General features: G+C 37.0%; 1 protein-coding gene across 1 annotated transcript; it reads left to right on the top strand.

Moving 5' to 3' along the window:
• Positions 1–36,315: 36,315 nt before the first annotated feature.
• Positions 36,316–46,639, top strand: PIP (prolactin induced protein). The gene is made up of 4 exons (XM_007504476.3): positions 36,316–36,709; positions 38,519–38,624; positions 45,783–45,900; positions 46,380–46,639. Exons 1-4 carry the CDS (start codon positions 36,618–36,620, stop codon positions 46,508–46,510), a joined length of 447 nt encoding a protein of 148 aa, XP_007504538.2. The 5' UTR covers positions 36,316–36,617; the 3' UTR covers positions 46,511–46,639.
• The last annotated feature ends 25,450 nt before the right edge of the window (positions 46,640–72,089 follow it).

Consider the following 72,089-nt stretch of genomic DNA (forward strand, 5'->3'; position numbering starts at 1 on the left):
AAGGAAGGAAGGAAGGAAGGAAGGAAGGAAGGAAGGAAGGAAGGAAGGAAGGAAGGAAGGAAGGAAGGAAGGAAGGAAGGGAGGAAGGGAGGGAGGAAGGGAGGAAAGGAGGAAGGGAGGGAGGGAGGGAGGAAGGAAGGAGAAGATTTACTCTTTAATGATTATTGTCTCCTCATATTTGCCTCCCACCCATTCCCTGCTTCCACTGCTGCTTCCAAAAAAACCCCAACTAACTGACATATTGAGCTTTGAACCATCTCAGGCAATGAATGCTCCTTATGGTTCTTTTGGTAGATAGCTGACTTTCTTTGTTGGATTTGTTAGGTGTTCCACTTTGTATTGTCCCAATTTGAGAGTTTATGTAGGGGCAGTTAGGTAGCCCAACTACGTAGAACTAGACCTGGAGTGGGGAGAGATTGACCTGGGTTCAAATCTGGACTCAGACACTTCTGAGAAATGTGACTTTAGGCAAATCATTTAACCCAGATTACACCTTCTGTCTTAGAAATGTTATTAAGACAAAAAGTAAGGGTTTAAAAGGAATTTTTTAAAGTTTATATAACCCACTTGTGGCTTGGAATCGACCTTGAACAATGCCGACCTTTCTCTGTCCTTGGGGGAATTCAGTTTCCTTGTGGGTCCTACATAGTGGCCCCACTTGTCTGCCAATTCTCTCAGGATAGGTAATTCAAATTAGTCAGCTCTATCAATAGAAGGGCCAACCAGCACAACAAATATACAATGAAAATGGTTAACCTATAGTCTAGCATGTGAAACATTTTCTATCTTGAGATCTTTCCATTTTATCTAGAAAAACTGGGGAATGAGGGTAAACATGAATTAATGATCTATGACAATAGGCTATTTTTATGACCAATAACTTGGAATTACTTAGGATTTATAAACATCATGTTGATATATCTATATGATACATATATATTGAGAGAGAGAGAGAGAGAGAGAGAGAGAGAGAGAGAGAGAGAGAGAGAGAGAGAGAGAGAGAAAGAGAGAGTTTATTTTTCATATACTGTATTATCCCTATCTGGGTCTTGGATCAGAGGCTCCATTCGGTCTGCTGACTTTTATATTTTCTTTGTTCCTAGGAACTCCAAGGAATGCTTTCCCTCAATAAAACCTGGTTAATAGATAAGGGAGACAATGATTCTCTTCTTGCTAACTATGTAACAGCCCCCCCCCATCCATTACCTATGGGATTGGGGAGGGGTTAAGAGTTTGACTGGATCACCTTCCAATTAGCCATCCCTTTAGAGATGTCTTGGAATATTCAAGGAAGGAGCTCAATAATGAGCTCCCAAAATTGTATTTAAGGACTTGGGCCAGAGGAGAAGGGTCTTCTGATTGTTGAGAAAATCATTTGACCATCTGAAACCTACTGGTTTTATTTCTCTGGTCAAATCACTTAACATCAAGTTGCTTGCTGCACCCAGCAATTCTCCAGAACCAAGAGGTGCTGGCCTGCATTGGCAGAGAGTTTCTTCTTCCAGGAATTAGGGAGCCAAAAGAGAAATCTGCTCTCTCCCCATCCTCATAATATCCTTGTGAGGATATTGTAGATATTATTTTTATCCACTTTTATTTGGTGAGAAAGCTGAGGTTTGGAGAATTTTCCATAGTCATACAGGTGCCAAGGGCAAAACTGGAACATGAATCTTCTGACCTGGCATCAATAACACACTGCTTCCCTAAGAAAATATTTCTAAAAAATGAATGGAAATGGGGCACTTGGTGCATTAGCATCATTGCGAAGATGCTGATGGGCAAGCACATAGTGACTTAGCCTCAGGAGGGTTGTAAGGCATTTGCTCAGAAGCATCTGTCTTGGCCATTAGGCTATGGTGCCAATATCATCACAGGCCATCTATGCTTTTGAATTCTACTCTCAGGGTTCCCCTTTAGACTAACTAACATGTTCATGCAGTATAAACACATGACTATAACCCATTAGTAAGTAATGAGTTATGTTACAGTAAAGAATTATGATATAGTAGAAAGCTCTAGAATCAGAGGACCTTGGTTCAAATCCCACGTTGAGAGCTTACAACATTAATAACTTAGCCTCCCTGGGTCTGCTTTCTCAAGCATACAGTGAGGCTCAGGGAAGGTAGGACTGGATGGTAGGACTACAGAATTATGATCCTTTGTCCTTCTTCTGGAAGGATCCTCTTGAAACAGGACCCTGAAAACTTAACTATGGGTAACCCTCTCCTTGGTGGTCATCACCAGCTTTCTGGTGGTGGCAGCTTTCCTTGGAAGCTTCGAGAGGAGAACAGGAATGTGAACAAACTCATTAAATCAGAATATCAATTTTTTTTGGTGGGAGGACACTTTCTCAGGGAATATTACAGTGACTCTAGTTAGGACAGGGGCCAAAATATCTAGCCTTAGGGAGGGAAGAAAAATGCATACAATAAAAAAATCTGACTGGTAACAGAAGGGAGGAAGATTATTCAGAAAAGGACCCATGTACCCATCTCCAGGTAGAAGCTGGCCATACTCAATGTAAAGCTCAGTAGAAAGGAACTGTACACAGAGGGTCTGGGTTTGAATTTGGGCCCCAACTATAGGATCTTGGGCAAGTCCCATAACTTAGCTGTATTCTACTGTCCTCATTTGTAAAACGGAGGTGATATTTTTGCTATGCACCTCAAAGAGTTGATTTAATTCAAGTTCTGGGACATTGTCAGAAAATAGTAAAGATGATGATCTGGTCTGGGCTGATACTACCACCTGGTGGTCATCCTGAAGAATGATCTAATCATACATCTCCCTTTCTTCCCCTTCTAGGGTGGTGCCCAGACTGAGTCTTCTTTATGTATGTGTGATTTTCATCACTTAATTAATGTTGCTTTCTCACACCCACCCACACATTATTTCCATCTTGCTTCTTTTTCCCTTCTCTCCCAAGTTTTGTCCAGGTAGCTCAGGGAAATGGCTTTCCCCCTTTAATTCTTCATTCTCTCTATAAACTAAACCCTCATTACTGTTGGAAAATAGAAAGCTAGTTCTAGTAATTACAAAGCAGAAGTAGAGACCAAAATGTGAAGTAAAATTAGATGTGATTCAAGAGCCCTAAATTTCTTGAAACTGCCCAGAAGTCCATGTCAACATTTTATCCACATTCATTACTTAACTGCCCTTATCTTAGCTGTTCCTTATTCATGGAAGCTAAGCTTTTCTTCATATAACCTAAGATTACATTCACCTTTGGGGGGGAGCTGTCATATTACACTGCTCACATATTAAATTCTCAGTCCACTAACACTTCAGTGTTGTTTGTTTGCTGAGGACGAGAGGACGGAGAATTGTCTTTCATCTAAACATGCCTTTTCATCCTATACTTGTGAAGTCAATTTATTCAGCAAGATTTTTAAAATATTTCCTATGTGCCCCACCAAGACTTGGAGGTAGACCAAAGATAGCCTACTTTCTGATCATGGGAGCACCAGTGAGAACCACAAGGTGGTAGCAAAAGCAATCTTTTACTGACTGGAGGCTAAGCTTCCACTGGAACTCCCAATAAAGACCCTGCCTGTGAAAATGGGATCCAAAAGCTTAATCGGGATGAAGAGTTAGACAAAGCAATTAAGGAAGTTTCTTTTTATGCAGACTACCTCTTCGGAATAGGTCTCTAGGTATCTGCAATTAAGGGAGTTCACCTGGCCAGAATAATGCCACCAGCTGGCATCTAGAGCAGTGTGGCATATACCGTGGCTTTCCTGGCTCTGACAGGAGTCAACACTAGAGTTGGAAACCAAGAGACACTCTCTGTTTACCCTGCCTTTTGGTTAATTTCCTGTCTCCTGTACCATGTTCTAAAGATGCAAAAATAGAAATAAGATCATCTTTGCTCTCAAAGAAATTGCATTCTACTGGAGTGATGTAGCATATATGCAGATGCAATAATTATCCCACTGGTTAAATGGCTTCTTTCATCTGTCCTGAGAACCTAATCTTCTTTATAATACATATGCACATACATAAACACTCTATATCCTATATATATTCTCTACATCCTATTATATATACATAGAGAAATGACTGATATTTAACATCAGAAGAGCAAACTTCATAGTCTTAATTGGGGAAATGGATATGGCAAAGTTGAGAAGAACCAGCATCCTTGAAAAGGCCAAGGAACTCAGGGAGATAGAGATATGAAGACTCGAGCAGAGAATTTCCAGTAACAACACAATTTAAATAGCTGAAACTTTTTTCCTAATGCTTTAATTTTCTGGAAAATTATTCCTTTTTCCATTAGTGTATAACTCTGTGAGAGATTGCAGCCATACATATATAGGGGGAAAGGCTAGGGATGGTTTCATTGCTTAAATTTCCCCTTGTAATTTTCTTTTCTTTTTTTTTAATCATCTCTCAATTCAGTGCTAGGCTATTTGATATACTGTTTCTTCTTAGTCTGCTGGTACAGAATGAAGTGAATGGCAGTTCAAGCCAAATGTGTCCCCCCTGCTGAAGTAGTATTAGAAGAGCTAGGTGATATAGTGGATGAAGTGCTGGACTTGGAATCAAGAGGTATTCAAACTCTGCCTCAGCTACTTATTAACTGTGGGAGTCTAAGCAACCCATGTCTATCAGTATTAGGTTTCTGTCTGTAAAATGGGGACAATAATATAACTTATGTCATTAAGTTATGAGGATCACATGAAGTAAGATACATAAATATCTTTGTAAAAATTAATGTACTATATGAATTTTAGTTATTATTATAACCAAGAGTTTAAGATTTCTATAGCATATATTTTAAATTATTCATTTCAATAATGAAAACATTTTAAAGAATAATATAGTTCCCTTATTTCTCTCTTGACAGTATCTATTTTTTTTATTTTTTACCTTATCATAAATCATAAGTGCGACTCTTCTATTTTCTGAACTTTTATGTCAAAGGTCTTATTCAACCCTGATTTTCTAAAAAAAGGAATAAATGGAAATTACCAATGCCGTTGGAAACCTATCTTTTCTCATTCAAAAGTATGATCAGCTTTGCAGTATATATCCCTTTGGGAATGTAAACTAATTTCCTTTGTTTTCAGTTTATCATATTCCATCCCTTTTTTTTCATGGCTTTTTTTGGTGTTATTGATGAATAGTCCTGAATGATTAAAAAGGTTTTTTGGTGATAAGAGAACTGACTAATCTTGACTCAGATTCTTTCTTTGTTAATTAAGTTCTGGATCTGGTGAAGACATTTCTTTTCTTTTTTTTTTTTAATATATTTTATTTGATCATTTCCAAGCATTATTCGTTAAAGACATAGATCATTTTCTTTTCCTCCCCCCCACCCCCCATAGCCGACGCGTAAGTCCACTGGGCATTAGATGTTTTCTTGATTTGAACCCATTGCTTTGTTGATAGTATTTGCATTAGAGTGTTCATTTAAAGTCTATCCTCTGTCATGTCCCCTCAACCTCTGTATTCAGGCAGTTGCTTTTTCTCGGTGTTTCCACTCCCATAGTTTATCCTTTGCTTATGAATGGTGTTTTTTTTCTCCTGGATCCCTGAAAGTTGTTCAGGGACATTACACCGCCCCTAATGGAGAAGTCCATTACGTTCGATTATACCACAGTGTATTAGTCTCTGTGTACAATGTTCTCCTGGTTCAGCTCCTCTCGCTCTGCATCACTTCCTGGAGGTTGTTCCAGTCTCCATGGAACTTCTCCACTTTATTATTCCTTTGAGCACAATAGTATTCCATCACCAACATATACCACAGTTTGTTCAGCCATTCCCCAATTGATGGGCATCCCCTCGTTTTCCAGTTTTGGGCCACCACAAAGAGCGCAGCCATGAATATTTTTGTACAAGTCTTTGTGTCCATTATCTCTTTGGGGTACAGACCCAGCAGTGCTATGGCTGGGTCAAAGGGTAGATATTCTTTTGTCGCCCTTTGGGCATAGTTCCAAATTGCCCCCCAGAATGGTTGGATCAGTTCACAACTCCACCAGCAATGAATTAATGTCCCTACTTTGCCACATCCCCTCCAGCATTCATTACTTTCCTTTGCTGTTATGTTAGCCAATCTGCTAGGTGTGAGGTGATACCTCAGAGTTGTTTTGATTTGCATCTCTCTGATTATAAGAGATGTAGAACACTTCTTCATGTGCTTGTTAATAGTTTTGATTTCTTTATCTGAGAACTGCCTATCCATTTCCCTTGCCCATTTATCAATTGGAGAATGGCTTGATTTTTTGTACAATTGATTTAGCTCATTATAAATATGAGTAATTAAACCTTTGTCAGAGGTTTCTATGAAGATTTTTTCCCAATTTGTTGTTTCCCTTCTGATTTTAGTTATATTGGTTTTGTTTGTACAAAAGCTTTTTAGTTTGATGTAGTCAAAATTATTTATTTTACATTTTGTGATTCTTTCTATATCTTGCTTGGTTTTAAAGCCTTTCCCCTCCCAAAGGTCTGACATGTATACTATTCTGTGTTTACCCAATTTACTTATGGTTTCCTTCTTTATGTTTAAGTCACTCACCCATTTTGAATTTATCTTGGTGTAGGGTGTGAGGTGTTGATCTATTCCTAGTCTCTCCCACACTGTCTTCCAATTTTCCCAGCAGTTTTTATCGAATAGTGGATTTTTGTCCCAAAAGCTGGGATCTTTGGGTTTATCGTATACTGTCTTGCTGAGGTCGTTTTCCCCCAGTCTATTCCACTGATCTTCCTTTCTGTTTCTTAGCCAGTACCAAATTGTTTTGATGACTGCTGCTTTGTAATATAGTTTGAGGTCTGGGACTGCAAGGCCCCCATCATATGTGTTTTTTTTCATTATTTCCCTGGATATCCTTGATCTTTTGTTCTTCCAAATGAACTTTGTTATGGTTTTTTCTAAATCAGTGAAGAAGTATTTTGGTAGTTCAATGGGTATGGCACTAAATAGATAAATAAGTTTGGGTAGGATGGTCATTTTTATTATATTGGCTCGTCCTATCCATGAGCAGTTAATGTTTTTCCAATTGTTCAAGTCTAGTTTTAGTTGTGTGGCGAGTGTTTTGTAGTTGTGTTCATATAGTTCCTGTGTTTGTCTTGGGAGGTAGATTCCTAGGTATTTTATTTTGTCTAAGGTGATTTTGAATGGGATTTCTCTTTCTAGTTCTTGCTGCTGAGCTGTGTTGGAGATATATAGAAAAGCTGATGATTTATGTGGGTTTATTTTGTATCCTGCAACTTTGCTAAAGTTGTTGATTATTTCAATTAGCTTTTTGGTTGAATCTCTAGGATTCTTTAAGTAGACCATCATGTCATCCGCAAAGAGTGATAACTTGGTCTCCTCCTTGCCTATTCTGATGCCTTCAATTTCTTTATCTTCTCTAATTGCTACTGCTAGTGTTTCTAGTACAATGTCAAATAGTAGAGGTGATAATGGGCATCCTTGTTTCACTCCTGATCTTATTGGGAATGCATCTAGTTTATCCCCATTGCAGATGATATTAGCTGTTGGTTTTAGATATATACTGTTTATTATTTTTAGGAATGACCCTTCTATTCCTATGCTTTCTAGTGTTTTTAATAGGAATGGGTGTTGTATTTTATCAAAGGCTTTTTCTGCATCTATTGAGATAATCATGTGGTTCTTGCTAGTTTGCTTGTTGATGTGGTCAATTATGTGGATGGTTTTCCTAATGTTGAACCAGCCCTGCATCCCTGGTATGAATCCTACTTGATCATGGTGAATGATCCTTCTGATCACTTGCTGGAGTCTTTTTGCTAGTATCCTATTTAAAATTTTTGCATCTATATTCATTAGGGAGATTGGTCTATAGTTTTCTTTCTCTGTTTTTGACCTGCCTGGTTTTGGAATCAGTACCATGTTTGTGTCGTAAAAGGAGTTTGGTAGAACTCCCTCTTTGCTTATTATGTCAAATAGTTTGTATAGTATTGGGGTTAACTGTTCTCTGAATGTTTGATAGAATTCACAGGTGAATCCATCAGGCCCTGGGGATTTTTTCTTAGGAAGTTCTTTGATGGCTTGATGGATTTCAATTTCTGATATGGGATTATTTAAGAATTCTATTTCCTCTTCTGTTAGTCTAGGCAGTTTGTATTTTTGTATATATTCATCCATTTCTCCTAAATTGGTGTATTTATTGCCATATAATTGGGCAAAGTAATTTCTAATGATTGCCTTAATTTCCTCCTCATTGGAGGTGCTGTCCCCCTTTTCATCTTTAATGCTGTGAATTTGCTTTTCTTCCTTCCTTTTTTTAATTAGATTGACCAGTACTTTGTCTATTTTGTTTGTTTTTTCAAAGTACCAGCTTCTTGTCTTATTTATTAAATCAATAGTTCTATCACTTTCGATTTTATTAATTTCTCCCTTAATTTTTAGGATTTCTAATTTGGTTTTCTGCTGGGGGTTTTTAATTTGATCGCTTTCGAGTTTTTTCAATTGCATTTCCAATTGATTGATCTCTGCTCTCCCTTGTTTGTTAATATGAGCTTTCAGGGATATGAATTTGCCTCTGATTACCGCTTTGGCTGCATCCCAAAAGGTTTGAAAGGATGTTTCACCATTGTCATTTTCCTTGATGAAATTATTAATTGTTTCTATGATTTCTTCTTTAGCTAAACGGTTTTGGAGTATCATATTGTTTAATTTCCAATTGGTTTTAGATTTGGTTTTCCATGTACCATTACTAATCATTATTTTTATTGCCTTGTGATCTGAGAAGGCTGCATTCATTATTTCTGCTTTTTTGCATTTGTGTGCTATGTTTCTGTGACCTAATGTATGGTCAATTTTTGTGAATGTGCCATGTGGTGCTGAGAAGAAGGTGTATTCCTTTTTATCCCTATTTATTTTTCTCCATATGTCTATTAATTCTAATTTTTCTAAGATTTCATTCACTTCTTTTACCTCTTTCTTATTTATTTTTTGATTTGATTTATCTAAATTTGATAATGGTTGGTTTAAGTCTCCCACTAGTATGGTTTTATTGTCTATTTCTTCCTTCAATTCTCCTAGTTTCTCCATTAGAAATTTGGGTGCTATATTATTTGGTGCATACATGTTGATTAATGATATTTCCTCATTGTCTAGAGTCCCTTTTAACAAAATATAATTACCTTCCCTATCCCTTTTGATCAGGTCTATTTTTGCATTGGCTTTATCAGATATCATGATTACCACTCCTGCCTTCTTTCTATCAGTTGAGGCCCAGAAGGTCTTACTCCATCCTTTAATTCTGACCTTGTGGGTGTCAACCCGCCTCATGTGTGTTTCTTGAAGACAACATATGGTAGGGTTTTGGATTCTAATCCATTCTGCTATTCGTCTACGTTTTATGGGTGAGTTCATCCCATTCACGTTCAAAGTTATGATTGTCATTTGTGGACTCCCTGGCATTTTGATTGCCTTCCCTAATTCTAACCTTTTCTTCTTCGGCTCTACCTTTTAGTCCAGTGATTTACTTTGAATCAGTCCCCCTTGTCCCCTCCCTTGATGTTTCCCTTTTTAGTCCCTCCCTTTTTGTTCCCTCCCCCTCCCCCCTCTCTTTCCCTCCCTTTTTGTTCTCCCTCTCCCCCTCCCCCCCTTGGTTTTCCCTTCTCCTTACCCTTGTTGGGTAAGATAGAATTCAAGATCCCAATGGATCTGGATGTTTTTCCCTCTCAGAGTTGATTTCCCTGAGATTGAGGTTTAAGTAAACCCCCCCCCCCTCTCTTCCTCTCCTTCTTATAGGAGTTTTCTTCCCCTCCCCTTCCCCTGTGAATCTTTGTGTGAGAACCATTATTCTATTTGGTCTTTCTTTACCCCCTATTTATACATTACATTTTCCCCACATATTAGTATACATAGGTTGATATAAATGTAGTCCTTATAGAAGAGAGTTTGAGTAAAAGAAGATAACATTTTTCCCCTTTCCTTAATATTTACCTTTTCAGGTATTCCTTGCTCTTTGATTTTCGGTATCAAACTTTCCACAGAGCTCTGGTCTTTTCTTTGCAAAAAGTTGGAAGTCTTCTATTTTGTTGAATGCCCATACTTTCCCTTGGAAGTATATAGTCAGTTTTGCTGGGTAGCTGATTCTTGGTTGGAGACCCAGCTCTCTTGCCTTTCTGAAGATCATGTTCCATGCCTTACGATCATTCAGCGTAGAACTTGCAAGGTCTTGTGTGACCCTGATTGGCATTCCTTTATATCTAAATTGTCTTTTTCTGGCTTCCTGTAGGATTTTTTCTTTTGTTTGATAGCTTTGGAATTTGGCAATTACATTCCTGGGAGTTGTCTTTTGGGGGTTTAGTGTAGAAGGTGTTCTGTGAGCTCTGTCAGTGGATGTATTGCCCCCTTGTTCTAGAATCTCTGGGCAATTTTCTTTGATTATATCTTGTATCACCATGTCCAGTTTGGTGTTTATTTCTGGCTTTTCTGGGAGTCCAATTATTCTTAAATTTTCTCTTCTCCCCCTGTTTTCCAGATCTATCACCTTGTCGGTGAGATATTTTATGTTCTCTTCTAATTTCTTGGTGTTTTGGCTTTGCTTTATTAGTTCTTGCTTTAAAGCCTGGTTTTCTTTTACAGTTTGGTCAAACTGGTTTTGTAGATGCGTGAATTTCTTTTGCATCATTTCCCACTTTTCCTCCCAGAGGGCTTCCATCTTTTTGGTCCTTTCTGATTCAAATTCTTCATGGGTTTGTGGAGAGTTTCTATTTCCTTTGGAAGATTTTGGAGAATTTTCTTGTATATCTTCTTCTATCTGCTCTGTATTTTGTATTTTGGCTCCATAGAATGTGTCCAGAGTCGCCCCTTTCTTCTTATTTTTCTTGGTATTTTGGGGCTTCTGTGCTTCTGTGGAGTTTGTCATCTCTGAACGTGGAGGATTGGCTTTTCTTGTCTTTGTCTGGTGATCAGAGGCTTTAGTCCTGGGCAGATGTTGGTTCTATGAGTGTTCCCTGGGTTAAACTGAATATGCCTCACTGGAACTGGAATGGAAGGGTCGGACCACGAGGCCACACTCTCCCCCTGGCTCGATTTCCGGAAGTTGCCTTCAGAATCCCTGGCCGTGAGGTGTTTCCTCGGCCTGCGGGGGGATGGGCTGCCGCTTCCCCAAGCTCCGAGAGCACAGACTTTCACTGAGACTTGGATAGCAGGATCCAGCCCGTGAGGCTGTCTTGCCCGCCCTGAGGGTTGCTGTTGTTTTGACCAGCTCTCTGCAGCGGAGGCCCCAGGCAGTAACTTTCACCCGGACCGACCAGCTCTTTGCAGCGGAGGCCCCAGGCAGTAACTTTCACCCGGACCGACAGGCTCTCTGCAGCGGAAGCCCCAGGCAGTAACTTTCACCCGGACTGGGACTTGGGTAGAAGACCCTGAGGGTTGTTGTTCCTCAGACCCTGCTCTCTGAGCCCGGCGCGGCTGCCGCTTCCGGGAGCCTTGGACTCTGCGCTCCTACCCCTGAGGTCCGAGGGATCTCGGGTTCTGGCTTTTAAGGGGAGCCGTACCTTTTGAACCGGGTCCAGGTCCAGGAGGAGGGTTCCCAGGGTCTGTGCTGTTGATCGTTTTGAATTTCCGCGCCTTAGGAGCTTCTAGTTTGAGATCGGTCGGGAAGGGTTTTCCGGAGATCTGAACTTCAGCTTTCTCTAAGCCGCCATCTTAACCGGAAGTCCGACATTTCTTGCTAAGAAAAATTATGATTTCTCTGACAAATGCCATTTTGAAGCTTTCAGAATCACAATAAATTATATTCAAGTTCCTAACTTTTGCTCTGAATGTCTTTATATATTAAGTATATTTTCTTGTATTCATCAAATTGATGAGTTCTGCTTTATAATGAAATTTTTGTCTGTTTTTTTATAGGCTTAATTCATTTGCATTCAAATTTTTAATTGTGAATTTCATTTTCCTCTTCAATCAAATATTTTTACCTTAAAAAGTATGGTTAAAACAATATGATCTGAATATACAACCTAATACATTTTTTTCCAACAAAACCCCCAGTTAAGCCCAGAATCTAATCCATTTCCTTTTTTGTTGTAGTTTTTGTTTAAAATAAGCACTAGATTTGTTTGATGTTTATTTTCATGTGTGTGTTTTAAAAGTCATTTTAAAATACTTTTTGGTGTTCCTATTCATTGTTTGGGGAGTTTAGACTACTTTCAAATCTCTTATAGCAACATCTTGAAATGAGAAGTGATTCTACTTTAATACTCTGAGTCAATAAGGATGACCCTATGAAGGAGTTGTCCAAGTGGCTCAGTCTTACTTTGTGGGCCTTGACTAAAGTGTCCTTCTTTGAAATAATTAACAATAAATCTAATTTGGGTAGAGATATTGTCAGGGGAAAAAAGGATCCATTACTTAGGTTTTTTTGGTTTTGTTTTTTGAAAATTTTATTTAATTAATTTAGGATATTTTTCTATGGTTACAAGATTCATGTTCTTTCCCTGCCCTTCCCTAACCCCCCTCCCATAGCTGATGCATGATTCCTCTGGTGTTTTAAAGTGTCATTGATCAAGACCCATTTCCATACCATTGATATTTGCACTAGCATAATCATTTAAAGTCTATATCCCCAATCATATCCCAATTGGCCCTTGTGATCGAGCAGTTGTTTTTCTTCTGTGTTTCTACTTCTACGGTTCTTCCTCTAAACATGGATAGTGTTCTTTCTCATAAGTCCCTCAGAATTGTCCTGGATCATTGCATTGCTGCTAGTAGAGAAGTCCATTATGTTCAATTGTGCCACAGTGTATCTGTCTCTGTGTATGAGGTTCTCCTGGTTCTGCTCCTTTCACTCTGCATCAATTCCTGGTGATTGTTCCAGTTCACATGCAATTCCTCTGGTTCATTATTCCTTTGAGCACAATAGTATTCCATCACCAGTAGATACCATAATTTGTTCAGCCATTCCCCAACTGAAGAGCATATCCTCCTTTTCCAATGAATGCAGGTATGAATATTTTGGTACAAGCCTTTTTCCTTATTATCTCTTTAGGCTACAAACCCAGCAGTGCTATGGCTGGATCAAAGGGCAGGCAGTCTTTTAGTGCCCTTTGGGCATAGTTCCAAATTGCCATCCAGAATGGCTAGATCAATTCACAGTTCCACAAGCAATGAATTAATGTCCCAATTTTGCCACATCCCCTCCAACATTCATTACTTTCCTTTGCTGTCATGTTAGCCAATCTGCTGGGTGTGAGATGGTACCTTAGAGTTGTTTTGATTTGCATTTCTCTGATTAGAAGAGATTTAGAACACTTTTTCATGTGCTTATTAATAGTTTTGATTTCTTTATCTGAAAATTGCCTATTCATGTCCCTTGGCCATTTATCAATTGGGGAATTGCTTGATTTCATGTACAATTGATTTGACTTTATAAATTTGAGAAATTAGACCTTTGTCAGAGGTTTTTGTTATGAAGATTTTTTTCCCAATTTGTTGCTTCCCTTCTAATTTTGGTTGCATTGGCTTTGTTTGTACAAAACCTTTTTAATTTAATGTAATCAAAATTATTTATTTCACATTTTGTAATTTTTTCTAACTCTTGCTTGGTTTTAAAAATCTTTCTTTTCCCAAAGATCTGACAAGTATACTATTTTGTGTTTACCTAATTTACTTATAGTTTCCTTCTTTATATTCAAGTCATTCACCCATTCTGAGTTTATCTTGGTGTAGGGTGTGAGATGTTGATCTAAACCTAGTCTCTCTCATACTGTTTTCCAATCTTCCCAGCAGTTTTTGTCAAATAGTGAATATTTGTCCCCAAAACTGGAATCTTTGAGTTTATCATAGATTGTCTTTCTGAGGTCACTTACCCCAAGTCTATTCCACTGATCCTCCCATCTGTGTCTTAGTCAGTACCATATTGTTTGGATGAATACTGCTTTATAGTATAATTTGAGATCTGGTACTGCTAGGCCATCTTCCATCAAGTTTTTTTTTTTTTTATTATTTCCCTGGGTTCTTGATTTTTTGTTCTTCCAAACGAACTGTTTTAGTTTTTTTCTAATTCAGTAAAAAAGTTTCTTGGTAGTTTAATGAGTATGGTTCTAAATAATTAAATTAGTTTGAGTAAGATTGTCATTTTTATTATGACAAAGTTGATTGCAGATAGATGTAAAAGTTAAAATTAAATCTCAATAATCTCAATAATAAAAATATTATATTTTAAGAGATTTATTAATGGTCATTAGAAATCAAGGAATAAAGAACATACAAAATAAAGACCACATGCCCATGGCTGATCAGTCAGTTCAATCACCCGTCTTACCACCACCAAGCTTCCACGTTCCCGCCTAATATCCCCTATATACAGGAAGTACATAAGGATAGGAAGTCAGTGGGCTCCTGGGAAATGTAGTTCTTTTTTAGGGTAACAGATTTTCAATAATACATAGAGAAAGGGCTTTGGATTAGAGAATATTACAATTAATCTTGACACCATCTTAGTGTCAAGTTACTCAACATATTTTCAGTTTTGTGGTAATGACTGGAACTATTTCTAGCAATACCAGTTTCTTTGTCTTCATCTATTTGTCTCCCTAGCCACAAGGTAGCAAAGTAGCTACATAGCATCTCACATTGACTTGGGTTTTCAAATACCACTTCATTCACTTCAGCTAGGTAGAAAAGCAGGTAAAATACTAGAAGTGGAGTCAGGAAGACCTGCAACCAAATACTGTCTCCAATACTTAATAGCTATGTGAAATTGGGCCAGTCACTTAACCTCTGTTTCTCAATTTCCTCATCTGCAAAATAGGAATAATATTAGCTCCTACCACCCCAGTTTATTGTGGCAATCAAATGAGGTAATATTTATAAAGCACTTTTACAAACCTTGAAAGTCTCTATGAATGAGAGTTATAATGATCCCTCCATTCAACCCAGTTTTCCTTCCTTTGGCTGTGGCAGAAAGGACACTGGACTTGGGTTCAGAGTTCCTGGATTAGAATCTGGTTACCAGCATTTCTTCATTGTGGGATCTTTGACATTTCAAATTCTCTTGGGTTCAGTTTTCTCAGATATAAAGTGAAGCAAATAGAATCTATGGTCTCTAAAGTTGTTTCCAGTTCTGTGGCCTTAGGTTCTAAGTAAACCACATTTCTTGCTTTCCTATCTCCTAATCCCACCAGGAATGAAAGGTTGTGAGTCCAAAATAGACTTGAATTCATGCTCTAGTCTTGGCCCCAATATAAATCTAGGAAATCCATAAACATAAGGATTAAATCTTCCCTATTGCTATAGAAACATTTCATCTTTGGGATTGGGAAACCACCTTTGTTTGATGCAGGAATGGTCTCCCTTGCAAGAAGTGAAGTCTTTTTTTATATCTGAAAGAGTGCAAATTGTATCACATACACAAACCAGGCTACAAAAATGTCAGTGAAACCACTTGGTCCTGTATCAGTACAACTGCCTCACTTCTCAATGTCATACCTTGGAAGGACTGGAGAGAAAATCTCAGACACCAAGTACTCGCTGTTAAGACACAGAATGCTAAACTCTCTTCTCTCTCTGTCTCTCTGTCTCTGTCTCTCTCTGTCACTCTGTCTCTGACTGTTTCTGTCTCTCTCTGTTTCTTTATCTCTCTGTCTCTCTCTCTTTCTTTGTCTCATCTCTCTGTCTCTCAATTCTTTTAAAAACTTTTTCTCCATCCATCTCAAGACCTATGTTTGTGATATTGAGGTTCATTTAGGTTCTGTGTCAATAATTGGTATTATCCTTACATTAAGGACTACAATTTTTATAAACCATAGTCTTCCTTTCCCCAGAACCCTGATCCTCTCAGTTCTATGGAAAGACTTTGTTCCTACTAACTATGTATTTTTTTCCAGGCTGCTCATGACCCAGTAGACACATGGTTAACTTCCTATCAGATTTTTTTAATGTCCTGATTCTTTTCCAAAACCATCAGTTGGGATGGAACTTTGATAATTTGCTACACTAACCCTTAGCCGGATGTTGTCCCTTTGCCTGGCACCATCCCTTAACTGGATATTGTCCCTGTGCTTGAGGCACACAGAAACAACATTCTCAAATGTGACGAGGCAGTAGACTAAATTCAGATGTATATCCTGAGCATACGGTTCACATGTACTTTGGAGTTTTTTGGGTTTTCCCCAATACATGCAAAAACATTCATGTTTTGAAAAAGTATTTCCAAATTCTCTCCCTTCTTCTGATCCTCCTTCCTTCACTCCTTCCCTGTCCCCCCTCCCTGAGATGATAAGCAATCTAATATAGATTTTACATGTGCAAGCATCACATGCACTCAACATACAGACATACATGTATAGGAATACTTAGATGAGGAACATTTCTTGCAATCTGGCAGAAAAACAAAGCTTTGTAATTGGACAAGATAAAGAAATTAAAGAAATAAACATAAGCAAAGAAGAAACAAAAGTATTGCCACTTTTAAATGATATGATTTATTCATTAGAAAACCTTAGAAATTCAACTAACGATTGAGCCAATTAATAACTTTGTTAAAGTAGTGAGATATAAAATAAAGCCACAAAATCATTAACCTTCCTGTATACTGCTAACAAAACACAGGGGGGAAATACAGAAAAAGGAATTCCATTCAGAGAGACATTAGCATGTGAGGATAGCCTCAACCACAAATATGTATAGCACAACTAAGCATGTCGACATGTTATATTAGGCCAATACAAATGCATATACACAAATCTACCTCTTTCCCTTTCCAAGTCCCTCAGAACCTTGTTCTCTATCCAAACATTTATAAAATGATGCATGGGTCATTTTTACTCGTGTAGACACAGCCAACTCTGTTAGGCTCTATGAGGAGGAACTCAGGAATACAAGTATATGTCCATTCCCAGGTCTCATCCTTTGCACATGAAGTCAGGCAAAGAAATTTATTTCCATTGTCCCACAACACTTTTGTCTCCATCATCTATCCCTATATGAGAAAGGTGCTGAGACTTGTCACTCAAATACCACAGTCTAATTTTACAGATGATGAAACTAAGGTTGAGAGAGGTTAAATGACTCTTCCAGATCACAATACTAGCAAATATCAGAGGGAGAATTTGAACCCAAGTTAGTAAAATTCATGTAAAAATTAGCATCCAGAAGATCAAGGAATCTGAAGGAGTGGTCCTAGTCAGTAGAAATGGCATAGTGAACTTTAATTCTGTGGCTAGCAGTTCTTGATTCTTCCCTAATTTATACCTGTTTTTTGGTTTGAGCAGTCTTGGATCCATAACATGTGTCATTAAAGCCTAAGATCTGAAAATGTGCCCTGGTCCTTGCAGAATATGGAATGAGGCTCTTGGGTTTTCCAGATGGTTCTTAACAGGGATTTTTATGAAGAATGAAAAAATGTTAAATATATCATACAAATCCTATTCTTGTCCATTGAAGCATCCCAATGAAAGACTGGGACAGGGAATCTGATCATCTGTTGTTAGCAGTGGGCACAGGGGCAAAAAATTTCCAACTGTGATCATCCATAAGAAATTGACTCAGGCAACTCCATAAATCCCTGAATTAGAAAAGAGAAAGTGTTGTTAGAACTTCAAGCAACACTCGTGTACAGACATAATACCAGACAATATTGTCTTGTTGGGTGGGAGCAAACTTCCAGGAAAGGATTTAGAAAGCAATGGCATATCTCACCTTTGATGGCTTTTATTCTTTTTCATGCTCTGTGTGAATGATCCTCTGGCAGGAGGGGTCTCATGTGGCATGCCTGTGTTCCCTGGGCACCTGGTTATAGGTCAATGGATAGATCGGCGGTTTTTTGAAGCCTGGGAACCAAATAGATCAAAGAGGGAATCAGAAAGATTAAGATGTGTCACCCATTCACCATAAAGTGGCCTATCTAATCCAAAATGATTAAGTTCAAATTCTCCTGTTAGAGAGAAGGTTCCTCATGATGGGTGGGAAAACATGACACCTATTTAACTTCAAGGTAGAAAGTCAAATTTATTCCAAATGCTTAGAAAAGAATATGATGAAAAATACTATCAAGAGGTTTATCAGTTTATATTCTTTAGGAGTCCAAGGAGAATCTTAATTATCAACAGGTCCACAATGTTAGAGGTCAAATAAAGCAAGTAGCCATAATGAAAGGAAAAGAAATTTATTAGAGTACTAAGGAAGATGGTGCTGATAGGATAAATATTTGGCTTAAATAGCTTTCTCAGACCTGCTAATCATATGCAACTTAATCATCTCTAGCATTTGAATAGATCAATGAGATATAGTCTCTTCTACAGGAAAGCTGATTTGGAAAACTCCTTGAGTCCTATTGGGTGCAACTTAAGTGTGTGTTGGGGGGGAGGGTGTCAATGCAGCTAAAAAGTAACATGTGTGGCAGTAGTGTTGTAACCAGTCTAAGAAGGAGCCAGCTTTTGTTATTCAGTCTACAACAGAAGTATTGGAGAGGTGAGGTGAAGGAAGTGTCATTCAGTCAAACAAAATAATTTTGATTGTTTTTTTAAAAAAAAAAAAAGGGTTTTTTCCTCTCCAGGTCCCCAGCTCCCTTTCCATAGATTCTCTATCCACTGAGCTACCTTGCTGCTCCCACCAATTCAATTTCAAGCAATTTTTGTTTCAGCATAAAGGCTTAAGTTTTCATTTTTACCATTGCTTTTTCCAAGTCTTTTCAAACTCCTTTCCCAAAAATCCACTCCAGGGTATATAGCTTCTTGCCAGTAGGTAGCTGGTGAAAATAAAAGATGGGAGAGAAGCCCAATAAAGCATGGTTGAAAGAGCCCTTATAAGATAGTGGGCCACACTTGAGACCCAATAATAAAAGTTTGTGGAACTGGTGAACATAGTTGAATAGTGTCAGCTTTACTCCTTACTTCATCTTCTCCCTCCATCATGAGACTTGGAGAAGACAGTCTGAAATGAGGAGGAAGGGCTCTGGTCACAATCACAGTGCAGCAGTGATCATTCAGAATTCAGTGAAATGCTTCACTCCCCAAACACAGGATCTTTTTCTGGCTGTCTGCAAGAGTCGCGTGTGGAGTAGAGGAACATCCTGAGGGCCGTGCACTTGAAAGCGTGGTAAGATGAGCTCTGATTACACTGCCTGCCTCCCTCCATGTTAGAAAGGAATATGTTTTTTTACTTGCTCTTAACACAGAAAACTTTGCTCACATTCAGGTGACAAACCAGCCAATTCTCAGTGATAAACAAGCAGTGAAATTACATAGAAAAATATAGGAACAAATTATCTGAATAGGTTCCAGGAATCGGCACCACAGTTCCGCTGAAATGGTCTGGGACTATTGTCTGATGCCCTCTCTGTTTGTTTTGTGTGTTTCAGAACAGACAGTCACCGGGTCACATAGGATGTTTGTGTTCCCTGGATGTCTGCGAATGAGTCAATAGTGGCTTCCAGGCTCAGGCATTTTCAGTTGTTTTTTTCAGTCATGTCTGCTCTTCGTGACCCCATTTGAGGTTTTCTTGGTGAAGATGATGGAGTGGTTTTCCATTTCCTTGGCCAGTTCATTTCCCAGATGAGAAACTGAGGCAAACAGGGTTAAGTGACTTGCCCAAATCACTGGTCAAGTAAGTGTTTGAGGCCAGATTTGAACTCAGGAAGAAGAGTTTTCCTGCTTTCAGATCCAACACTCTATCCAAGCCCAATATAGAATACAGCATAATAAGAAATATGAGCAAAGATAATAACCAAAAAAAAAAAAAGATTAGTTCTTGTATGGATAAAGTTCATTTAAGCAGGAAGTGGCAGCATGTTAAAGAAGCAAAACAAAAATTTTAAGTATATTTATAACAAGAATATAAATGAGAAAAGAGAAGGTCAACAACTGTGGCCCAGTGGCATGATGGATTGATCATTAGACTTGGAGTTGGTAAACCTTTGTTAAAATCATCCCTGATACACTGACTACCTATTTGACCCTGGCTAAATCATACAACCTCTCTCTGTGCCTCAGTTTCCTCGTTTGCAAAATAAAGGAGGTGATTATGGTGGTCTCTAGGATGACTTCTAATTTTGAATCTATAATTCTATGACAAGAATGCTAAAACAGATGATTAAAAGTATAACTACTGAGGTCCAATATTTATTCTTTCATCTCTATGAAGAGCAATCTCTAATTTAGAAAATGTAGAACTAGAAAGGTAATGTAATCAATAAGCATTTATTAGGTCTGGGGAAACAAATAAAACCAGCTCCAGCCCTCAAGGATCTCACATGCTAACATACTGAAATAAGTGATAAATTCGAAAGAAGTGAGACCTAGATTTGGATCTTAGTTCTCATAAGGTCTAAGTTCTAGACTATTAATCTTTTTTTCCTTTTTAATTGAGGCAACATTTGACCTCCAATACTGGGTGGTACTTCTTCTGTTCTTCAGTCTTTCTTTTTTAATTTAAATTTGTTTGTTTATTACATTAAGATATCCAGTTAACTCCCCTCTTCTCCTGCTCCCATTAGAGAAGGCATCATTTGACAAATGTACATATAAAATGATGTCTTATTTCTGTTTATCAGTTCTTTCTCTGGACATGGACATACACAAGTCATTCTTCAAATATTTCTGTTGCTGTATATAATGTTAGACTGGCTGTGCTTGTTTCACCCTTTATAATCTCATGTAGTTTTTTTTCATGTTTTCCTAAAGTTAATCTGTTCATCTTTCCTTAAGGCATAATATTCCATCACAATCATATGCCACAACTTGTTTAGCCATTTGCCTGACTGAACTAGAAAAAATAATGACAAAATTCGCTTGCAAAAAGCAAAAGATCAAGAATCGATAGTAGCACTGACAGTAGCTCAGAAATTATATTTGAGAGTTCCTTCATTAATCTAAGGAGGCAATTTAGCAGGTCCACTTGACTTGAGGTCATTAAAGGCAACTGGGTAGTCTCTTCATATCTAATTACTTATCAGTTGCCTCTTTGCAATTTTTGTAATATGCTTTTTAGTACAAAGATATTTTTCCTTGTTATAGAGAAGAAAAAAAAGTAGAACAATTTTGTTTTCTTTCCATGGTTATTCATCAGAATTCCATTCTTTTCCCTCAATATAGCTTTAACCTCCCTCTGACCAATATGTTTTGCCAAATACAACTCATTCTGAGCATGGTAAGAGCCATACTCGTTTTGGGTGGACTGTGAGTGCCACACTCACTGGGCACCTATCCATGATGAAGCCTGCTTGGACTGCCTTGCTCCTGCTCCACTGACAGGAAAGTTGTATTTGATACCCTTAAAGGCACCCTGGAACTCCTTCTCCCTCTACCCCCTCTCTCTTCACACCCCTTTTGTTCTATGGACCAACTACCTAAAATTTTATATACTAAACAGTCCCTACAGCAGCAGGTGAAATAGCTTAAGGTCCTTAAGGTGGTAGGCATTTGATTTTGATTCTTGAAACAAAAGTGGCCCAGCCTGGGGAGAAATTGAGTCAGACACCCTACAAAGCACCTACAGCCTAGGGAATGCTTATCTGAGTTCCCAACCTGGTAATTATTAAGGGGTAGGTTTTGTATCCTTTTAACTTTAAAGTTAACTTTCCTAATCCCTGGTTAATAATTATTATTTTGTTTACTCTTTATGATTCCCAAGTATCTGGTTGTAATTTCACACTCAAAATCTGAATTATAAGCCTGGACTAAGTTAGGCCCAGAATACTGAGCTTCCACATTGCCACCATTCTTATAAACCAGGAGTTTCTGTGTTAATGCCCCATTTCCTGTGGTAGAGATAGAATTCTGCACATTTCTCTTTTTTTATGTCAAAGATGATTGGTAACTTCTCAGTTCAGCAACATCATAGGATCATAGATTTGGAGATGGAAGGGACCTTAGTGAAGATCTAGTCCAAACCCTCATTTTACAGATAAGGAAACTGGGACACAAAGCGATTAAGTGACTTGAACAGGAGCAAACTAATAAAGTGTTAGAGGTAGGATTTAAATCCAGGTCTCTCTGACTTCAATTACAGCATTCTATCCATTGTGCAACACTTCCTCTTTCTTTCTTCTTTTCTTGCTTCTTATCTTCCTTCTTTAATCTTTCTTTCTTTTTTCTTTCTTTCTTTCTTTTTTCTTTCTTTCTTTCTTCCTTCCTTCCTTCCTTCCTTCCTTCCTTCCTTCCTTCCTTTTTCTTTCTTTCTTTCTTTCTTTCTTTCTTTCTTTCTTTCTTTCTTTCTTTCTTTCTTTCTTTCTTTCTTTCTTTCTTTCTTTCTTTCTTTCTTTCTCTCTCTCTCTTTCTTTCTTTGTCTTTCTTTCTTTCTTTCTCTTTCTCTCTTTCTTTCTTTCTTTCTCTCTCCTTCCTTCCTTCTCTCTTTTTTCTTCTCTTTCTTTCTTTTTCCCTTTCCTTCTTCTCTCTCTTTTTCCTCCCTCCCGTTCATTTCTTGCTTCCTTCCTTTCTTTTTCTTCTTTCCTCCTTCCCTCCCTCCCTTTTTCTCTTTAATTCTTTCATCTCCCTCTTTCCTTCCTTCCTTCCTTCCTTCCTTCCCTTTTGTATTCCCACTACTTAGTACAACACCTGACCTACAGTAGGTACTTAATAAATAATTGTTGATAATTGCCTCATTGTTACTTATAGCTATTTTCTGTCCTCATCACAATATTCCAGAACTAAGACTATGCTTTATCTGGAAATTCTCCCTGTTTTGACCTCACTTTCCTCTCTTCATAATTTTGATCTTTTAGTTAGCCAGTTCAACTTTACAGTGGCATCTGAGCTTAAATTCATTGTCTCAACACTCCTTATCCCTTTCCAAATCTCAGCTTCATTCTACTGCTACCATTGACTTTTCAAAGGCAGTATGGCATATTACATATGGTGTTGAGTCAAGAAAACCAAAGGTTTGGATCCCCCGCTCAGACAGTTTAACATCTATATGACTCTGTATAAATCAATGTATTCTTTTTCAAGCTCAGTTCTCTCCACTGTAAAAATAAGAATAATAACAGTACTTTCCTTACAGAGTTGGCATGAAAATCAAACAAGATAATATATGTAAGTATTTTGCAAATGTTGAAACTATATAAATGGGAGCTATTATTTTATTCTTCTTGTCTTTATTTGTTGATGACAAAATAAGCCCAGTTATTCCCCAGTTCTCCTCAGCAATTCCACAATCCCCACCCCTTTAGTTTCTAATTCTTTGGCCCCATGAAAAGAGCTACTATGAATATTTTGGTACCCATGGATCCTTTTCCTCTTTCCTTGATCTCTTTGGGTTTTAGGCCTGGTAATGATATAGTTGAGACAAAGGGCATGCAGAGTGTAATAATGTTTGGGGCATGATTCCAAATTACTTTGCAGAATGACTAGACCAATTCATCGTTCTGACAGTGCATCAATGTGACTATTTTCCCATAGCCCCTCTAACATTTGGCTCTGTCTTTTTTTGTTAGTTTTGCCAATCTGGTGGGTGTGAGGTAGAACATTAGAGTTACCTTAATTTGAATTTCTCTTACTATTAGTAATTTGGAGCATTTTTCCACATGGCTATAAATAACTCCCTTGAAAATGAACTGTTCATATCCTTTGACCAATTATCATCTGGGGGATGGCTCACATTCTTATGAATTTTAATCATCTTCTTACATATGAAATGAAAAGAAAAAATTAGAAATGAGATTTCTATCAGAGAAACTTGCTGCAAAGTTTTTTTAGCCAGTTAAATTCCCCTTCTAATTTTAACTATATTATTTGTATTTTTTTTAATTATGCAATCAAAATCATCCATTGTTTCTTTTGCAATCCTGTCTATCCCTTGTTTGGTCGTGAAGGCCTCTCCTTTTCATGCATCTGAAAGGTAATGTCTTCCTTTTTTCTCAAATTGATTTATGACATGGCCTTTTATATCTAGGCTATATACATATTTGAAGTTTAAATGCTACAAAGAATCTGGCTGGATTTTTTTGTTTGGTTGGTTTAGTTGTTTTGCTTGCTTTCTTTTTTGTTCCAGTGGGCTGGAGGATATGGGAGAAAAAAAATCCATGCTTGGTACTTGAAAAAAATGTTCATAAATTATCTTCCCAAAATAAAATAAGTCTACTCTTTTATGATATTTTAAAATAAAGGATCCCTGCCTTCATCAGTGAGCTATGAGACAGAGAACAGTTTGGACTAGGCAGCCAGGTTTCATAATAGTGTTGGAAATTGAAGTGTCAAAGCAAACTATAGGGAGAATCTACTTTTCCCCACACAGCCAATATATCATATCCTAAGAGGGTGGAAGGGGATGGGTTAGTGATGAGGATGGAGTCCAATAAGGAAGACACTCGGTTAGGATGATGACTAGCTGTGATTTTAAGAAATGAAGAGTGACAAAAGAAGCTATTTCATGTTTTAGCATTAATTCATAGTCATAGTTAGAACTAAGTAAAGAAAAAATTTTTTTCTTGATCATGGCTTTTTATCTGCCATCATTCAGAGTCTAAAGGTTCAAATGAGCAAAACTTTTACTGAAAAAAAATTTTTTTCTCATGATCTTATGCAAAAGTATTTCCCAAGAAGATTAAGAAAAATAAAAGGGACAAGCAAAAGGTCCCCCGAGGTTTCAGGAGCTCCCTGCTAAAGTCCTAAAAACTGCTTCTATAATCTTCTTGCCTAAAGAGCCCAAAGCTGAGTCCCCAACCCATCTACCCTGGGGCAAAGTTAACCCAAACTGCCCCATGCCTGCACTACAACTTCCTAACTCCCAATAGTCCTGCTGGTGTTGTGGGAAAATGGAGGGTTAACTCACATCTCTCAAGTTCCAGGAGTATCCTGGCCCACACAGGTAATATTTTTACCTGGGGGCAAGCGAATAGGTAAATTGAATTATCTTTGCTCTCATGGTCCAATTTAGTTCAAGAACTCCATTATTCAAGAAATAAGAAAGGGCCATATCTCCTTTCTCTGCAGTTTTATCACACACACACTACTTTTGCTCCCATTGTTGACTTTTCCTGAGGAAACACAAAGCTGCTAGCAGGTCCCAAAGAGCAAGGGAGTATGGAAGGTATCATTTTATGGAAGGTTTCATTGCCAAGTGACCTTCAGGGGATTATTGGCATCTTTTCCTGTTCTTGTCAGAAATTCCTACCTAGCTATAGAATATGTTGTCACTGACTTTGTCACTCCCTAAAACCAGATGAATAGATAGAAATGATACTAGGGACACTAGTAACTATCCACAGAGCCTGAATTAAAATTCAAGACTTGCTTTAACTCAAGGAGTTCCTCTCTATTCATGTGTGCATGCATTTGTGTTTGTGAGTAAATGTACAGGAACACCCCCAAATGATTCATTGACCTGGGACCTAGAAATGAGGCTTCCATCCTCCATGTCTATACATTGACCCAAACCACCCCCTCCTCTTTATATTTACATTGATCTGAAGGAAACAAAAAATTGATTTCCCATTACAGCAAACTTTTATAGACTTGACTCCTATTGCTTCCACAGAAAAAGAAGCCCTTTTAAGGAGCAGGGGAGGAAAATCGATATAAACCATTCTAAAATTCTCTGTACAAAGTTCCTGAATCATGGTCCTATATACAACAGCAAATTGGATCAGATTTTCTTCTGACACAACTTTTTTGTCTTTGTACTCTTTTGACCCAAAGACTCCTCAACAGGATCAATCACCCTGAAACTTGAGACTCTCCCAAGAAAATTAGTCCAGATTTCCCCACTCTATTCCTTCCTCTCTCCCACCACCCTGTCCTGTCCACAAATTCTTCTTTATACTTATTTTCCCTTAGAGTAAACAAGGAAGAGCCAGCACAAGATCTAGTTACTACATAAGTTTATGAGTGCATAATAGAAAGGGACTCCAAAAAGGGGATAGTAAAGGCATTCTTGGAATTAGGAGTGCTGTATATCACATGAGCCCCTCTAAAAATTTCATTTGTAATTATAAGTTATACAATTATCATAGGCTAGATATCCTTTTTATGATACAAGTTGGGAAACCAAGGCCAAGCTATGAATAACCAGGATTAAAAAGCAAACCAACATTGGGAATGGAACTCTCAATCCCTCCTTCCCATCTTTAGGTTCTGACCTCATCAGGAAGGATCATGGACTGAAAGTTAGGGTTCAAGTTCCTTCATGGAACAGTAGTCCAAAGACCCAAATTTGCTTATCTGATTTCTTAAGAAAAAATGGAATCTTTTTAGAGAGCAGGAGAGAACGGAATCCATAGTCATTTCCCAAGAACAACAAAAAGTTTGTTCTGAAGTAATATGCTTCTATAGTGGCTTGACAGAGATGAAGGAGTTAAAATCCTATCTCTTTCTAAGCAACAACTAGGTCTAAAAGCCAAAAAACACTCCCCACCACAGATAAATCCCAGTTGATGTTGGCACCAAAAATATGTCAAGGGCATTTCAAAGTGATCCAGGGAAGTTCTATGTAAAAGAGGAACACTTTTTATTCAAAACTTACCTTAATAAATGGGTGATTCTGAAAACCATAAGGACAAAGGTGAAGGATTTGTTAAAACCCAGAGTGAAAAACAGTCTTGTTGAGTGGCGAGTGGCTAATATGTGGCTATATTGGTCTGTCAGAAGCCTTGACCACTGACTGCCCCACAGAGAGGATGTAAGATCATAATGGCATGGCACTAATGTGTACCTACCACTAAAATTAAGGGACCAGGCATAAGCTTTAGAGTATCCTGAGTTTAGTGCTAGAGGAGAACTTAGAAATCATCTAGCCTAACCTCTTCATTTTACAGGCAAGGAAAATTTTCGTCCCTGAGTTTTCCTCTTGGCTAAGCCCACCTAAAGTCATCATAGCCCTCTGAATCACATTTACTCATAATCCCTGAAAGCTCAAAAAGACAGAGGTTTAAAAAAAAGAACAATATTAAGAATGAAATGGGTAGATATCTTATAGTGATTCTGTCCTCAAGGAAAGACAAGCCTCTCTGCTTCTCCATCTCTGTCTTACTCTATCTCTCTCTTTCTCTCTCTGCCTTTGTCTTTATCTTTTTCTGTGACTGTCTTTATTTCTCTATGATTTTGTCTTTCTCTGTGTCTTATCTCTATGCTTCTATCTCTCTGTGTGTGTCTGTCTCTTTTCTATCTCTATCTCTGGTTCAATCTGTCTCTGTCATTGTTTCTCATTTCCTCCCTCCCTCCCTCCCTCCCTCCCTCCCTCTCTCTCTCTCTCTCTCTCTCTCTCTCTCTCTCTCTCTCTCTCTCTCTCTCTCTCTCTCTTTCTCTCTCTCTCTCTCTCTCTCTCTGTCTCTCTCTCTCTCTCTCTCTGTGTCTCTCTCTCTCTCTCTCTCTCTCTCTGTCTCTCTCTCTCTTCACTAGTATCTCCAAAGATGGAGACAGGTAAAAAAGCAAATGAATAGAGGATAACATAGAGAAAATGACCATTCCCCTTGCTCCTTTTCAATGCTGTTCCCAATTCTTCCAATTGTTCACCCTCTTTCATTCCTCACTGTAAAATTGAGTGAAAATAAACATAAAGGGAAGCCTTCTAAATGAGATGTGTCATCAAAGGGCAACGGGTAGCACCACCGGTTGTCTCAAGCCACTTCCCAGTCAACTGATTCCCACAGTAAGATCAAGATTCCAAAGCTAGAGGAATGGTTGGTCATTTCTAGAAATGGTTCCACATTGGGCAATCTGCCACCCTAGATATATGCAGAAAAGTCTGGCAACTAGAATTAGCTAACAGGGTTGAATCCAAAACTGTAAAATATCAGTTCATTCCCCATAGTCATTGCCTTTAAAATTATTAGATGTTCCCATCATTTTCCCAATAATAACAACAAACAAAACAGTTAACTTCTGTGCTCCTTTTAGATATGCCTTAAGCACTGGTAATACAAAGTTAAAATGAAATAATATCTTCGTCAAGGAACTTATACTCTGGAACCAGAGCATGTACAGTGAGATGATTTATTTTTATTATGTTAAATTATTTCTATTCCTGAGTCCTGAATTGAAGCTCATATTCATCGCTCATTCCTTCATTCCCAGGAAATTCAGAGAATACCCCACCTTGGAAAATCTCCCATTATAGGCATATGGAAGATACAGATTGTGATATTTCTATTGCTTATAAAATAAAAACTAGTTTAAACTGGGAGAATCTATCAAAAGCAGAACTAAGTCCTTTACTCTCTTACTAAGAAGGACAAGAGGACAGACCTGACAGGACAGAACTCAATACCTCCCCCCCCCCATGTCATTAGGAACACATAACTAATTATGTGTCTACCAACCATCACCCATGCAGTGGGAAGGTGAGAATTGTGATGGACCACCTCCTCATTGGCTATTCACCAAATAGAGATGCTTTCAGATATCTAATGTAGGAGCTGAATAATGAACTACCAAAATTGTATTTAAAAATCTACATGAGGAGACTTCCTTGATTTTAATCAGCAAGAGATCACTGACAATTTATTGGTTATTGCTAGTCTAAAAACTAAATTGGTTTTCTTACCAAGAAACCAGTCTCTAAGAATTTTTTCATTTCTACAACAGAAAGAATATAAGGAGAATTGAGGAAGGAGAAAAATACCAGAATAACCCAGGAATCAGGGAAAGTTCCATAGAGAAGGTGACATCTGAGTTGAGTCTTGCATAAGACAAGCATTCCAAGAGGCAGAGATAATAAGGTAATGCTTTCTAACCACAGGGAAACTTTGTGAAACTAAATAAAGCTAGGAGAGGGAATGGTAAACTGAGGGAATAGTTCATAATCCATTGTCACTAAAATGTAAATTTGGTTAAAAGAGAGTAACATCAGATAAAAGTGGAAGGAGGAATAGGAACTTTCCTACAGGGGAGGGCTTTAACTATTAATCTAAGCAGTCCATTTTTTATTCTGTAGTTAATAGGGAACCACTAGGAAATGTTGAGTATGAGTGACATGGCAACATCTGTAACTTATAAAGATCATTTGGCAACTCATGGAGGATGGAATGGGGACTATTAAGAATTGAAAGAGGAAGGCCAATATGGAGGATATCACAGAACAGAGTCATGGCTATGTGAGAAGAGAAGAGGAAATAGACTTGAGATACATTTTGTAGGTAGAATTGACAAGTCTTGACAACTGATTAAAATAGTATTGGACAGAGGAAGAAAATATCTCCAAGAGGAAGGGTGCTTAATAATATCAAAATAAAAAAACTCAGAAGTGTCAGGGAGGTTCAAGGATCAAGGACTAAAGATTATACACCCACCACACAGACAAACATAAAACTACATTATAAAGCCTAATGAGACAAAGACCTTAAAAGGGCAAAAGAGAAGGTAATCAATATTGTCTAATGTTGCACAGTAGTCAAGGAAAACAAAGACTATGGGAACATCAAGTTAGGAAATCATCGGTGGCCTTTGAGAAGGCAGTTACAGTAATAGAGTTGTAAGGGCACATTATAAGGGGTTCCAGAGTGGAGAAGTGAATACACTTTATGGCCTCCAGAAGTTATTAATTAGAAAATGGCTAAGCAAATAGTGGTAAATGAATGTAACAGATTATCATTGAGCTATGAGAAACTGTGAATATGAATGTATAGTAAAGTAAACAGAACCTGAGATGATATATATAATGATTAAAACAAAGTAAGTTGAAAGAACAAAAAAGAATGACACTGGATACTTTGTATTTCTAATGGCCAATCTTGGCCCCGTCAGAAAATGATTTAAAAATTCATCTTATTGTTTTTTGAAGGTAGAGGACTATGGGTGTGGAACAATGAATTTGGAGTCAGAAAAACTTGGGTTGAAATTCCATCTCTTATACTTACCAGCTAAGGAACCCTCCATTTCTTCAACTGTCCGATTCAGTCAATTTTACATATATTGCTGAACTGCTTTTTTTCTCTTTTTTGTGGAGAGTAGGAGAGAAGAATATATTTGGAAGTGAAGGTGATATAAAAGCAAAAGAGAATAACAATAATAATTAAATACAATAAATTGAAACAAAGAATAATAAGGTTGTTGTTTTTTTAAGGAGGTAAGGAATGAATGGACAGATGTATTGAATTTCCTGAGTGAAACTAAACTCATCAATTGAGATTAAAACCCATTCCTGACTTCTCCTTGGTGATTTTTGGTATTGGACAATGGACTTTTGTCTATGGATTTCAATTCAGGTCCTCTGACTCCAAAATAACTGCCCTTTCCACTATGTAAAACTTCTTTTCTAGGACCAAAATTGATCATTACAATTACTCAAAGTCTAGTGGCTTCTGGTTCCTGTTGAGCAGTCTTCTCTAGGCCTCTCTTACCTAGCCTTCTGATTCAGCTCTCCTCCCTAACGTTTTGCACATTCCATCTCTCCACATAGCTTCTTTTCCTCTCAATTGTAAGGTTTCTTTGTGGAAGATAGTTCTTTCCACAGGTCAAAAAACTTAGGGAATATTGAGTAAAATGTGTAAGAACTGATACTTTCACTGAACTGCCTGCATTGCAATATTCATATGGGAAGAGTTACAACAAGAACAATGTTATGTATATTTTTCCATAGGCTCATTCAACAGAAACATGTCTTCAAAGTCTAATTTTTTCAAGTTTCATTTTTACTATGATTCTCTTTTCGTTTCTCTGTCAGATTTAAGAAGCTTTGAAAGAGAAACATTCAAGTCTACTGCAATTATCATTTTATAGATGTCTTTTTTGTAATGTGATTAGGTTTTCCTTTATGAATTTAGATACAATGTCATTCAGTTTATATATTTGATGATGAGATTATTTCCTTTTCTATGCTTTTTACATTTTAATTTTTCCCCAACTACATGTAACAACAGTTTCCAACATTTTTCAAAGAATATCAAGTCTTGAATTCTTTCCCTCCCTCTCTCCTTCCCCACTCATGTTGAAGTGGTAAGCAATCTAATATAGATTTTACATGTATAATCATATAAAACATTTTTCCATATTAATCCTTTTGTGGATGGAAACTTAGATAAAAGAATTAAGAAAAAACTTTGCTTTGGTCTGGATTTAGAGTCTATCAGTTATTTATCTCTGAAAGCAAATGACATCTTTATCATGAATTCTTGGGATAGATTTGATTGTATTGCTGAGAATAGCTGGTATTCATAGTTGTTCATTGGACAGAATTCTTGTCACTATACAATGTTCTCCTAGTTCTGCCCATCTCATTCTGCTTTAGTTCTTGTAAGTCTTTTTTTTTTTTTCTGAGCTCCTCCTATTTGTCATTTCTTATAGCACAATAGTATTCCATTACAATCATATATTATAACTTAGTCATTCACCAATTGATGAGTATCTCCTCACTTTCCAATTCTTCATCCCCCTCAAAAAGATCTGCTTAAGGGGGCAGCTGGGTGGCTCAGAAGATTGAGATCCAGGCCTAGAGACATGAGGGTTCTAGTTCAAATCTGGTCTCAGACACTTCCTAGCTGTGTGACCTTGGGCAGGTCACTTGACCCCCATTGCCTAGCCCTTACCACTCTTCTACCTTGGAACCAATTCACAGTATTCATTCTAAGATGAAAGGTGAGGGTTTATTAAAAATTAAAAAAAGAGCTGCTTTAAGTATTTTTGTACATATTTATTCTTCACTCCCCTTTCTTATCTTTTTGTGATACAGACAGAATAAGGTTATTGCTAGATCAAGGAATATGTACTGTTTTATCACCCTTTTGACATAGGTCCAAATTGCTCACCAGAATGGTTCAATCATTCACAATTCCCCCAACAATACAACTGTCTCCCAGTTTTCTATCTCCTTCGAGTTTTGTAATTTTACTTTTCTGTCATAGTAGTCAATCTGATAGGTGTGGGTGGTACCAGAGAATTGTTTTAATTTGCATTTCTCTAATTAATAGTGATCTATAGCATTTTTCCATGACTATAGACAGCTTTAATTGCTTTATTTGAGAACTGCCTGTTCATATCCTTTGATCATTTATCAATTGGGGAATAACTTGTATTCTTATATATTCAATTCATTTCTCTATGTATTTGAGAAAGATCTTTATTAGAGAGACTTATAAAAATGTTTGCATCATTATGACTTGTATATATTACTTTTCATCTTCATACTCCTATTTAGTTTCTGACCTCTACCTCCAACTTTCACTCTTTTCTATCAACCCTTCCCCTTTCTCCAATCTTCTTCCCCACCTATTTCTGTATTGTAAGATAGCTTTCCATGCCCAATTGACTGTATATGTTCTTCCCTCATTGAGTGAATTCTGATGACAGTAAGATTCATATGCTCTCCTCCCTACCTCCCCCATCTTCTCCTCTGCTGTGAATGCTCTTTCATACTTCTTTTATGTGCAATAATTTATCCCATCCTATTTTTCTCATCCCCCTCCTCCCAATGTATTCTTCTTCCTCAGGACTTAGTTTAATTTAGTTTTATATCATCCCAACCATATTTAATTCATACCTTTGCCCTCTATCTATGTATATTCCTTCCAACTGCTCTAATAATGATAAAGTTCTTTGGGGTTACAAGAATCATCTCCCTCATGTGTGTACACAGTTTAATCTTATTGAATGTCTTTTGATTTTTCTTTCCTGTTTGCCTTTTTATGCTTCTCTTGAATATTATATTTGACAATTCAGGTCTGGTCTTTTTATCAGGAATATTTGAAAGTCCTCTATTTCATTGAATACTCATTTTTCCTAAAGAGTTATGCTTAGTTTTGCTGGGTAAGTGATTCTTGTTTGAAGTCCTAGTTCCTTTGCCCTCTGGAATATCATATTCCATGAATTCTGATCCTTTGATGTAGAAGTTGCTAAATCTTGTGTTATCCTGACTGGCTCTTTGATATTTGAATTGTTTCTTTTTGGCTGTTTGCAATATTTTCTCCTTGACCTGGGAGTTTTGGAATTTGGCTATAATATTCCTGGGATTCTTTGGGGATCTTTTTCACAAGATGATCAGTGGATTCTTTCCATTTCTATTTTGTCCTCTGGTTCTAGAATATTAGGGTGACTTTCTTTGATAATTTTTTGAAAGATGATATCTAAGTTCTTTTTTTACCATGGCTTCCAGGTAGTCCAGTAATTTTAGAAATATCTCTCCTAGATTTATTTTCCATGTTAGTTGTCTTTACCATGAGATAATTTCACATTTCCTTCTATTTTTCTTTCTTTTTTTTTACTTTGGTCTTGCTCTCTCATGGAGTTGTTGCCTTCCACTTTTTGATTTTTAATTTTTAAGGCATGATTTTCTTGAGGGAGCTCTTCTACCTCCTTTTCCATTTGACCAACTCTATTTTGTAAAAAGTTATTTTCCTCAGTGAATTTTTGTACCTCTTTTTACATAGGACCAATTCTACCTTTCAAGAAGTTCTTTTCTTCAATGTACTTTTGTATATCATTTTTTCCTTTTGGCCAATTCTGCTTTTAAAGAAATTCTTCTCTTTTTGGATTTTTGTGCCTCTTTTGCCAATCAGCATATTCTGTTTTTTAAGGTAGTAATTTCTCCAGTATTTTTTATGCCTCCTTTACCAAGCTGTTGACTGTTTTTTTTATGATTTTCCTCTATCACTCATTTCTTTTCCCACTTTTTCTCCTATTTCTTTTATTTGATTTTTTAAAATCCTTTTTGAGATCCCTTATTAACTCTTTGGAGGCTTGAAAGCAATTCCTATTTTTCTTGGAGTCTTTGGATGTAGCAGTCTTGACTTTCTTGTCTTCTTAGTTTGTGTTTTTGTCTTCTCTGTCACCAAAATAATTTTCTATGTAGAGTTTCTTTTTCTGTTGTTTGCTTATTTTCCTGCCTTTTCCTTTCTTTTAATTTAAAAAACTATTAAAGTTGGTTTCTGTTCTTGTAGTGAATGGAGCATTGTTCTCAGCTTCAGTTCTTGTGCAGCTGCCTTCAGAGTGAGCTCTGGGGATATCTGCTTTCAAATTTTCCAAAGTGGTATGATATAAGGAAAGGTGTGTTTAATACTCTTCTGGCCTGTGCTCTGGTTTGTAAGTAACCTCAAGCAATCTTTTACCCTTTGAATCCCCCTGCTCCCCTGTGACCTCAAGAGCTAGTGTCTATTGGTGCTCCTCCTTGCTCTGAGATCAGGACACCAGACTGCTACCTGGTTCTGTGTACAGGAAATGGGATAAGAGTCTTGAACTCTTGCAGCAACGGGATCCCATAATCTTCTTCTGAGTAATGATCTGACTTCTCCCTTACCATATCTTGTTGAAAACTCCAGAAGTCTTTGCTTCTGCTTCACCTGTGTCCAAGGCCTATTGATGTTGTAGGAACTCCCTGGCAGCTGTGACCCTCCTCTACCCCAGTACACTGGATCCTTCAAGTTGGTCTTCCAAGTTTGTGTGTGTGTGTGTGTGTGTGTGCTAGGAAATTGCTTCATTTTTTCTTTTTGTGTGTTATGCTGCTCCAGAATTTATTTCAAGGCATTATATCTTAGCTTTTTGGAAGGTAATTTGGTAGTGATCAGATGAGGATATGTACCTTTTCCACCATCTTGGCTCTGCCCTCTCAACCTCAAACATTTATTCTATGTAATGTTTTTTCATAAAAATGCAAACTTTTCTGTTTCTTTCTCTTGACATTGGGAAGATTTTTTCCCCTTTTTCTGGAGTCATGATTACAACTCCTACTTTTTAAAAATGTCTTGACTTACCTAGTAAGTCTTGTTCTAGTCTACCCTACCCCCAGTGCAATTAGGGGCACAGTAGATACAGTGCTGGGCCTGGAGTCAGGAAGACTTGAATTCAAATCCAACCTCAGGAACTTATTAGCTGTGTGTGACTGGGCAAATCATTTAACTATTTGCCTCAGTTTCCTCATCTGTAATATGAGCTGAAGAAGGAAATTGAAAATCAGTCCAGTACCTTTGCCAAGAAAACCATCAGGGTGCTAATTTTGATTTAGGCATGCCTTAAAAATGACAAAACAATAACAATACCCCATCCCCTTTTTTATTTTATATATGTCTTTTTTTTTAAGAGATACTTCTTATCTGCAAAATAATAATAATAATAAGTTGGGCTTTATTTTCTTACTCATTCTAAATTCTCTTTTTCCTGGAATCTTTTAATACTTTCACATTTAAGGTTATAATTATAGACTTCTCTTCCCCTTCATTCAATTCTTTGTTATTATTTCTCTCTACCCTTCCTCTTTAAAAAAAAAAACACTTGATTCTTCTGAATAGCTATGTTTATACTCATTTCATGCCACTCTTCTCCCTCAGACACTTTCCATGCTGGAAAGCATGAAGACTTCACTTGGGTTAGAGGGAAGGGAATCCCTACTGGTTTTTATAAGCCCATGTAAACATTCTGGATTTTGGAGAGGTACATGGAATGGAGAATAAAAGGGAAATTTCTTCTTTAACACCTAAAAGTGACAAATTCTGAGAAACTTTACACTCTTGTGGTAGGGTGCTAATTGACAGAAATAGGGCTTCAATTTGATTTTGTTCAGGTTCTAAGTTGGGTGTTGAGCCAAGGATTCCTTGGACCACTGTTTAGCCATGGGGTCTGAGAAGATGACTCACTTCCTCTCAAAAAGATAATTCAGAGGCACTCTGCAGCCTATAATCAGAGTGGAATTTGTTGAACAGCTCTGTGGGATCTAAACCAAAAGTGGGATGTAACAGTAAATCTATTTTAGTGACTCTATGCCTGATAAGCCTAAGCTAACATGTGAGATAGTAGAATAATACAATGAAAAGAGCCTTGATTCTAGAGTCAAAGTACTTGGCTTCAGTTGCCACCTCTGAGGTCTACTACCTCTGTGACCTTAGGCTTCATTTTCCTCCCCTATAAATGGGGAGTAAAGGGTAAAAGAGATGGCCCAGATGGCCTATGATCCTTTGTAGCTCTAAGTCAATGATCCTATTATTAACAAATATGATCACGAGATCATGAGAGGGAAAATTAGGGAAGCCTTGGCAGCTCATGGCCCCCAACCTTAGATAGGCAGAAAGATAGGAGGTGAGAGGCTGGATTGTCAAAGCTGGATTGGGCAGGAGATGTCAGAGTCATAGAAACTCAGGGACCCTAATACAGCATAAGAATGATTCTATTTCCTATGGCTATAGACAATATATTTTTCCTTTTCCAATTGACTTCTCCATTTGTTTTCATTTTCACTGGTGAAAGAAAGAGGATAGTGTGGGAGTAGGAAGAAGAGAAATGACAACATTTCTATTTTGTTGAGAGTATTTGGGTAGACCTAGCTCTGCTATATGATTTCTACTCTGGTATCTTATAGATAATTCTCACATTACAGGTGAAGAAACTGAAGCCAACAGAGTTAAAGCGATAGATAGCGAGTAAGTGTCAGAGCCAAAACTAGGACCCAGGGTTCCTCACTTGCAACCTCAAACCCAATCTGCTACCCCACACCTCTTCTTGACTTTGACATCAACAAGAATGGAGCCCTGTTTATATGGGCTAAGTGAGGAAACATCCTCTTTTTCAAAATCCCTTTGAGCTTGAAAACTCTCCATTATTGCAAAATAGGGAAGAACTGCCCAACTCCTCCCCTACAGTGCCATTTCATCTGCACTGAATGCTGACATTTTTTTTTTATAGAAAAACAAAACTAGTGGCAGCAAGCAGAGACCTGGGGGCCAAGGTACAAGGCAGAGTACAATTGGCTAATTTGTCTGTCCAACACTTGCCCTACCTTCTTTTTCTAACTATAAATAGAAGGCCCTGGCTTAAAACTCTAATTGTTTGTATCCTACAGGATGTCCTGTCTCCAGGCCCTGTGTTCTAACATTGTTGCCATATTCCTGGGACTCTGCCTACAACTACTAACCACTGGTGAAGCTGTGGACATGTAAGCTACCCCTTCCCCAGGCACTGTCCTTCTAGTCTACCAGAAAGGGTTCATCTTGCAACCCAGGGAACCTACTTCCTTCTCAAAATATTAAGATACCATACTTTCTAATTACAAATCTCTTTTCCCCTCTGACAAGGGAAGACTTACCCCTTCCCTAACAACTCTCCCCCAATCCCTGATGACCAAATTAGATCTTTAGAGAGAAAGAATAGAATCTAGAATTAGCCCCTGACCTACCCTGATTCCTTTTTCTTTGCCTGTGCCTTGATTTTCTTCTTTGTAAATATCTACTAGAGAAAGAAGTCAGCAAAACTGTGTTGAAAAGATGACTCTGGGAAGAATGTGGTAAGAAAGGGATGCAAGACATTGAGAGATATGACCAAATTATTCGATTAATCTACTAACATGGATCCTGAAATTAGGAGGAGACAATGTATATGCATCAATGTTCATTCCTTTAACATGCATGGAGCTGAGATGCTCAACTTAGATCTCTGAAATGGGGCAAATATGTAAATCAGGTAGAAATAAGGACCAAAAAAAACACTATCTCCTTGCCTCCATACTAGCCTTTCTTCTAGGGATATATATATTTTTGGTAGGAAAACGCTCCCTGAAATTCTGGGACCCCATGGGATGAAAGTGGGGAAGAAAGCTAAATAAAGGCACTGAACCCAGGAGTCCTGTTCTTGAACCAATTCTCTTATTTAGCCTATACCAAGGAAAAGGAAATGTGAAACATGGAAATTCAGGTCTTTGGAAATAATAGAATCTGTTCTTGAAATATAAAAAATTAGGCAGGCTCTGGTTTCTAAGAAGACAGGAGTAATATGAGAGGAAGAAAAGTAAGGTAGTGTGTTTGAGATTAGAGGAATGGAAGTACAGGTGGAGAATATTCAGAGGAGAAGGAAGAGAGAAAAGATTTGGTCTTAGAGAGAAATGTACAGGCTATGAGGTAGAAGCTAAAAATGCAGGACTTCTAGGTTGTGATTTTGGCTCTAAATGAAAGGGAACCAAATATTTCATTTTGGTGGGGATACTACTGGACTTTAGGTAGCTAAAGTCCATAAACTGATGCCTTAGGAAATCTTAGACAGAGAAAGCTGTCATAGGTTCCCTTGCAAAGTTTTACAAATAGCCATACCTCCATTTAGTTTGAGATACGTAATTCAAAAAATATCCTATTATTTTTGAAGTTTGAGGCTGAGGATCCTTTTCTTGAATAAATGCACACATACACACATCTCTCTTCTAGCATATAGATTCTAAGTTAATTTATATCAGAAAAACTGGAATTTAGGGGAGCTGAAGGTCCCATGAATCCACACACTACATTCCACTAAGCCCTCATTTCCTCCAAAGTAAAATGAAGGTGTTTGACTAGATTACACCTAAAGCCCTTTCAGCTCTAAAATCTTTATGACTTCCCTTGGTTGGTACTTTTCTTATCAGTCTAGGTACCTTGACTAGGGGTTATGAACAGTAAAAGGGAGCTAATCCCTAAACTGGATGCTTAATAGATAGTCAGAACTATAACCACTCTAGATTGACAGAACCTTATGTCTTGCCTTCTAGGTTTCAGTTACCCTGTCATTTTTGGATGGGATATGTGGCTTAAAGATAAAGTCTTTGGGAATAAGAGATGCCAAAGGAATGTTTATCTAGACCACATGATCACATCTCTCCTGAGAGAATTTGCTCCTCTTTCTCTTTCATTCACATCTACTCTCAATACACAATCTACTGGTTTCTTTATCTATCTCTGATGAAGGATAGGACAATTCTTTCTCTTTTTTCCCTTGACAGGCAAAAGCTGCTTGATGTAAACGTGGCTCCCATGGGACCTGCAAAACCAAGAGAGAACATCGAACTGGCATGTCGTATTCAATCATTTTGGACAGGTTGCACTGCAGTAAGTGAGTAATAGAAGAAAAAAGTAGAGATATAAGTAGAGAAGTGAAAGAAAAAAAAGGAGAAGGGAGCATAGTGACTCAACAAAGGCAGTTAGCTCATTAATTTTGTTGGAACCTTTCTTTAATCAACAGCATATAGAAGAAAGAAAAGAGGAAAGAATGATGAGGGGGAAAAGAAACAGAAGAGGGCCAAAAGACAAGAGGGAGTATGGGGACTAAGTGAGCTGCTCTAGGACTCAGTTCCTCCATACCCATTCCCATCCTCTCTAATGATAAAAGGAATCATCCATTTTTTCATAGTATCAGTAGGTAGAAGTAGATGAGTGGGGAAGTGTGTAAATCAGGAGGAAGAAAGAGTTCAAACTTTCATTGTTCCTCATAGATAAAAAATACATCCATTAATAGGAGTGTTCTGTCCACTTTAAAGCTCCTTAAGACTTTAAGTATTCTTCTCGCCAGGGTCAGGTAGGCTACCACCAACAACCAAATACAATGGTACCCAGGACAAAGCCTAAGGGGGAAAGGCTAAAGTTGATCAAGTTTGCAACTTGAAATCATCCTCTTTTGACAACTGCAAGGCATTTAATCCTTTATGAAAAGTAATTCATCTTTACAAGCCTGTCTTCACTGGCTTAGGACCTTTTTTTTTTGCCATTTTCACTGAAGTTCAGGGCTTCCAGTAGAACCTAGAGTTGCCATGCCTGCATTCTTTATGGCCAATCTTTCCTCTTCCAGAGTTTATTACTACCATTCATTAACCACCCCCTACTTACAAATACCTGTCCAGTATCCTATTCCCTCTTGGATCTGTCCTCTGTATTTTCAAATGTAACCTTTGGAAAAATGTTTTTTTTTCTATGTGGTAACCATGAAAAACTATCCAAGACAGAGTAGACCAAAACCAAAGACTTATGAGCCCCAACAGAAATGTTACCAACTGTCCAAGAGGGCACTTTAAAGAAAAAAAATATTTAAACATGCTATATAGCAAATGTAGTTATAAGAAAAGATTTGTGTTCTCTGCACAGATAGATTTCTTAATAGAATGCAATCCTTTTAATGGAGATCTTCTAACATCCAGTAGTCACAGAGCCACTTATTCAAACTAGTTGAAATAGTACATAGCATTCAGGACTTAGAATCAAGAGTATCTTAGTTGAGTACTATCCTGACTATCTGTGGGTCCCTGGATAAATTACATATTAACCACTTTTACCTTAGTTTCCTCATCTTTAAAATGGGAATAATAATGGCATCCACCTCCCAGGATTGTTGGGAGGATGAAGTGTATAATGATTTATAGAATGTGTAACAAATTATATAAATAAATATATAATAATATAATAATCTATGTAAATGTTAGTGATGATGATGATGACATGATGATGATGTCAACTTTTCTGGGATGAACCCACAGATTGATGGAAGGCCACTTTCAGATAATCTATCAGCGAAGAGATCCATTGGCTACTTGTTTCTTTTTCGTCTCTTCCATCTCTTTAGTCTCCAGAGAACAAGTCAGTAGACAACATCTCTGCCTCTAATATTATCAGATATGGTATAAAGTCAGAAGCAACATTCTTGATTGTATAGTATATACATATGTTGACTCTACTGGGTCAGATCTTTTTTGTTCAGGTCTTAGGGTCTACAATATGATCAAGAGAGCTTTCAAAGATTCAACTTTGATCAGAATAGAACCTGGCAGGGAAGTCAAATACAGAGAAATACTTTCCCACAGCATCTTAGAAACTGCAAGATTTCCTTATTACTAACTGGATATTCCAGATAGATTATTCCATTAACACTAAAATGTGTTTATTCTTTTGTCATTTCATCTGAGGATATAGTCTATATGCACAAAGTTCAAAAGCTGGCTAGTATTTATATTCTCTAAATATGTACTGGATGTGGTAACACTTTAAAAAAAATATGTTGAGGCCAAGTTTCACTTTGGGAAACTATAATCTGTTTCTTACTAACTTAAGTGTTCTCCTTTGATCCAAGTATCCACAATTACCATCTACTACTTTTCATTCCATAAACTGAACAGTCTTGGATAGCACCAAATGCTTATTAGTACAATGTGGAAAAATCAGTTAATCTCTCATAGGTCTAGTGCAAAATTCCCACTTTTTACTATTCTCCACAGTATGATATTTTGAGGACACAATTTCTGTCCCAAAGGGCGATTCTTTCACTTCTTGACTTCTATCACTTTCCATGATTCTTCATCACAACATTCTTCTCTACTCCAGTAATATAGACAAACAAAGCAAAGAGGATGGGTTCATTGCACTAATTTTCATTACTGCTTTTGCTTTAGTGTCAATCACATGACCCACACAAACAACATCTAATACCATATTCGTTTCCTATAACTATTAGGATGAAATTTCATATGGGACTTTAAAGAAGTAAGGGAATGTAGAAAAAGGAGATGGAGAGGGCAGAGAATTCCAGGCATAGGACAGTCAAGTCTTTACCTCACCTTTATTATCCTTCTGTTTCTATCTCTTCTCAATCTTCATGAGCAAGACCATTCATTCCTCATATATTTTTGATAGCCACAAAATCATAGAGAAGTCTTTATTTCTCAAAATATTTTGGCTGTTACTAGCTGATGGGCACTTCTATCTTCTTTGAGTCCATACTTACTCTTTGTTCAGACACTATGTGACTCACTGATTAAACTATTAGGCAGTCTAGAAGATACTGATCTGAAGTTGTCCACTGATGAAGGCTTTAGAGGACCTGGTATTGGTCAATGGAAAATTTCAGAAAATCACCTTCTAGAAAACCTAATAGTTTAATCAGTCTTTCCTGGTGTTTTTATCTTTAAAATGCATTTTTAAAGACAATGAGATCATCAATTTATACACTACCAGGGAGCCTCCAATGACCTTCCCCCATAAGTCATTGAAAAGTGGCAATAACCCCCAAGATACCCTGGGACTTGATATAATATTCTAGGAAAATGATAGATGTCTTCTTTTGTCTTCATCTGCAACAATATATAATAATATTTATTATGGAGGTCTAAGGTTACCTAACAAATAGAGGGCATCCTAAAGTTATGGTATTATGTACTGGTCTGATTTAGTTCTTCCATTTAAATTCTAGTTTTTATCAATACCTTTAATATGGTCATTACATGTGGACTGCTAGACAGTTTGATGATGTCATCGATAAATAATACTTTCAGCGAGGTTCTGAACTCTTCTATGTCAGACAGGGCAACATTCTCTTGAAATGACCAAGAATCATTGAGACATATTATGTGCATTTCCCTATAGGCACACCCCACTTTCTACTTATTTAGTGAAAAAAATTTCATTATTTGTACTGAATTTCTTCCTCATTTGATCCTTCCATTCTATAGATAAACACACTGAAATCACAGTGATGTCATAATAATGAAACTTCTCTGGCTCGGTTGTCAAAGTGAGGGATTTCGGTGTTTCTTTGATGCCTTCGGCCACCACTGAATTCTATACTATTGTAAGTTTCTTCATAGAATGTTTAGATGGCCAAAGTGTTCAGTTAGGAAGCCATGGTTCAGTGTCTGTGGTACTCTGCCTATACTTTATTCAGGCTGGAGATACTGTCAACAATGCTGAAGATAGTGCCAACAATGCTGACACAACCAAACTGTTTTCCAGGTGTGGATATACCAGAGCCAGTGTTTGCTTTCTCATCAATATTCACTATATTCTTAGAGAACTTAAAGCTCACATTAATAACATCTAAATATGCAATGTCCTTCACACCCAGCACCCAGAGAGTGGATGATACCTGTGAAGATCTAATTATATCATTTTTCCACCAACATTCTAGTGCCCAGATAGACACTCAAACTACAGCATGTAGAAGTAGAGAGAGTACCTGGGCTTTGAGTCAGGAAGACTTGCATTCAAATCTTAACTTGAACATTTGTTGGTTGAGTGACACTGGACAAGTCACTTTTCTACTCTGTATTCCTCAGTCTCCTCATTTGTAAAATGAAGATCGATAGTATATAAGCTTCCTTCTACCTCTAAATCCGTTATCTTATAAATATGCTATTGATTTATACAATTTACATAATACAGCAGAGTCTTGTTTGGTCCCTTCTATGCTATGGGAATACCTCACATCTCCAAAGTTAACCATAGCCACATAACTAGCACACTTAATATCCTTGCCCCATTATGTATTATTATATAGACCAAATATAAATAGTCCCTCATAATGAATCCAATTCCATTATTTCCCACCAAAGTTTTAGTGCCCAGGCAGAAATGGTGTGGATGCTATCTGAAATCACCCAAAGCAATCTGACAAGTGAATTTTCTAATGCATAATTATAAAATAATTTTGTAAAATAACTGGCCTAGCCCATAAAATCATAATGATCATCCATTTTTATATTAGCCTAGAAAGGGGGATGAAATATATACATATGTATAAATGGGCATATATACATCTACACAAAGTTATATACATACCTATATATGTTTATATATGTGTGTATGTATTTGTGTATAACAATTAGAGGGTGTCAGAATATAAAGACATAGACACTCTCCAAAAATGTAGTATTTAGCGTACCTCCTCACTCTGGCCTCCCAAAATCAATGCTGACACACTAGAGAGATCTACCAGGTCTGAATACACCTGAGTAACAGTATCTACCTTCATGTTGACAACCCACACTTCTTTAGAAAAATTCAAGTTCACAATGATGTAGCTCCAAGGTGAATGAGCCTCCTCATTCATCCCATAGAGATTTATTCTATATGTAGTCCAAGAGGTGCTTTGTGTGTCTTTCATAAAATAACTGAATACAATTGTCACCTTGGATGCATTATCTTGTGCAGTAGCCCAGGTTCCAGTGATTTTTGTGAGTCAATACCAACCATAACTCATGCTCTCCAACTAACATATTTCATATTTGCCAGCCAGAGGACACTATAATTCAAACAAATTCACTACATAAAAAGTACAGTAAACAAAATAAGAAGAAGAGATCCCACACATACATACTTATACACGAACTCACACGCACATTAGACAATCCTATAAGTTACCACTCCATTAGTGGGAAAGGACCCAGTTAGAGAGCACATGTGAACAGAACAAATGCATGGAAGGCACACATTTAGGCACAGGAATGACCAAGGCATATGCATGCCCAGTGAAATTCATACCTGCAGTGTTATAGGACTTCTTATGTCTTGTGATGATGATAATGCTCTCTGTTGATCTCCAGTTAGTTAGACTCACAGTCATTTAGCTCCTCTCTGATACTATCTTCTGCGTTTCAGCTCTTCAGAGCCATTTACTAGACTCCCAGCTCCCATCTGTTATAGTACAATAACTAGAAAGCTTCTTCATGATAACTGAATAGTAACTATTTCATAGCCAAAGATATGAGCCATCTTACCTGGCTAAGAACAGCTGGCAAGTCATCCAGGTCAAGTAGGCTATGACCAAAGCTATTCTTAAAATGGCTTGTGTCCATCTGGTATGGATTTAAAGTCAGTGATCATAGACAACTATCTAATTTAGAGTTGAAAAGTTACTTGAATATAAATTTAACCTACAAAAAAGATCCTATGTTCTCAAAATTCATTTTAGAGACTTTGAAAAAAATGGGAGTTCATTGGCCCCCAAAATGTATTTGAAGGGCAAAAAAAGATAAGTGAGGAAAATAAATCATTGCACACTACTGTCTTGGCCCATATTCCTGAATACTACCTTAAGTTTCAGCAACAACATTAACAAAACCTTGGCTTTTCTGCTATTTTCTGTTCAATGAAAAACTTTGCTATCTTCTTCCACTGTCTCCTTCTAAAAGTTTAACTAACTAACCCAATATGCAAATATATAAAAACATAAAAAGGCTAACTGGTCCTAGAAAATGTATGCTTTTTTAAAATTTCAGGAACCCTGCTTTGTTGTATAAAACAGATTAGTAATATCATAACCAACAATAAGCATTTACTAAGTGCCATCATGAATAAGTGGCAAGGCAGCTGGCCATGATAGCAGAAAGACCTGGGTTCAAGTCTTGCCTCTAATACCTACTGACTGTATGACTATAGACAAATCACTTCAGTATAAAAGACAATCCTCCTAAACCACATTACAGAGAACATGCTGACATATCCTGACGGAAGTAGTTTCTTCCTCTCAAAGTTCCCTATATCAATGAAACCATAGGTCAATTCTTCTCCCTACAGTAATACTGTAAGATATGTGATATTATTATCAACATTTTAGATGATAAAACTGAGACAGACAGAATAAGTGATTTGCCCCAGAGTCTGAGGTCAAATTTGGACTCAGGTCTTTCATATTCCAGATTCAAGAATGAAGCTAGATGTTGGAGATACAAGGTGATGGAAAGGGAGGATGCAACACTCTAACCCCAAGGAGTTTCCATTTTATTTTGAAGGATGAAGCAAGTATAGGAAATAAATATATGAAGAAAATAAAGGTGGTACCAAGAACTAAGAAGATTAGGGAAGGCATCAAAGGAAGACAATGTTTCTGAGATATGGAGTTGGAGGATAAAATGCTTTTCTAAGTATGGGAATGGCTTGTGGGAATGTGGAGTTTGTAGAAGAGTACAAGTTCAGAGAGAGAAGACACAGATTCAGATCTTACATCTGTCACTTACTATTTGTGCAACATTTCCTCTCTTTAAGCTTCAATTTCCTCATGTAGAAAATGAGGGGTTTGAATTAGATTTTGTCCCCCCCCCCAGTCCTAAATTCTAAGAACTTTCAAATAAATAAAAAGGGAAATCAATATCATGCTCTGATAGACCAGAGCCAGAAGTATTGTATTTTTTAATAGTTCCTAAAATCATACAATATTTATATACCCAGTGATTAGCATGATACTTGGCACATGATGTCTTAATAAATACTTTTTGTTTGTTCATTTATTTCCTCATTCATTTACAAAAGTGTTAGTCTAATTACTCTACTATATGACTTACTTTATTGATGTCTTCCCAGTTTTACATCATTTCCTCTACTTTTTACCAGCCTGTGACATTTCTTCATTGTTTCTCTACCTCTTCCTTTCTTCTTCCCTACTTCTCCCAACACTCTCATAAAGTGATAAATGCTCATCCTGGTGCATTATTCCCACCTCCTTCTCCCCAGGTAAAGGTCTACACCCAAAGCAACCTGCCCATTGATTTCCCTTTTGGAAATTTCAATTATACTTACTGTGCGTGTCATAGGGAAACTAAGACCTTCTACTGGACAATCCAAAGCCACAGTAAGTGAGGGACTACCAAGGCTGGGACAGGGTGGGATATAGAGAGGGCATCTCTGGTAATAGGGATGAGTGGAAATGGGAGGAACAAAGACAACAGATGACAGAAAGAAAGAGAAGTTCTGGGCATAGTGCGAGGTGGGTTGAGATAAAATAAGGGAAAAGCAGTGGGCATGGGCAAGGACAGAAGGTGATGTAAGCTCAGCTAGAGGAGTCAGTATATGAGGGCTGAGAGGTTATTGGAGGACATTAAATTAGAAGAATGTCTCGGAGTTAAAGTTTATATTTTAGTATCTAAGGCCAGAAAAGACTGAATGGGGAAAGTATGGCAGAACACTGTTTAATAAAGATTTATTGAAATAGTGAAGACTTTTATAAGTAATTAACCAGTCCTCACTCAAGAAAGACATTAAGTAAATAGTAGTCATCTAACAGATGCTCCCTGGGTTAGCCAGAGCCATCAATGCTCTTCTCTTTCCCAGGGACTGTGAATGTAGGATGTAAAGCTGTTTTCCTTCTGGATGATGTTTGCCCTGAGGGCCAGAATTCAGTTCCTCCCCAGAGCAAAAGAAGATATGGTTCTAATATGAAGACCTTGGAAATATCTAACTAGCTACAAGCCCAAGGCTCTCTCCTTTCCCCTCATCATTTAAAGTCACTGTTAGTTCTGGCCCCAGAACTAGCTCTGAGCCTCTGAGACCAGTTTCAAATGTAGAATAAACATATCATACTTCTCTGCCTGTCTGTGTCCCATTCTTAAATTTTTTTTTCAAACACCTACACTTTGTAGTGCCCAATGATACTATGACTTTCTAGAGTATACTCCTTTCAAAGCATTTTTACACAAATCTTGTGAGGGAATGGTAGTAGTGATCATTCCTATATTTGGAAAATAGAGAAATGAAGATACATTAGAGGTTAAATTATTTGTCCAAAGTCACTCAAATAGTTAGTAGTAGAACTAACATGAGAACCTTGTGTCTTAATTCTTCAGTGAGACCCCCTCAAAACTAAATTCTTATTCATAAAAGCAGACATAGCCCATAGTAACTCCATAATGAAACAAAACCTTCCTGAGGCCTGAGAATGAAGTGCATCTCTCTCCTCTCTTTAGAGATGTGGGGAACTACAGATATGAAAAAGGGAATATTATTGCGTATGCCCAACAGGTCAGATTATTTTGCTTGACTCCTTTGTGTTACAAAGAGGAGTTCTATTGGCAAAGAGGGGAAAATGTTGTAAAATAACAGTAATATTTCTTCAATTTCCCCAAAGTTTTGATAACAATAAAAACATAGCCAGCACTTATATAGTACTTTAAAGTAATACTTTACAAGTACTATCTCATTTTACCCTAAAAGCAATTCTGGGAAGCAGGTGCTATTATTATCCCAATTTTACAGATAATTTTCCAAGGATCACAAAGCTAGTAAGTATCTGAGGTCATATTTGAACTCAGTCAGGTCTTCCTGATTCCAAGCCTAATGCTCTATCTTCTTCACCAATAAAATAAATTTGTAAAAGATGTGAACTAAAAATAAAAAGAAGAATCTAGAACATTATTTCTCAGTGTCACATAGTCTCAGCTGGAAGAATATTCTCTGAATTGTTCCCAGAAAAAAAATGTTCTCAAAAGATCTGTTCTCTCAAAGTCCATTCCATTTTAGTCCTCCAAAGTCTACTGTAAAACAGCCACTTTCTGCTGGCCTCTAGGTGACACAATGAATAGAGTACTATATCTAGAGTCAAGAAGATCTAAGTTCACATATGACCTCAGACACTAGCTGTGTGATCCTGAGCAAGCCATAATCTTTCTTTGCCTCAGTTTCCTCATATATAAAATGGAAGTAGTAATAGCATCTACCTCTCAGAACTATTGTGATGATCAAATGAGATATTTATAAAGCACTTTGTAAGCCTTAGGGTGCTATATAAATGTTAGCTCTTATTTTATATTATTACCGTCTCCTCTTTCTTTCATACTATCCTCAGTTGGCTTCTTCTCTCTATCTAAATGCCCAAAGTGCTATTTAAAAATCTTTAAAATTTCCAGAAGCTACAACTTTCTTCCTAGACTTTTAGCTCTGAAGATAAGGTCAAAGGATGGGGATTTTATTTATAGAGACTTCTTTCTTTTGTCTTAGAGTTTAACTGCCTCTGTATAGGTATAAGAAGGCTTACCAAGGAGAAGTACTTTAGAGACAAACACTCCTTTCACTGATATTTAGTCCAAGTTTTCCCCACATCCCACTCTTTCTTCTACATGAAAGCCAAGTAGTACTAACCCTATTCCCATATAGGGCTATTAAAAACCTCACCCCAAATGTATGAACATTTTAAATTCTTTAATATTAAGTTCCAACATTCTTCCCAGAAAATATCCCTATTTGACCTTATTTACTCTTCTTGGGTATGGGATGGGATTATTCTATTTGCAACAATCACTTATTAATCACTTGTTACATGCAACCCACTGGACTAGATTCTGTGAAGACCCAAAGGCAAAAATGAAACACTCCATCTACCTAAGGAGATTATATTCTAATGTTCTCACTCCAAACCAAAGAGATTAATGCCATTGTCCATAAATGTAACCAAGCAAGTAGGAAGAGATATAACCTTTCTGAGAGCCATATAGAGGTGGCTCTTATCCCAGGGAGCCCTCCATTGTTGAGTAGAGTACAAAACTTTTGAGGTCAATAGGGTGACTGACAGCATTTCACCCTTAGTAAGTCAGTAGGGTCTTGCTCAATGGTGACCTGGTGGTTAAAAGAAAAATCCAATTTGTTGAACCCTAACTTCTTTATTTCTCCTCCTTTCATCTTCACTGCTACTTTCCAACTTGTCCTCTAACCTGAAACAAATTATTCCTTAGGTTCTCATTTCTTCAGCCGAATCTTTCTACCAAGTACAGGAAAATTTCCTTTTAATCTCAAAAGCCACCGAGCCAGAAAAAAAAAGCAACTATCAATTGATGCAACAGAAAAGACTTATAGAGGATGTTGTCGTTGTTCATCCTTCATTTTCAAAGAGGATAAATGATAACACTACTGTGATGTCTTGACTTGTGCACAGGATGAATTTAAATAAGGCAGAGCTGCAGAAGTTGCTAGCCTCATTCTCTTCCAGTCATGGAAGTCCAGTGGTTGCACAAAAGCCAAAATGATTGACTGTGGTCCAGGATGCAATAGATGATCTTTTGCATCTTTGAAGTCTGATCAAGTTCTAAGTACTCTAAAATGCTTGCTTTAGCCAACTTCATGGCCATTGGAACAAATTGTTCCTCTCTGTGCATTCTTCCAGGCTGTCTTCACATTCTAAGGGATGTTATAGTTGCCACAAAATATTTGAAGGGTTATTATAGATATGGGAGGTAAATAATATATGTTTTGTGACTCTGAGTGGCAACAGTATGAACCATGAGTAAAAATTAGAAGGCCAAAGATTTTGATTCAATAAAAGGAAGAACTACCTAATACTCAGCATGGGTCAAAAATGGAATCTCATCTCTTTAGATAGTATTTCTGGAGGTGTCCCAGCTGGATAATCATTTATCAAGGATATTTTTTGCACATCTTTATTCTCTATTATGGAATCATCTTTTGTCATCTACTACAATTTGTCAGCGTGTAGACTTCATACAAATATTTAATTATATATATAATTATAATATATATAAATATAATAATAATATATATATGCATATATATCCATATACATACAAGATTTAATGATAGGGAGGCTGGGTTTTCTCTGCAAATTTTTTAGTTCCCACTAGAGGGTAGTAAACACACAGACATCTCTAGTTCCTTTTCCTCCACTTTTGCAATAAACTGAATAGATTCACTACTCAGTTCTCTCCTGATTCCAATATATCCTTTTCTCAGCTGCCAAAGTGATTTTCCCCAGGCTAAAGTGTTATTTCTTTACGTAGACAACCTCTATAAACTTAAATGGCTCCCTATTACCTCCTGGATCAAATATAAATGCTGTTTAGTTTTTAAAGTTCCTCCTCTCTTTTCTAACATAACACTGCTTCTACCTACACAAAGGAATCAGTGCAATCATATTTACCAATTTGTTGTTCTTCCCCACAGGCCACTTCAGCTTATCTCAGTGCCTTATGTTCAAAGTTCTCTACCTCTTCATCTCCATTTCTTTGAATCCCTGGTTTCCTTTACAACTCAGTTGAAGTGCGGTCCCCCTACAGGCATCTTTTTCTTAGCCCCAGCAGTTGCAAGTGTGTTCCCCTCTAAAGTCACTTTCCATATACTCTGTATCTATTTCTATGTATGCATTTATGGAAATGTAGTCCACTCCATTATAATATAAGTTCTTTGGGGTAGCTAGGTGGCTCAGTGAATAGAGAGTCAGCCATTAACACAGGAGGTCCTGGGTTCAAATCTCATCTCAGACACTTTCCAGCTGTGTGATCCTGGGTAAGTCACTTTACCCCAATTACCTAGCCTTTATCTCTCTTCTGCCTTGGAACTGTTGCTTAGTGTCTATTCTAAGACAGAAAGAGAGGGAGAGGGAGAGAGAGATCCTTAAGGGCAAAAACTCTTTTTACTTTTTCTTTATCTCACTAGTGGTTAAAACAGTACATGGCACATAGTCATGTGATAAACTGATCACTATAACAGAGACTTGCAAGAAGATGCAAGGAATGGAAGCTTGGAGGATTGTTCATCAAGGAGAGAAGGGAAGATTCCAGAGAAGAATTTGGTCAGAGAGACAGTTAAGAAAGCCAGTATCTGAAACTTCACTTCTGCTCTCTTGAACTGGGAGAGAGGAGCCAGCAGACCACTGCTCTGAATCCTTGACCAATAATTTAACCTTGGAAAAGATTGGGGCATAGCTCTGAAGATCCCTTTCCAAGTTATTAACAATTTCCCCTTAGGAACAAATCAACCATATTTCCTTATACTGAACTTTATAATAGATTAGGTAAGCCTTATATTCCCTCTGCTCTATCTCATCTCCCTAACTTCTTTCCTTTAAATAAAACCCTTTTGATAGTATTATATTGTGAAATTAATTTATTAGAAGTTGATGGTATGGAAATAATCAACAACTTTAGATGGTATGGAAATAATCAACAACTTTAGCAAAGTAGCAGGATTTAAATTAAACCCACATAAGTCATCAACATTTCTATATATCTCCAACACATCTCAGCAGCAAGAATTAGAAAGATAAATTCCATTCAAAATCACCTTAGACAATATAAAATACTTAGGAATCTAGCTGCCGAGACAAAAACAGGAACTATATGAACACAACTACAAAACACTCTCCACACAACTAAAACTAGACCTGCGCAATTGGAAAAATATTAACTGCTCATGGGTAGGACGAGCTAATATAATAAAAATGGCCATCCTACCCAAACTTATCTATCTATTTAGAGGCATACCCATTGAACTTCCAAAAAACTTTTTTTACTGAATTAGAAAAAACCATAATAAAGTTCATTTGGAAGAACAAAAGATCAAGGATATCCAGGGAAATAATGAAAAAAAAAAAAACACACAAAGGAAGGTGGCCTTGCAGTCCCAGATCTCAATCTATATTATAAAGCAGTGGTCTTCAAAACAACTTCGTACTGGCTAAGAGACAGAAAGGAGGATCAGTGGAATAGACTTGGGGTAAATGACCTCATAAAGACAGTCTATGACAAACCCAAAGACCCCAGCTTTTGGGACAAAAATCCACTATTTGATAAAAAAAAAAACTGCTGGAAAAATTGGAAGATAGTGTGGGAGAGATTAGATCTGGATCAACACCTCACACCCTAAACCAAGATAAACTCAGAATGGGTGAATGACTTGAACATAAAGAAGGAAACTATAAATAAATTAGGTGAACACAAAATAGTATACATGTCAGACCTTTGGGACGGGAAAGATTTTAAAACCAAGCAAGACTTAGAAAGAGTCACAAAATGTAAAATAAATAATTTTGATTACATCAAATTAAAAAGGGTTTATACAAACAAAACCAATGTAACTAAAATCAGAAGGGAAGCAACAAACTGGGAAACAATCTTCATAACAAAAATCTCGGACAAAGGTTTAATTACTCAAATTTACAAAGAGCTAAATCAATTGTACAAAAAAATCAAGCCATTCTCCAATTGAAAAATGGGCAAGGGACATGAATAGGAAATTTTCCAATAACAAAATCAAAACCATTAATAAGCACATGAAAAAGTGTTCTAAATCTCTTATAATCAGAGAAATGCAAATCAAAACAACTCTGAGATATCACCTTACATCTAGCAGATTGGCTAACATGACAACAAAGGAAAGCAATGAATGCTAGAGAGGATGTGGCCAAGTCAGCACATTAATGCATTGGTGATAGAGTTGTGAATTAATCCAACCATTCCGGAGGGCAATTTGGAACTATGCCCAAAGGGCACTAAAAGACTGTCTGCCCTTTGATCCAGCCATAGCACTGCTGGGTTTGTACCCCAAAGAGATAATAAGGAAAAAGACTTGTACAAGAATATTCATAGCTGCGCTCTTTGTGGTGGCCAAAAATTGGAAAAAGAGGGGATGCCCTTCAATTGGGGAATGGCTGAACAAATTATGGTATATGTTGGTGATGGAATACTATTGTGCTAAAAGGAATAATAAAGTAGAGGAATTCCATGGAGACTGGAACAATTTCCAGGAAGTGCTGCAGAGTGAAAGGAGCAGAACCAGGAGAACATCGTATACAGAGACTGATACACTGTGGTTCAATCAAACATAATGGATTTCTCCATTAGTGTCAGTGCAATATCCCTGAACAATTTGCAGGGATCTAGGAGAAAAAACACTACCCACAAGCAGAGGACAAACGGTGGGAATAAAAACAATGAGGAAAGGTAACTGCTTGACTACAGGGGATGAGGGGATATGACTGAGGAGAGACTCTAAATGAACACCCTAATGCAAATACCAACAACATGGAAATGGGTTCAAATCAAGGACACATGTGATACCCAGAAGAATCACTTGCTGGCTATGGGAGGGGTGGCGGTAGGGGGGGGGGAGGAAAAAATGATCTTTGTTTCCAATGAATAATGTTTGAAAATGGCCTAATAAAATAATATTTAAAAGGGAAAAAAGGGGGCAAGGGCTAGGCAACAGGGGTTAAGTGACTTGTGCAGGGTCACACAGCTGGGGCCAAATTTGAACCCAGGTCCTCCCAATTCCAGACCTGGCACTCTATCCACTGAGCCACCTAGCTGCTCTTCATTGTAGTCCTCTTAATGCATTTGCTGATTCCTGATAGTGCTGGTTATATATGCTAGTGTATGTTCAAATAATATAGTTGAGAGATCAACAGTCAAGTACCTTTTGCTTGCTATAGGTAAGTCAGTTGTCATTTACCTTAGCCCTTTACTAGTCCTCTCTAGACAAGACACACATTTGGTCAGGACATTTTTTGTATAGAATTATTTGTTGAAACAAAATCTGGTTATTGTACATTCTCCATTATTATATGAAAGTTGCTTGATTATGTTGCCTATTTCCTTGTAATGGTGTCTGCCTAAATGGATGCTGGACTGTGTTATGGGAATATTACCAGGTGCTGACTTCATTACATTTAGCTTTTTTTCCCCCCTTGAATTCCTTTTTTGGTATATTTTATTGGCCTGACGCATGTTGCTCCATCTCACTTAAAGCTCATATAAGAATTTGTGCCAATTTAAAAGTGTGTCTCTACTACTCTGAAGTTTCTCTCTCTGATAAGGCAAACTGCCACAAATTAAGCAGAGCTCATCTTTGTTGATGGCAGTAGTCTCAAAATCAGTGAACTATGACCATCAATTTCAAGCTTACTACCTCCCATGATGTAGAGGAAAAGAGAGTGAGATCTTGACAGGCATTTTCTTCTCTGGTGGTGGTTAACCTGACTAAAAGAAGTGCCTAAGACGCCCATTTTAACATCCATTGTCCAACCTGCTTACTTGTTCCCATCCAGAGATTCACCATTGTAAAAAAAAGAAGTTGATGGTAACACCTTCTCTGAAGAGCTATTGAAATCAACTGAAAGGCACAGAAAGGGGGGGGGGGAGGAGCAAAAATCCCAGTTCTCCTTCTAACCTTATTTCCTAGTGTAACCATTCCAGTACTACTCTTAACATAAATATCATGGTAAAAGAGCCTCCATTACAGTAGGTTAATAAATGCATGTTGATTGATTTCTCAGCTAAATTTTCTTTCCTCCCTTTTTTTGTGAAAAAAAAATTAAATTAAAGATCATCTTTCAAACTTTCTTTGGTTATCTTGTAAACTTGCTAAATATAAGTAATCAATAGTTAGTAGAAAACACCTCATACACTTGTTATAGCAGTAGCCACAAACACTAAAATTTTCCCAAAACATAATATAAAACTCACATTAGATATTCTATAATATGTATTATATATATGCATATCAATGTTTGTTGATATCTTTCAGTTTCTACATCACAATAATTTTACTAGGTATTCCTCCTCACTGTCACTGAAATTTCTTTTCTAATGAAGAAATGCAATTAAATAAAAATGACATGCAAAAGTTGCAGTCAAATGACCAAATGTGATAGTATATTCAACATTCCATACCTTTAGTTCCTCATCTTCTTATTGAGTTTTGACATATCTTTTCAAAGGATATTAATCAATGAGGTAGTTTGAATTTATTTTGAATTAATTCATGTTTTTTCCATTATTATTATTTAAATCACAGTGGGCTTTGTCCAGGCTACTGAGCTCTCCACCAAGTCTCAATTGCTGCTTATAAAAATAGATTGAGAAATTATTCTAAGAACTTCAAGAATAATAAGAATTTAACTGGGTAGTATGGAAATAGGAAAATAAGACTGAAGGGGAAGAAAGTCTAGGAAAATGTAGTCATAAAATTTATGAGTAGGAAAATATAGGGCATGGAGCACAAAGATACCACTTTGACAATTGCCTGTGGGACTCCAAGTTGACATGTCATCTAGCATTTCGGGGGGGGTGGAATAAAAGATATTTCTTGGAAAGGATAATTGTTTTCCTGGCCTGGGATTAAGAACATATTTGTCCAAAAAACTAGGAAGCCATATCTCTATAGGACTTTCATTTGATACCCTGAATTTGCTATTGATCTTAAAGCTTTTGACATCATGACTATAACAACAAAACAAAACAATCACAACTATTGTAGTCTGTGTTCATTCTAGGAAGCTTCTTGGGGTGAATTCCATAGTCACTATATATATTTTTTTCCTTTTTCTACTATGTTCATTCTGTATCAGTTCAAATGTCTTCCCATAATTCTCTAACTTCTTCAAATTTTTCATTACATTTGCTGAAATCATGCCTAATTACATATGCCACAATTTGTATAGACATTCCTCAATCCATCGATATTTGTTCTTTTGATATCGTTCCTAACCCCAAAAAGTGCTACTTCACATATTTTGGCAAATATGGGGTCTTTCTGTCTTTGACCTTCTAGGAATATGGATTTAGGAACCACCAAGGTATCTCACTAAAATATTTTAAACAGCCCTTTTTCCTTCCTACTTCCCTGTCTTTTGTTGCTGAGGAAAACACATTGGTCTTGCAATGTAGTAGGCAATAATGTCCTGCATGATCACATGGAAGAGAAATCATATATATGTAGTTTTCTTGTGAAAAAGATCTAGAGTTTTGGTGGGGGTTAGCTGACAGCAAATTCAATATGATTCCACAACATGATTAAGATACCTAATCAGTAAACATAGTCATAGGCTACGTACAGCAATAAAATCACTAAATGTCAGATATAGGGAAGTTCTAGTCCTACATAAGAATAAGAATCCTCTCTACAACACAACTAACAAGTGGTCATCATTCTCTATCTAAAGACTTTTAAAGAGAGGAAAATTCACTTATAGTTTAAGGCAGTTCATTCTGCTTTAGCATCTCAAATCATTTGGAAATTTCAGTTTTTATTTTGCCAAAATCTTCACTTTCTGCCTTCCATATACTGCTTCTAATTTTGTTCTTTGGAGTCAAATAAAAACGAATATAATCTCTCTTCTATGTGGCAGTCTTTCAGTTAGTATAGATATCAAAGACAGAAACTTTCTCATTTAATTTGCCCTCGACATTTCCAAGAGAATGAGAACTCAATACTATTTGAAGGTTAAGATGGTTATGACAAGGAACTAGTTAGAAACTGTACTTTATGGACCTTAGGGATCATTTGATTCAACTCACTTGTTTTCTGGGGCTCGGAAAGAAGTGAAGAGCCCAGTCTCACACTTAGTGTTAGAGGTAGAGTAAGAACCAGCATCTCCTTAATGCCTCATTCAATCTTTTTCTTTCACCATGTTACATTACTTCTTCTATACATATTGGGGTTTTAGGTAGTTCTTTTTTTCCATTTGAATTTTTCCTCTATGGAAGATATTGAGGTACTGCAGTCTGTATCACTGGATGGAATATCAACTTTGATGATGTAAGATGACAACTTTGTGAAATATGTGGTGCACTTTGAAGAAAATTCCAATAACACCATAGAATATATGCCTATATCACCCCTTTCATCATGGCGTGTACATATTCTCTCTCTGGGTTGGCTTGCTCACTTCAATATACTCTCAGAGCAAGACTCTTGCAAGTCTGTGTTCCCAGAAATATGCCACCAACACATAGTTGCACTGAAACACTCTCTGGGATCCAAGCATAACTCTCTTGTAAGAAAAGACACCTCCTCTGCTCAGCACTCAAGTTCTTGAGCCGCCCTCCCATGCATATTTGATTTATCCAACCAGACAGATGCAAGGTAATACTTCTTTACACAAAAAAGTGACTCATAATAGTGATACTTCAAAATCTTAAATGTAACGACTAAATAAAAAAGCATAAAGTGGCTCCATTAATGACAAAACATATAACAATACATATATAAATCTGGACCATTAATATCTTCACTATCCTACTAATCCTATCACTATGCCACTAATAGCTTCAATATCCTTTATGAAAAGTAGGTACACACTTAAAGGAATCTGGCAGGGAAGTGCATGAGGAAGGTATTTAGTATAACTCACAGCTCTGATAAACTTTAAAGTTATTCATCCATTCAGAAATATCCATACTACAAGAAATTGATACAGACTTTTCACTATTCAAGTGAATAGTGAATAGATCACAGGGCCTATAATTAGGATGACCTAAGTTCAGATCCAGTCTCAGACACTAACTGTATGGCACTGGGCAAGTTACTTAACTTCTCTTAGTTTCAGTTTCCTCATTCACAAAATGGGAATGCTAATAGCATCTACTTTAGGGCTACTCTAAGGATCAAATGAGATAATATTTATTTTAAAAAAGCACTTTGCACAGTGCCCAACACATAGTAGGTACTATGCTTTTTTCTTCCCTATCCTCCGCATCTCTACATGGTATACTGTTCACTACCTGACTACTATTTTTTCGCTATATGAACAAAGCATTTACAAGTTCTTTTTATTTTCATCTCAGAGTATTTAGAAAGTGTTAGCTCTTTAATGAAAAGACCACTGACAACACTGCTCAAACTGCATTATTAGTACAGGCTAGCCCAGTTAATTCTTGTACTGTCCAATCACAACAGCACTACTAAGATTTAAGCTTTAATCTTGTTCATAAGAACACGGTAAGTAGCTTCAAAGCTTCCTCAGCTGTTCCTTCTCAAGCTGAAGTAGCAGAAGAGAGCAACCAGTTCTTATAGGAAGTTCTGCCTCTCTCCAGATCTAGGTGGTGCTGAAGGGTAATAGATGTTACTGAGGCTCTTGGTCATTCATGTCAATTATTGTTCCACCAAGTAGGAATCACCTAGCTGAAGCCTTCTGTCAGCTAACTATATAGGCACATCTTGTATTGCACTTCACCTTGTTGAGGTTTATAGATACTGTGGGGGATTTTGTTTACAAATTGAAGGTCTATGGCCAGCCTGCATCAAGCAAGTCTTTCAGTACCATTTTTCCAATAGCATGTGCTCACATCATGTCTCTGTGACACATTTTGGTAATTCTTACAATATTTCAAGCTTTTGCATTATTATTATAATCTGTTATGGTGATCTATGATCGATTATCTTTGATGTTATTATTATAGTCGCTTTGGGGTGCTATGATCTATACCCCATATAAGATGGCAGACATTTCATCAATGAATGTTGTATACATTCTGATTGCTTCCCTCACTGGAAGTTCCCAGTCTCTTTCTATCTCCTTGGGCCTCCTATTCCCTGCAAAACAACAATATCAAAATTAGATCAATTAATAACTCTAAAATGGCCTCTAAGGGATCGAGTAAAAAGAAGAATCAGTCAATGTGACAAATTTCATTGTTGTCTCATTTTATGAAATTGCCACACCTACACTAGCCTTCAGCATTACCACCCTGATCAATCAGCAGCCATCAACATGGAAACAAGAATCTCTACATCTCATTGCAGTTTAAGATGATGGTCAAAACTTTTCAGCAATTAAGTGTTATTAAATTAAGATATATACATTTTAAGACATAATGCCATTGCATACTTAATATACTACAGTAAAATTGCAAGCAATTTTTATATGCACTGGTAAGCCATAAAATTTATATGATCTGCTTTATTGCAATATCTGTTTCATTGAGGTGATATAGAACCAAGCCCATAAATCTCCAAGGTGTGCCTAGACGTGCCCTGACTCCAGAAGAGAAACTCTTCAGACCTCTCACAATTCTTCTACTGAGATTCCTATACCAAATTCTTCTCTAAGGATCCTGTTCTTCAATTTCTACAACCTTAATGTCTTAAATGGAACTTCTTGACTCTCAATGGCATCTTGTCTTCGACTTAAAGTCAAAACTAGAATCCTTTTTGAATCACAATTTAGTCTCCAAATGTTTCTGTAATCTAATTTTTTAGCTTTATCTTTGTTAGCTATAAATTATCTATATGTAAATTAGGTAAAATGCTATAATTTTTTTTAGCTCTGAAGATTTCAACAAAAGTCTTCACCTTATCTTTGGCACCTTGAAACTATTTATTTATATTTCTATTTCTCCATTTTAAATAAACAAAAGAAAATTTTCCAATCTTTAAAATACTAAACTGTTCTCAAACAATCAAGACATCACTCTACATTTTTCAAAAGGAGTTTAAAGTCTTTATATTTATACCACAGATGGTTTTCTGCCCAAAAAATGTCCAAAACCTGTCTAAAAATCTATTTCTCCATGTATATATTAGCAGTTTTTTAAATTAAAATAAAGTTCTTTTTCTACTCCTTTTAGCTACCAAAATGTTTGACCATGGCAATGACAATAACTTATCCCCTTTATACATAAGGATAATTGTTTCTTCCTTGAAGCAAAACTCTTTTGTTGCCCTTTTCATTTCTTAACTACTTCATATGAAAAGAGTCATAAAGGGAGAGTACACCTCATATTGAGATCCCAGGACCATAGAGTATTTATTTGGATATGGCCCATCTAATTCCTTCAGATTTCTATTAGCCTTCTTGAATAAACTCTTTGGTATGTAGTAGGAACATAACGCCTTTCCCACACTATATATTAATTATTAATTAATAACAATTAATAATTAAAATATGCTAATTACCATAGATCAGCAGGAAAATGTTGCCTTCCATGTGCTATATATTAAATAAATATTTAAAATATGCTATTATTATAGCTCAGCTATTATTAGTGTCATGGTTAGACCAAAAGAAATCTAGTACATATGAACAATTAATATAATAAAGCCCAGAAAATTACTATGCTTCATTTGGACAGAGGGAATCAGATATGCCCATTGTTTTCTCAGTAACCAGGGAAGTTCCTTAAAAAAAATCATCTAAGACTCATTATAAAGAGGTTGGAAATAGAAAGGGAATATAAAGCCAAGAAAAGATAGGCCTTGGCTGGAGCAGATTGGATTTGGTTGGCAAATAGAGACAAAGTGGAAAGAACTATAAAATTTTTCTTCCAATATAAAGATTGGTTGATTCAGTTTCCTTACCTATCCCTCACATCTCAATATTTTGCAGCCTTCCAAATGCACCATTTACCTGAATTCCCATCTCCAAGTTCATCAAGGATCTCTTAATTGCTAACCCTATTGGTCTTTTTTCCTCCTTCTTGATCTCTCTTAAGCATTTGACACTGCTGCTGATCCCTTTTTCCTGTAGCCTCCACTCTCTTTTGGCTTTCATGATTCCATTATGACTGACTTCCTACTTGTCAGATCTTGTCACTTTCAATCTTCTTGGCTATAACATATCAATCTTTCCCTATCCTTATTCTGGGTAGCCCCTGAGATTCTGTCCCAGGATTCTAATCTCCTTTCTCTCCTCATCTTCTCTTTGGGGGAATCTCATGAATTCCCATAAGTTTAATTATCATCTCTCTGCAGATGACTTCCAAATCAATATTTCTAGCTCTAATCACGTACCTGAGCTCCAATTTTACATCACCAAGTCCCTGTTGGATATATCCACCCAACTGTTTTATAGGTATCTCAATTTTTATTATTGCCTTTCTCCCTAAATAGTGTCTCCTTCAAAATGCCCCTATTTGGATTAAGGTCACCACCATCCTCTCATTCCTTCAACTTCTCCACCTCTAAGTCATTCTTGACTTTTTGCTCACTTTTACTCCCAATTAGCTATCAAATGAAAGGCAACACAATATATCATGGTAAGAGTGTTGGACTTAAGAGTCAGACCTAGTCAAATACTGAATATGTTACTCACTAGCCATATGAACTTAAGCTCTTTGAGTGTCAATTTCTTTTTCTGTGAAAAAGGAATAATGAGATTATTTACCCCACAGAATTTTTGTGGGAATTCAAAAAAGTGTCTTGAAAATGCACATATTTTGTTACATTGAGCCATTATTATAAAATGTGGCATGTGTACCTTAGGATAATTGATTTAGATCTAAAAGTAACACAGGAAGTTATATAATCCAATTCTTTCATTTTATATATGTAGAAACTGAGGGCCAAACAGGTTAAGACTTGCTCAAAGTCAGAAAGGTAGCAAACAGCCAAATTAGACAGTATCCAAGCTTTTGTCTCCAAGATTGGTTCTCTTTCCATTCTATTACACTTCTCAAAAATTCTGGTGGGAAGTGAGTTAGGAGTGGGAATCCAATAAATCAGAAGCATCTGACAGCAGCAAAAAATTCAGAAGCTGGACACTGAATGACATTTCCTGTCACCAGAGGTCATCCCTCTGATGCATCTCTAACCCTGAAATCACATGTGCCCACTATGATAAGGGAGTAGTGGTTCTGTAAGCCTTTCTCTTGCCTTTATGAAATATCTAAACTCCTGTTCCAATAGGAAAAATGAATCCCAAGTTCTGTTTTTGGCACCAAGCTGAGTATGAGACAGTATATGAGGCAGGGGAAAGAGCCCTGGAATTGGGATTGTGAGGATCATAAGAGCGAATTTGTGTTCCATCTTTGCCACTATCTATATAAATTTGGATAAACCACTCACATTGCTTTACCTTTGTTTCTCATCTGTATCTGAGAGACAGCATAATATAGTGGAGAAAGAGGTGCCCTGGGCATCAAGAAGACCTAAGTTTAAATCTTGAAAACAAATTAGCTGTATGACCCTGAGCAAGTCACTTAATTCTCTGGGACTTTAAGTTGCAAAGAAGGAGCCAATTGTTCTGCACTGGAAAAAACACTCTACTAGGAGCCCCTATATCAATAATATTACCAATAAAATGTGTATGTCTGTGTATGTGTATGACTTGCATAAGGTCATGTAAGAATCAAATTAGATAACATGTATAAAGTATGACAAATATTTATTCTTATTATATCAATCTCTAACAATCATTTAGTATCTCAGTGGGATCTCCATAACATCCATCTATGTCCAGGTCCTCTCCTGCCATTTCTTCTTGAATCTGGATAGGACTCATCCCTTTGACTTCCTTCTCTTCCATTCTTACTAAGGCACAGCGCTGTCCACATTCTGGTTATTTTGTCCTGACCCCTAATTAATAAATTAATAAAAGTTAATGTATTGATGAGTTTGGCTAAAATATGTGAGATACAGAGGGAAAAAAGATGAAAGAAGACATAATTCCATGGAAAGTAAAACAGATACAGCCAATTGCAACTCATATTACAGAGCCTTTTCCTTAAAACAACCCTGTGTGATAGGTAGAACAGACTTTTATACCTATTCTATATATGAAGAAATTGAAGCCCAGAGAGATTAAGATGCCCATCAGCACAGCTAGTAGATATTAATGTGGAGACATATCCATTCTTTCTGATATATCAAGTTGCCTATTCAAATTCTCAGTGGATGGCTAATAAAAGTGTTGACTCTCCCCCCCACACACACTTCTATCATGTCTCTGTCCTGCATGTTCTCAAGGTTTCTTCATGTTCCAGAAAGTAATCTTGCCAAGAGCCCCCAACCTGTTCTCATCATCTCTTCCTATCTCTTCCCACAAAATTTGAGATGAAAGAAACCTCAGTGACCATCTGATACAACCCAAACACAAAAATTATTTGTGCTATAAACCAGGCAAGTGGTTATACAGTCTCTGCATGGGGACCTCCAAGGAGAGGGAAACTATCGCCTTTCTAAGCAATCCAGCCTGCTCTAATTGTTAGGACATTTTCCCTCACTTCAAATTTATATTTACTTTATTAAAATCCTTATATGTTATGCAATCAAGACACTTTCTGTACCACTTCTAGTTCACTAATGTCATTTTTAAATGGCAAATACAAAAATTCCAGATGATGTCTGATTATGGTAGAGTATAGTCACAGGTATGCTGGAACCACATCACACCAGGTTTGAGAGCCAATTGTTAAATTTTCAGTGTGTACATCTACATCTAGGAAATAAGCAAATTCAAGGACTGACATCTTTTTAATTGTCTAGACTCTTAAAAGTGAGAGAGAAAATGTTAATAATGCAGATTAAATTTAGAAATTATGTCATGTATACATTTGCCTCCAAAAAACTAGCTTTTAAACAATTACAAGCACATACCTGAGTCCAACAAAACTATTATTTCTCTATTCTTAGAAGCTATGCCCTTCTTAATGCAGAACAAGGCCTCATTAGATCTTCTTGGCCAACATATCACACTAATGACTCATACTGAACTTGCAGTCAATTAAAACTACAGAATCTTTTTCAGAACCAGTATTGCCCATCTATGCCTTCCCCATCTTACCATCAAGAAGATAATTTTTGGTACCTAAGTGCAAAACTTTACCTTTATTATTACTGAATTTATTTTCTCTTTAGAGAGCCTTTCATATTCAGGCTTTGTCATCCATTATGTTTGCTATCCCTCCCAGGTATGTGTCATCTGTAAATCTCATGGACCTATCACTTATTCCTTTATCGAAGGCAAGCTGGATTCCATGACTTGATTTTCTTTTAATATGTATTTCTTAACTATTTCTACATAATTGAATTCCTTGGTATCCTGTGTATTTTATACATTTAAAAACTTCTGTGAATATTCTTTTAAGTCTACTCGGCTTTGCATCTGCTGCTCTCCCTGATTTTAACTCCAGAGAACAAGATGCCCATCCTAAGAAAATCTCATCACTTTTAAACTCACCATCATGCTGCTAACTCAAGCCTTGATTGTCACCACTTTTCTCAGTTTTCTCTCCCCTCTAATAGGACTAAAAAGAGGAGTGCCAAACTCTTCCCAATGCCTTCCTTTAGGGGGCAACAACTGGACTATTGGCTCATTCCACTTTACATCTGCTGCTCTTTCTGATTTCAGCTCAATAGAATAAGATGCCTCTGTACCAGATACCCCTTTGCATTCCTCCTCACCATATTGCCCTGCCTCCTTTTGTGTGTTGTCTTGCTAAATCAAGTGTAGGCTCCTTGAAGGTGGAGACATTATTTCTTTTTATAAAGTGTATCTCCAGTGCTGAAAGTGTATCTCCAGTGCTGAGCACAATATAGAATGTATTAGACTGAAGGAGTCCATAGACTTCCCCGGGCTGCCAAAGCAGTCTGTGACATGAAAAAAGTATTAAGAATCCCTGATTTAAGGTAATGACAAAAATTTAAAAAAAAAGAGCCAAGTATAGATCCAAGTAATCCTCCACTATAGACCTTTTGAAAAGTTGACATCAAAGTATTGCCATCCAAATAGTTTTGAATCCATCTGCCATTATTGCACCAATATTTGAATTTTCCTGGTCTTGTGCTTCCTCTCCTATTTCCCATGATCTTTCAAATATTACGAACAATGGCTCAGCAGTCATAGCTGCCATTGCTTTCAGTGACCAAGGATGTAGCTCATTTTAATCTAGTGCCTTGAATTCATCAGAGTTAATTAGATACTCTCTTACTATGTGCTTATTTATCTTAGGTCATTGAGTTTTCCTTTAATATCATAAAGGAAACAATGAAAAAACTCACAGAAGAGTCCTCAAATGATCCTTACTCTTCCGACAAAGTGTTGTGGCTCATCCCAGAATATACCTAATATGCCTCAGTAAAGAACATAAGCAAATGTGCAGAAATAAGTGTACTGAAAGCATCTCTGTCATCTTTCCCTCTCTTCCCCACCACCTAAGGAGGATTTAGAACTGAAACTCTTGTCCTTAATGAATCTCGGTGCAGGGATCTCCTGAAGACCAGTCTAGAGAAAGCCAGAGAAAGAAATTTGAATTTCTTTCCACCAAAAGCTAATCAGGATCTTCAGCTTTGAAAAATCTTGTTTAAAGGGAATAAGAATTTTTGTTGTCTTGTCATTTCATTTCAGGATTCTACAAAGGTGGGACCTCCCCAGTGTCAATGCCATTCTCTTTCCAGACCCAAAGCTGGATTCTAGGAGCAAGTACTGGGAAACACGAATTAGAGCATTTCTTGCTTTTGAAATAAAGTGTACTTATTTTGCAGGATAGTGAGAATGATGGCAGTGCATTATTAATGAGGACAAAGGGCTAATATAAACCCAAGAAGTAGGATGTGCTGAAGTGCACGTTCCCAATAGAGGGTTCCTTAATCTTGTCCTGTTCCTCCTTCTCTGGCATATTTACTGCTGCACCCCATATGCCAGGCCTTATTTCTCTTCCAGAGAGGATAAAAGTCCTCACCCCCTTTAGGAGAATGTATGTAGTTTGGGGATACACAGAGTATTTTATTGCCAGAGAATTTGAGACACAAAGTAGATACAAAAGGAATATACAGGAATATAATCTCATATCACTCAGTAAGGTGGATTTGAATTTTTAAAGCACCAGTATCTTTTCAGTCATTCACACACACCCCTTATAAACTTTACCCAACATTCTCTAAGTCACTATCCTTTCCTAGAAATTCACCCTCAGTTTCTAGATGCAATCCAAAGCTGAGATAATTCTTTTATCCTCATTGGCCCATTGGAGAAAATGGGTTTGAACCATCTATCTTTAATCCAATTGAATGATGACATGATTTTTGTTGTTACTCAGTCATGTCCAGCTCTTCATACTCCCATTTTGTTGTCATCTTGGCAAGGATACTGGAGTGGTTTGCCATTTCCTTCTACAAATGATTTTACAGATGAGTTACTAAATCAAATAGGGTTAAGTGGCTTGCCCAGTTTCACACATCTAATAAGTGTCTGGTGCTGGATTTGAACTCAAAAAGATGTAGAGGTAGTTATCCTCATAGAAGCCTGACCTGCAAACTGTTGGAATTAAAAGGAAGGTGCTACGTTTTAAACTGAGGGGAATATATATGTACATTATATACATATATTTGTATATATATATATATATATTTATATTTACAAACATCCACACATAGACAACTACATAGACTACCATAAATATTTGTGGTGAGTTTATTTATAGCTCTTCTCACAAATGCAGCTAATTTATCTTTCTGAATCAGGGAAAAATTGAATGCTATGTAATAATTTGTTTAGATGATTTAAAAATATTCACATTATGTTTCTGTCATAAAATGAAAATTTCAATTTATCACTAATAAAAATGGCAATTTCTCCTTTTAGATCAAACACCCTTCAAAGTACTGTGGCACAAGAAAGCTGGCATAATTCAAAATAATAGATGTGTCTAGTGGTCATTTTCCATTGCCCAATTTTGCAAAGAGCCCTATTTTAATAGATTGCCTTTTTACAATATCGATTAAGGTTTTAACAATTTGAAAAACTGCATGTTGCTCACCCATCCATCACTCACAATTCTTGGCCTAAACACTTGTATGTAAAGCATTCAATGTATCTAAGTTGCAAAAGGAATTATATTTTTACTAGTGCTTTTGCACTCATATTTCATCTTAATATCAATTGAGCTCTGGCAGTATGGAATCCAAAATAATATCCTATATATTATATTGCTTTCATTTTTACCAATCCATCAAGTTTATTGAAAATTTCTCTTGATTAGCCTTTGCCAGTTTTTTATCATTCACTGTTTGAGTAAAAGTTCTCCCATTGCCTCACACATGCACCTTCTCCCTTAGCTAGTATATAATTGAAAATCTGTTACCCTAAAAAAGATCTACATTTCCTGGGAACCCACTGACTTTCCATTGTTGCATACTTCCTGTAGATGGGAGATATTAGACAGGGACATGGAGGGTCCTGCCCTCTTTTTGGCTCTATTGGGAAGCTTTGAGGTGGTGAGTGGGGATTTTGAAATGGCTAATCAACTATGGGCACGTGGTCTATATTTTGTATCCTCTTTAATTCCTTGATTTCTAATGATCATTAAAAAACCTCCTAATAGGACAATTTGGAACTATATCCAAAGGGCACTAAAAGACTGTCTGCCCTTTGATCCAGCCATAGCACTGCTGGGTTTGTACCCCAAAGAGATAATAAGGAAAAAGACTTGTATAAGAATATTCATAGCTGCACTCTTTGTGGTGGCCAAAAATTGGAAAATGAGGGGATGCCCTTCAATTGGGGAATGGCTGAACAAATTTTGGTATATGTTGGTGATAGAATACTATTGTGCTAAAAGGAATAATAAAGTGGAGGAATTCCATGGAGACTGGAACAACCTCCAGGAAGTGATACAGAGCAAAAGGAGCAGAACCAGGAAAACACTGTACACAGAGACTGATACACTGTGGTACAATCGAAGGTAATGGACTTCTCCATTGGTGTCAATGCAATGTCCCTGAACAATCTGCAGGGATCTAAAAAACACTATCCACAAGCAGAGGATAAACTGTGGGAGTAAAAACACTGATGAAAAGCAATGGCTTGACTGGAGGGGTGGAGGGGATATGACTGAGGAGAGACTCTAAATGAACACTCTAATGCAGATACCAACAACATGGAAATGGGTTCGAATCAAGAACACATGTGATACCGAGTGAAATCACACGTGGGCTATGGGAGAGGTGGGGGAGGGGATGAGAAAAGAAAATGATCTTTGTTTCCAATGAATAATGTTTGAAAATGACCAAATAAAATAATGTTAAAAAAACCTCTTAATATATAATATTTTATTATTTGAGATTTAATTTTAATTTTTACATTGATGGTAACCACTAGTCAGAGAAGAACTTCTCAATTTTTTTTTAAGATGGCCTAGATAAATTTTTAAGCCACATTTCTCCTGCCAAGGCTTTTTGCCTACTCTACCCACCCTCCCACCCTTGCAAACTTGGAGAGAACTCTGAACTCTCTTTGGAGCTGCTGCCCTTTTCTTTCCCAACTTTTTGCCCAGTTTCTCTCCCTACTGACCAGGTTATTTTTAGGTGAGGGACTTTTGGTGAAGAGGAGATAAACCAGTTCTCTCACCCATCTTCTTGAGCCCATGTTCCTCAGTTCCCTGTTGCTGCCTCTGGCATTGCTGCTGCTAATACTGCCTATTCCTGCTCCTACTCCTGAATCTTCCTCCTGATTTCTGACCCCAATCCCGACTGCTGCTGTTGGTCTGTCCTGCTGGGCTGCTGGTAGCTGCTGATGTGTCTTTGGAACTCACAAACTTGGAACAGATCTCTGGGCAACTGGTAAAAACTGGGGTGTACTTTCGTTAGGCAACAATTAGCCTCCTAACTCCCTCTCTATGTGGCTGGAGAAACTAGTGTTTTACCTCAGGGGGGGAAGGGAAGAAGGAAGTTACTCTTCCAAACAGGAAATAAATTATAAGCATGGGATACTCTTTGAAAGAGCAGTACCTTGCCTATTTCAAACAGCTTCTACCATTCATGTGTGCACTGATCTTTTCACTTACCTTACCTAAGATTCAGGAGAGAAATTAATTTCCTGATAATTCTTTGCCACTTGGGCCTGCCCATTCTCTAAGATTAATCCAGTTTGAGATTCCTCAAACCCATGTTCTCCCTCGCTATGGGAAATACTACAGTTCTGGCAAAAGGAATCTGAACAGATAGAGAAAGGAACTTTAAAGAGACTGGAGGTGAACATTTGAAGCCTCTTCAGATGCCATTGTTTTATGAAAGTCTCTGTATTTTGTTGTATTTTGCTGATTGTCTGCTTTAAGATTTAATTTTGTTGTTTTAAGTACATATATTAATATATTCAATACTATTCTGTTACACTGAATCAGTTTAATCTACCGTGTTTTAACTATTAGCTATATTCTGTTACCTTTCCCCTATAACTATACTGAACAAATACTATTTAATAAACCCATAAAAAAAAAACACACAACTTTTTCTTCCATTTTGGCTTTGTAAATTGTCACATAGAGGATGGATGAACTTCATCAAAACTGGTTACAATTGCACCACCTTTGGAAAATTTAATGAGCTAAATATCTTAAATTGATTTTAAGGGGTCTTTAGACATGATTCTTAGATTTTTTCTTTCAACAACTCTGACTAATCATTTTGTCTACCTCTTAGTTATTTGTAACAAGAGGTAAATGGTCCATTTTAATAGCTGAAGTGAAGCACTATTATAATCCCCACCTCACACATTTGTAAAAATGTGAATGGATGAGACATAACAGTCTCATACCAAAGGAGCTGGGAAGTTGATCCCAGGGCATGGTACCTCTGGATGTCTCCCAAGAAGGAGCATCTCTCATTTGTAACTCTTTGGCTCACTCTACCCTTCATACCCAATTCATAGGTTTTTAAAATGCCATACAGCAGACTCATGTGAATCCTAATGATAGTGAGTTTGTTTGCTATTGCCATTAAATGGACTCCATAACTTTGGGAATCCTGATACATTTTGAATGTACATTACATGTTGTACTATTGTTCTTTATAAAAACTATTACTTTGTAAATAGTGGATCATGGTCAAGTTTGAAAAGGAAATGGATCTCATTTTTGGTGAAAAACCTTTGTATTCTTCCTTTCCTTACCTGACACAGTATGTCCATGATTGTAAGCTATATATATATATATTTTTTTAAACTTTTATTATTGTTTTCTTTGATGTCCAATATAGTATGAATTTTATTTTTCTCTCCTTTTTGTATTTGAAGTACATGTCAACAGTATTGAGAAGGTTTTTTCTTTAATTTTTTTTCAGCAACATAAGTTAAAATATATATTTGCTATAATATTAATTCATACCCAAAAGCTTTAGCCTATGGAAACCTGCCATTTATTGATAAATATTATGGGACTGTGATTAATGATTGTGTCTGTTTCCTGTGGAAGGGAACAAAAGAGCCATTATATAGTGCCAAGAAGCACAAGGTCAAGGAGACCAACCAATCCCAATGGTGTTGATAAAAATCTACACAATTCTATGGAGCACAAGGTCAAAAAGGACCAAACCAATCCAGGTAGGATTAATGAACTTCTAAGCCAATATGAAAGGACTTGTACCTAGTGTGAGACTCAAGGTTGTGGTGCTTGACATATGTTAAGTCTCAGGATGCTTTGCATCCACCCTCTTTGTGAAATACTCACAGAAAAGTACTAAAGTTTGGCTATCATCCTGGCTCCCCCTATCCCTGAGAGTGAAGGTAAAATCAGACCAGGGAATGACTCTTCCCTATCACATAAAAATCTAGTCCTTTTTTCTCTCTTATAGTATGGCAACTTTCTACAGTCCTGGCTACTGACTGGGTAGTGTATAATTGCTTAAAATAATTTAATTGGACCCTGATTCAATGAACTGCTATAGGTTTATTTTCCTTTACTTAGATTTTTTTACACATAAGAGTTTGATACTTTCTATTAATCCAGGAGTTATTTTTTCTCCTTTATTTGATGTTTTTCATTTCTCTTGCCAATTGATTCATATACCTCAGAACTCAGCCATGCATTCCTAAGTTATCCCTGTGTTTTTTAACACCCTCTTCAGGGGGAAATGTATTATTCTTATTATTATTGTTCTAAATTATAAAGTTTGAATTCTTTTTGAGAATAATTTTAGATTAAGAAACATGCTACTTCTCCGAATCTAGAAAGTGAAATGTTTGGAGAAGGCATCATGAAGATGCCTCCACAGACCACACACTGCACCAGAAGATCCAGAGTGAACTTTGGAATGTGGTGATTTGAACTGTGTGGGGTTGAATGCATTTTTTTTGTATGTATACTCTTATGCCAAAAGCCCCCTAATTGGCTTTTTGTCAATGCACCTAGAAATCATTGGTTTTGTTCTTTTCCCTTTTATCTCCAAATTATTGTAATTTAAAAGTTGGTTATGTTTACAAGATCCATTGGAGATACCAGTCTTCCACTGGATCTCAGGGAGGAATGTATAATTGAAAATCTGTTACCCTAAAAAAGGGTCATTACATACTTCCTATAGACAGGGGATATTAGGTGGGGACAAGGAGGGTCATACCCTCTTTTTGGCACTGTTGGGGAGCATGGAGATGACATTAGTCATTTTGAAATGACTAATCAGCCATGGGCATGTGGTCTTTATTCTGTATCCTCTTTACTCTTTGATTTCTAATGATCCTTAATAAACCTCCTAATACATAATATTTTATAATTTGATATTTAATTTTAATTTTTACACTAGACATTATGCAAAATACAATTTATATTAAATTGTTTTCATAGCAACCACCCCAGATTCATTTGTTCTCTTTTTAAGTTGGTCATCTTTTAAACACATATAGCCCCTTTCCAGCTACAATTTAAAAAAAAAAAAACCTCTTACCTTCCATCTTGGAAACAATACTAAGTATTAGTTTCAAGGTAGAAAAGTAATAAGGGCTATACAATTTGTGTTTAAGTGACTTGCCTAGGGTGACACAGCTGCTAATTGTCTGAGGTCATATTTGAACCCAGGACCTCCCATCTCTATCCACTGAGTCACCTAGTTTCCCCTCCATCTATAATTTAAAAAATTACTTAACTGTAGTTATTGAGCTATTTAATTTAATTTCAATTTTGACAATTCACTTTACTGATTAACTCTATAACCTAATCTCACCATAAGAGAGCATCTAACTATACAAAATTTCTCAAATGCACGCTAGACTATTTTCTGCCTCCTACTCAACATCCAAGTTGTGGCCCATTGGCAGAGAAACATTCACAAATAAAATTAAAAATGGTAAGTATATAATACACATACAATAAAGCATCTTATAATTTGGAAAGTGAGAAAATAACAAATTTGGTGAATTAGGTAAAAGAGATATGGTTAGAGAGATAGAAGGAAAACCAAGAAGGAGTTGGTGTCTCTAAAGCTAAGGGAGAAAAGTGTTTAGTATGTTTAGTACAGGCATGTGCTCAATGGAGTCAAATGCTGCAGAAAGGTCCAGAAGGATGAGAATAGAAAAGAGTCATTAGGTTTAGAAATTGGGATGCCATTCGTGACTTCTGAAAAAGTAGTTTCAGGAGAGTAATGAGGACAGAAAATAGAGGATAAGAGGTTAAAGAGACAGTAGGTGAGAAAATAACATCAATTATTGATTACATGTCAAGAAGTCCAGCCATTAAGGGCAAGAAAGAGATGGATCTATTCTATCCTCCAAAGCCTTTTCTGTGACAGTTGTTAACAATTCTTAAGAAGCTGTTAGAGTAATTAATCCCCTGTGATTGAGTCATTCAAGGAGTCACCCTGTAGCTAGAATTCTGGAGCTCTATTCTGATATTCCCCTTGGAAGGAGAGAGTGGAGGGTGAGTAAAGAAAGCTGGGTTCACTTGAAAGGTAACTCACATTCTGCTCTAGATGCAAGTAGCAAAGTATGACCCAACACTTTGTAGGCTAAAACATATTCTGAGGCATATCCATTCAGCTTAACTGTAGGGGTAAGGGGAGAAA

Source organism: Monodelphis domestica, chromosome 5 (assembly GCF_027887165.1).
Source record: "Monodelphis domestica isolate mMonDom1 chromosome 5, mMonDom1.pri, whole genome shotgun sequence".
Classification (NCBI taxonomy): Eukaryota; Metazoa; Chordata; class Mammalia; order Didelphimorphia; family Didelphidae; genus Monodelphis; species Monodelphis domestica.

Excerpts from the sequence above, each read along its gene's own strand:
- PIP (XM_007504476.3), top strand. The coding sequence starts at position 36,618 with ATGTCCTGTCTCCAGGCCCTGTGTTCTAACATTGTTGCCATATTCCTG. Across the intron at positions 36,710-38,518 it reads ACTGGTGAAGCTGTGGACAT|GCAAAAGCTGCTTGATGTAA; the intron begins GTAAGCTACCCC and ends TTCCCTTGACAG. Across the intron at positions 45,901-46,379 it reads CTGGACAATCCAAAGCCACA|GGACTGTGAATGTAGGATGT; the intron begins GTAAGTGAGGGA and ends TCTCTTTCCCAG.